Source organism: Esox lucius, chromosome 17, assembly GCF_011004845.1.
Source record: "Esox lucius isolate fEsoLuc1 chromosome 17, fEsoLuc1.pri, whole genome shotgun sequence".
Classification (NCBI taxonomy): Eukaryota; Metazoa; Chordata; class Actinopteri; order Esociformes; family Esocidae; genus Esox; species Esox lucius.
Genome location: NC_047585.1, coordinates 25,087,192 through 25,159,280, shown reverse-complemented (window position 1 = coordinate 25,159,280; position 72,089 = coordinate 25,087,192). Strand labels below are relative to the sequence as shown.

Sequence of the window (72,089 nt, the reverse complement as noted above, 5' to 3'; positions counted from 1 at the left end):
AGGGAATACCATTGCCATGAAAGGGTGCACATGGTCTGCAACAATGCTTAGGTAGATGGTACGTGTCAATGTAACATGAATGGCAGGACCCAAGGTTTCCCAACAGTACATTGCCTAAAGCATCACATTGCCTCCGCCGGCTTGCCTTCTTCCCATAGTGCATCCTGATGCCATGTGTTCTCCAGTGACGCACACGCACCCGGCCATCCACGTGATGTACAAGAAAATGTGATTCATCAGACCAGGCCATCTTCTTCCATTGGCCGCCCATGACCCTGTCACCGGTTCACCGCTTTTCCTTCAATGGACCACTTTAATAGGTACTGACCACTGCAGACCGGGAACACGCCACAAGGGCTGCAGTTTTGGAGATGCTCTGACCCAGTCATCTAGCCATCACAATTTGGCCCTTGTCAAAGTTGCTCAGATCCTTACGCTTTCCCATTTTTCCTGCTTCTAACACATCATGTTTACTTGCGGCCTAATATATCCCAACCACTGACTGGTACCATGATAATGAGATCATCAGTGTAATTCACTTCACCTGTCAGTGGTCATAATGTTATGGCTGATCGGTGTATAAATATGCTGTATAGGACAGAGACATTTGGGGAAGCACAAAGACATCTGGAAAGAATAAGACAGAGAGAGATGGAAAGAAGGTTGAACATCTCGGAAAGACGTACTATATTTCTGAATAAACTAAGGACGCTTCTTCCAACTTGGGTCCATTATTATTCTGCAAAAGAGACCAGTGATTAACCAGACATCCACATAAATAAACTAATAAAGGACAGACAATAGCTATAGTGTGCTTGAAAACTCCTATGGACCCGGTATGAAAAATAATAATAGTTTCACTTAACGCGAACCACATGGGATGGGGAATCATGGCAGATTGTTATGGTAGTCATGCTCTTTGACTGTGCCTTGAATTCTAAATAAATCACAGACAGTTTCACCAGCAAAGCACCGCTACACCATCCTCCATGCTTCTCGTTGGGGTCTCACACAGAGATTAACCATTCACCCACTGCGTCACACAAAGATATGACGATTGAAACCAAACGTGTGAGACGAAAGGATGGATTTCCACCGGTCAAAAGTCCATTTCTGGTGTGTCTTGGCCCAAGGAAGTCTGTTCTTATTATTGGTGTCCTTCAGTAGTGGTTTCTTTGCAGCAATTAGACCATAAAGGCCTGATTCATGCAGTCCCCTCTGAAACATTGATATTGAGATGTCTGTAACTTGAACTCTGTGAAGCATTTATTTGGGCTGCAATCTGAGGTGCAGTTAATTGCTGATTTCTGAGGCTGGTTAATCTAATGAACTTATTCCCTGCAGCAGAGGTGACTCTGAATCTTCCTTTTCTGTGGTGGTCCTCATGAGAGAAAGTTTCATAATTGCGGTTGATGCTTTTTGCAACTGCACTTAAAGATATTTTCCTGATTGACTGACCTTCAGTAATGATGGACTGTCATTTCTCTTTGCTTATTTGAGCTGTTCTTGCCATAAAATGAACTACTACTGGATATACAGTATCTCACAGAAGTGAGTACACCTCTCATATTTTTGCTGAGGAGTGAGTGTACAGCTTGTATAACTGTGTACATTTGCTGTCCCCTCAAAATAACACAAGACACAGCCATTAATGTCTAAACCGCTGGCAACAAAAGTGAGTACACCCCTAAGTGAAAATGTCCAAATTGGGCCCAATAAGCCATTTTCCCTCCCTGGTGTCATGTGACTCGTTAGTGTTACAAGGTCTCAGGTGTGAATGGGGAGCAGGTGTGTTAAATTTGATGTTAAACGCTCTCACACTCCCTCATACTGGTCACTGGAAGTTCAACATGGCACCTCATAGCAAAGGACTCTCTGAGGATCTGAAAAAAAGAATTGTTGCTCTACAGAAAGATGGCCTAGGCTATAAGAAGATTGCCAAGACCTTGAAACTGAGCTGCATCACGGTGGCCAAAACCATACAGTGGTTTAACAGGACAGGATCCACTCAGAACAGGCCTCGCCATGGTCGACCAAAGAAGTTGAGTGCACATGCTCAGCATCATATCCAGAGGTTCTTTGGGAAATAGACGTATGAGTGCTGCCAGCATTGCTGCAGAGGTTGAAGGGGTGGGTGGGCAGCCTGTCAGTGCTCATACCATACGCTGCACACTGCATCAAATTGGTCTGCATAGCTGTCGTCCCAGAAGGAAGCCTCTTCTAAAGAAGATGCATAAGAAAGCCCACAAACAGTTTGCTGAAGACAAGCAGATTAAGGACATGAATTACTGGAACCATGTCCTGTGGTCTGATGAGACCAAGATAAACTTATTTGGTTCAGATGGTGTTAAGCGTGTGGCGGCAACCAGGTGAGTACAAAGACAAGTGTGTCTTGCCTACAGTCAAGCATGGTGGTGGGAGGGTCATGGTCTGGGGCTGCATAAGTGCTGCCGGCACTGGGGAGCTACAGTTCATTGAGGGAACCATGAATGCCAACATGTACTGTGACATACTGAAGCAGAGCATGATCCCCTCCCTTCGGAGACTGGGCCACAGGGCAGTATTCCAACATGATAACGACCCCAAACACACCTCCAAGACAACCACTGCCTTGCTAAAGAAGCTGAGGGTAAAGGTGATGGATGGCCAAGCATGTCTCCAGACCTAAACCCTATTAAGCATCTGTGGGGCCTCAAACGGAAGGTGGAGGAGGGCAAGGTCTCTAACATCCACCAGCTCTGTGATGTTGTCATAGAGGAGTGGATGAGGACTCCAGTGGCAACCTGTGAACCTCTGGTGAACTCCATACCCAAGAGGGTTAAGGCAGTGCTGGAAAATAATGGTGGCCACACAAAAAATTGACACTTTGGGCCCAATTTGGATGCTTTCACTAGAGGTATACTCACTTGTTGCCAGCGGTTTAGAAATGAATGGCTGTGTCTTGTGTTATTTTGAGGGGACAGCAAATGTACAGTTATACAAGCTGTACACTCACTACTTTACATTGAAGAAAAGTGTCATTTCCTCAGTGTTGTCACATGAAAAGATACAATCAAATAGTTGCAAACATATTAGGGGTGTACTCACTTCTGTGAGATACTGTACATTGTAAAAGCCATTTAATTGCTGTGTAATCTACTTTTGTACCACTAGGTGGCATTACCTTATGGGACTGTATTTACACAGGATTGGATTTACTGCCAGGTGTGCATGCAGTGTGAGGCATATAGTTTTCTTACCGTGGGTATGGCATCTGCAGGTATTATAGCAGTAATAGGTGTGATTTGTCTACATAAGTTGTAACTATAGTCGAGGTTTAACAGCAAGAAATATTACATTTGTCAATAATGAACTGAGCAATGTTGTGGAAATTTCTTTATACAATGTATTCTCACTGAGTAAAGGACTGAGTCCCACTGTTTAGATAGGTAGAGGAATGTGGGGGATCTGGTATTTGCATAGGGGGCATCTATTGTCTGTCCAGAAGCAGATCAATGGGTTTTAGGACAGGATAGAAGAAGATACACAACAGGGGGAGGAGTAAGGTCAGTTGGCCCCTTTGGGTAAACACAACAGTAAACATTATGGCAGGAAGGATAAGGTGGGGGAAGATAGCATTTGACGTGTGTGATAGAACAAAGGGAAAGGTGTTTGATTGACGTGAGACAGATGGCAGCATCTTACCACACCCCTTTTCCTATGTAATAAATACTGTCGAAATGATGTTTTTATTTGGAGACTATCCACTGTTACCTTGTAACCTGTATACTTTCTCCTTGCAAGTTTCATTAAAACCGTTTATTGCGCAATTGATTTTTCCTGTCTTACCTACCATTTTCATAGAACTATTTGGATTTTAGAAATTGCCATCACAGCAATAACTGAAAGGAAACGTCTGGACATTGTAACTGGAATATGCACTACACCTCCGATGCCTCTATCACGCATAAGTCAAGTTCGCTGACGTGCACCGCGGTGACTTATTGGAAGGCCGTTATACATAATAATGGTCTTCTTACAACACTAACTTGTCACAACACTGATTGGCCCTGACGCATTAAGAAAGAAAGAAATCCCACAAACTGACTTTGAACAAGGCACACCTGTTAATAGAAATGCATTCCTGGTTACTACCACATGAAAGTGAAGAGAATGCAGTGTGCCAAGCTGTCAACAAGACAAAGTATACATTGATCTGTTTAAGACTTTTTAGGTTACTACAGGATTCCAGTTTTGATGTCTTCACTATTATTCTACAATGTGGAAAATATTAAAACTAAAGGACCCTTAAATTATTAGGTATGTCCAAACATTTGACTGGAACTATATATGTATAAATATACACACTGCTCAAAACAATTAAGGGAACACTTAAATCACATATCAGGTCTTGATGATCAACATCTTTACTGTGCATTGTGTAATTCGTTGAGAACAAAATGACATAACAAAGTTCAGTGGAAACCAAAATCACCAACTGACTGAGAGATGGATTCAAACTCACAATGAAAATCAAAGTAAACAATTGAAATCACAGACTGTTCCAAATTTCATCACGGCAACTCATAATATGACTCAGTAGTGTGTATTGGCCCCATGCGACTGTAAGCACTCCCGACAACGTCCGGACATGCTCATGATGTCATGGCGTTATGTATCGGACCCACCGATACATAACGTCCCAGAGATTCTCAATTGAATTCAGATCTAGGGAACATGAAGGCCAGTGAATGACATCATTGCCTTCCTCATCCAGGAACTGCCTCCACACTCTGGAGAAACCCAGGGACCACTGCACCAGGGAACTGTCTAATGATGGGTCTGAGAAATTCATCACGGTACCTAACTGCAGTCAGGGTACCGTTGGCTAACACGTGGAGGTCTGTGCGACAGTCCAAGATGCAGGTCTGTGCGACCATCCAAGACATAAAAGAGTCTAACCGCCTAACTGGACAAATTAATATCCCTGAAGTTTAATTGACTTGGTGTTATACTGTGATCATTATGTGTTCATAATTTTTATGAGCATTGTACAAGTTCATTTCATTTCAAAAGATCAATCAATCAATATTCCATAACATAGTTGTACCATGTTAGGTGTTTCTAATTGTATTTTGTATATTATATTTGTAAAGTAGTTGCATCACTATCTATGCTCCTTGACTTAAATAGCCTTAGACACCGGAAAGTCTAAGTAAAGCCATTTATTTAAGTCTAAGTAAAGTGTGTGTGTGTGTGTATATATATATATATATATATATATACCATACCATACCATACCATCTTCTTCCGCTTCATCCGGGGCCGGGTCGCGGGGGCAGCAGTCTAAGCAGAGATGCCCAGACTTCCCTCTCCCCAGACACTTCCTCCAGCTCTTCCGGGGGGACACCGAGGCGTTCCCAGGCCAGCCGGGAGACATAGTCCCTCCAGCGTGTCCTAGGTCTTCCCCGGGGTCTCCTCCCGGTGGGACGGGACCGGAACACCCTCCCAGGAAGGCGTTCCGGAGGCATCCGAAACAGATGCCCAAGCCACCTCAGCTGACCCCTCTCGATGTGGAGGAGCAGTGGCTCTACTCTGAGCTCCTCCCGGGTGACCGAGCTTCTCACCCTATCTCTAAGGGATCGCCCAGCCACCCTGCGGAGAAAGCTCATTTCGGCCGCCTGTATCCGGGATCTTGTCCTTTCGGTCATGACCCAAAGCTCATGACCATAGGTGAGAGTAGGAATGTAGATTGACCGGTAAATCGAGAGCTTCGCCTTGCGGCTCAGCTCTTTCTTCACCACGACAGACCGATACATCAACCGCATTACTGCAGAAGCTGCACCGATCCGTCTGTCAATCTTCCGTTCCATCCTTCCCTCACTCGTGAACAAGACCCCTAGATACTTAAACTCCTCCACTTGAGGCAGGCACTCTCCACCAACCTGAAGTGGGCAAGCCACCCTTTTCCGACTGAGGACCATGGCCTCGGATTTGGAGGTACTGATTTTCATCCCCACCGCTTCACACTCGGCTGCAAACCGTCCAAGTGCATGCTACACACATACATAAACACACACACAAACACACACACACAACTATAGCCAATGCCACATACTGAAAATTACAAGGATGAAAAAATAACCTTGATTTTTTTTCCTGATTAGCCAGCTACTTTCAACAAGAGAAAGTTACCTATCTCATTCGAGCAGTTCAAAAGATGAAAAGTTGGATAGTCACGTACAGTTCGATTAAGAGGTGCTCTCGATTGAAAGAGCACTTTTAATTATTATGATAATAAGTATTATTTTACGTATTTAATCCAGCAAACTGGGGATGACCAGGGAACTAGGACTCAAACATCTGATTTTTCAGGGATGTCCTTACAACATATTTTTGCTGAGTAGATTGCATCTTCATTTACTTTTTATTTTTGTCTCAGGATTTAATCACCTAGCCTATAAACTTTGATATAGTTGATTTACCATAGTTACAGATTATTCATTATATTAAAGGTAAAACTATCTGCCTGGTAACATGTGACACTCAGTGCTTATAGAAGAGGACTGGCCCATTTCCTCAAAAGTTAATTTCTGTCCCACTAATGTGTTTATTTCACTATCACTCTCAACAGGGGAACATGGCAATACAAAACATCTACATTTACCTGCTTGGATTTTTGTCCATATCCTACAGAACAGGTAAGTTGTAAAATAATTTTAGCTGTTGATCATACTTGAAATCTTGTCTCAGCTGACAATTATTTTGTACAGTACACATACTTTGTGTAGCAGACTAAAACCTTTACAAATGAAAACTTACCACCTAAATAAATGTCTATATCTTAGACTATCCGGTGCCTAAGACCTTTGTACAGGACTGTAGTCAAATACAATAAGATCCAGTCTACCATGTTTAAGAAATGGAGTTTAGATAGTGACGCAACTACTTTAAAAATAACAAATGTAATTAGAAATATTTAACATGGTACAACTATGTTATGGAATATTGATTGTATCTTCTGAAATGAAATGAACATTACTTTTTCTTTTCCATTTTAGATGGATATTATGAGCAGGTAGTAGACGAGTGCAGATTCACCTCTAAGGACCTCCAGGATGCAGAGTTTATACGCTCTTATGTTTTCAATATGGTTGAAGATGTCAGGTTCAACAGCAGTGTGGGTGAGTATGTTGGATACACTGAGCTTGGTGTGAAGAATGCAAAGGCATGGAACAGTGATCCTGGTGAACTGGCTGGTATACGAGCACAGCTGGATAGTTACTGCAGGAACAACGCGGGGATCCACTACAGTGCCGTACTGGATAAGACAGGTGAGCAGACATCCTGACAAATGTTTTGAATAGTTGTATAGCTACTGTTATTTAAACCTTTGATTATACTTTAGTGACTCTGGGATTCATCTGAAAATGAACATCATTTTAAATAAACAGAAACACATTACTGTGACTTTAGTCAGCTATATATTGACCATTTGATCCTAACCGCCACATCATGGGTGATGTCAGAACTATCAAATGGGTTTTGTGCATCTATGAAACATAAAAGTTGTGTTTTACCTCCATAGCTAAACCCTATGTCAGAATGAGCTCAGTGACGCCCCCCAGTGGCAGACACACTGCCATGCTGATGTGCAGCGCCTACGACTTCTACCCCAAACAAATCAGAGTGACCTGGCAGAGGGACGGACATGAGATTAAATCTGATGTGACCTCCACTGAGGAGCTGGCTGACGGGGACTGGTACTACCAGATCCACTCCCATCTGGAGTACACACCCAAATCTGGAGAGAAGATCTCCTGTATGGTGGAGCACAGCAGCCTCCCAGAGCCCATGGTGTATGACTGGGGTAAGGAGGGGAGTGGGGTAATGAGATGTTGTGGTATTGATTTTTGCGGTTTGGGGCATTACGGGTCCTGTTTAGCTCAGTTGGTAGTGTTTCGATTCATTACTGTAATTGTGCCTGTAAATAACTAAAATACAAATAAAATAAGTGGGGTGATTGTGTGAGAGTGTGGTAATGATGTGTAGAGATGCTAAGAAGATGTTGGAGTGGGCAAGAGTGTGGTGGTATGTGTGAGGTGAGAGTATGTGATCAGGGTAAAGGGGGTGTGAGTGGTGTTGGACCATGTGAGAGTGTCTGAGTGGAATCAGGGAGTGTGATGAATGTTGTATGAGTGGTACACAGAGTATTTCATTTTATGTCAGACTCTAAGTCAGTGTTTCTCAATCCTGCTGTGATTTCCACTAAGCCAAGGAAGGCTTCACCATCTTCGACTGCTGGAGCGGTACCTTCTAGCCCAGTGCCCTGGCCACCAACTTCCCTGTTGGCATGCTGGTGTAGCGAGCTCGACACAGCAGTCAAAGCACACATAGTTTGCTGTGCGTGTTTGGGACCGCTGCATGCTCGCGACGGCGCCAAAGAGGAGCCTGTGTGCATCGCCTGTGCTGTCCTCCCTTTACAGGTGAGGATGGACTGGCTGGCGTACTTTGCTGAGGAGGTCTCTCTCTCTCATATCTGAGGAGGACTCATTTCCGGAGGAGTCGGGGGTCAGAGGATGAGGTGACCGGCCCGGCCACGACTCCGTCCTTCTCCACTTGGCTGACCGGGTGCAGAGTTGTTCAGACTCTTCCTCTTCGGAGGATGAGGAGGAGCCCCCCCCCCCTGGAAGGACAGGAGCGTCTCTGACTGTAGGCAGTGGTCTCCAACTCCATGAGTCTTTGGCTCCCCCTACTGCCACCGCTGGGGTGGCTGGCGTGTGTGGGAGCCTGGGCAGTTTTCTGTTGGGCGAAGAGGAGTTTTCCGCTCGCCCCACTAAGGTATCAGGCCAGCTGTGGAAACAGTAATGTTGTCTCCAGTGAAGGTCGCTGCCCTGCAGGGGGAGATTGCAGACCTTCTAGAGAAGGAGGCTGTCTCTTTAGTCCCGTGGGAGCAGAGAGAGAAGAGGCTGTATTCCCTTTACTTTTCACGCTCACCCAGACTAACTCTCTCTCGGCTGGCCGGGTAATGGCCACGTCAGTGGTGTAGGTCCGGCACCTGTGGCTGCCGCTCACCTCCCTGAAGGAGCCCGAGAAGTGCATCATCGGCGGCAATTGATCAAGGTCCCAAGCTCTCTGGAGTCGGACCTAGCGTACTAGAAAGACCCTCTGCTATGTGGGGTTCCCATGGGCAGAGTGTCGGTTCGGGTCCCGGTATTGACGGACACGACCCTGACGGGCTGGGGCAGGAGGTGCCTGTCGTACTCAGTCAGAGGGGGTGGTCTCCGCCGGAGCGCCACATCCACTGGCCGGAGTTGGACACAATCAGACGTGTGTTGCTGCACTTCGCACCGACCATGTGGGGTCGGGACGTGTTGGTGTGGTCAGACGTAAACAGGCAGGGCGGGGGGGTCAGGTCTTTCCCCCTCCACCTGTTGGGGGTGCAGATCTGGGAATGGGCGCATTCCCGGAGAGCTCCATGTGGGCACGGACTTGCTGTCTCTGGGAGGACCCCGGGACAACGGGTGACGTTTTCATCCCGACATTGTAGTCGAGGTCTGGAGACATTTCGGGAAGGCGCAGGTGGATCGGTTCGCGGCACGGGAGGACCCGCACTGCCCTCTGTGGTTTTCTCTTCGTGCGCAGGACAGGCCACCGTTGGGCGTGGACGCGGTTCCCTCCCTCCAGTGTATTCTCCCTGTCAAGCTTCACAAAGTAGAACGATAGTTACTTTCGTAACTCCAGTTCAATGAGTGGAGCATCGCCCATAGGGTTCATGCCCTGACCGGTCTCTGACAGCTTTTCTCGTGAAGAAAGGAATGTCGGGAGACTGAGCAGAGAGTGAGAACCTCCTTTATAGCCAAGGGGCAGATGGCCATGAGAGGTGGCCATAGAACTGGAGTTACGTAAGTAACTATCGAGCTACATCAGGTATGTTAGGGCAGGGAGAGATCTAAAATATGCAGGGGGGCGTCCAGGAGCCGGGTTCAGAAACACTGCTCTAAGTAAATGGGTTAAGAACTAATGCTATTTGTAGAATGTGTCTAATCAATAGACTGTATTTATGTTGTATTACAATCATTTTATAAATTAAAGTATATTTTCTCTTTGACAGACCCGTCCATGCCTGAGTCTGAGAGGAATAAGATAGCTATTGGGGCGTCTGGTCTGGTTCTGGGAGCTATCATAGCATTAGCAGGACTGGTCTACTACAAGAAGAAGTCTGCTGGTGAGGATCATCTATGTGGAGAAAATAAATAAATATACACAGAGTTTCTGAGATGATGACAACATTGTGATAATGTCTATTAGCATATGTGATTTTAAACATCAGCATGTTAATGTTACTTTAATTTGTTTTAATTTCTTCCTCTTCTTCATTTCTATAACAGGGGTGCTCTAGCAACAACGAGCTAAGGTGAGACTCCTACTCTAATCACCAGTCAATGGCTCATGTCAAAGACGATATCGTTGTAATCTATTATTTCACAAGTCACTAATAATACATGTTCGTTATATTTTCAGATCTGATGACATATTGATGTATTTACTGCAGAGATGGATCCAAATTAAATGTATTGCTTGTGAAAAATCATTCTCATAAAAGACCCCAACTGCTATAGTTGCTTACTAAACATTATCAAATACATAATTAAGCGTACTGCTGTTACCATATCCTAAAACATTTAAATAATGTATTAACAACTTACGACTTGATAGTAATAAAATAAATTGTATGATAACCATGCAATCATTGTACATGAGCTTAATAGAGATACTGTGGGTTAACTGCTTTAATTGAGCTTCTATACCTCTGTAGATAAGTACTATAGAGTGGGCAGCAAAGGAGTCTTTTTGGTTTTTGCATTTTTTATTATAGGAACAAAAGAACAGGGAATAGGTGAAGTTAACAGTGGAAATAACCTGTAGTGATAATGCAGTTTTGAGAGGGAATTAAACACTGTTAAGTTTTTGTTTTATTTTTTATGTTTTAAATTACGGTTTCTCTCTGTATTGATGAAACACTCCAGACTAAAACATAATCAGTGTGACAACAAGTAAGTTACTATGTGATTGTTTCAGCTCCATTAATATAAGTATCTTCCTGACTTGATGCTCAACGTCGTGGTGGTTTTAGATCATCTATATAAATGTGTTTTGACATGTCCCATGAGAAAATATGATTCCAGCTTATTAATAAATGTATCAATAAACTATTAAAAACCTCACAATACCGTCTCAGTTCACTAGGGTTGGTTGTGTAATGTGTTCTTGGTATGAGACGATATTACCATTTGCCTGACCAAGTCGTCTATCTGCTGTGGTTGTGGTTGGTATAACTCTACAGATTTACGATCCCTACTGTGTGCTTAGAGACAATGACCAGCTGAAAGGTGAACCTTCGCCCCAGTCTGAGTTCCTGAGTGCTCTGGAGCAGGTTTTCCACAATGATGAAGTTACTACTGAACCATAAAGGCCTGATTGGTGGACTGCTGCAGAGATGGTTGTCCTTGTGGAACGTTCCTCAGTTTGACAACTGTCAGAGTAACTATCAAATTCTTGATCCCCTACCTTGCCAAGGACCTTCTCTAACAACTGCTCATATTGGCTGGGCAGCCAGCTCTAGGAATAGTGTTGGATGTTCCAAACTTCTATTTAAGGATGATGGATGCCACTTCTAAGCAGCATGTTTGGTACCCTCCTGCAGATCTGTGTGGAAAAAAAAGCCTACTTTCTATTTTTTGATAAGGAACTATGCACAGTCCAACCACATTAAAAAAATTTACCATCGTTAAAATGCTTTTGTTTAATCTGTAGTCACATTTTCAAAACTCTAAACACAATTAGCACAACATCCATCTGTAGTGGACATTACTATTAACACAATTCATGCTGTTTTCACAGAATATGTAGTCAATCAACACATTTCTAAAATGCTTATATTTTTTTTACATATAAGCTTACTCAAAACCAAAATGATGGATCACTAGACACAGTGTTTTGCAAACCACAAAACACATTTCTCTACATTAGGCACAGAAATCTAAAACAATGTCCCTTTTTTGCCATTTCAAAGCACTGCCTTTCGAAATACCACACCTATGAACCAATTGATCAAACACCGTCAGGTGTACAGACTCTTAGGTGCTTAACTGTAAACTCACCAATCATGCGTAAACACTATAGAAAGGCAACAGGTGAGTTAACCTGTCTTCAAAAAATTGTAAATACAACGTTGCAGTAAGCAGAAGAGAGTAGGAATGAGAGGAGGAGCCCCTGGAGGAAGAGGACTACGGAGAGGAGGAGGGAGAGGTAGACCTGGAGGAAGATGTGGACCATGTTATAAACCATAGGTTGACATTGAGAGAGGCTGGACAGAGAGTTCACCCCAAACTCAGTAGATAAACTGTTGCAACTGTTTTAATAATGTATATCAGGTCTCTCGCAACACTAGTACATATCCTTGAAAACTTCACATGCAGATGAAACAACTCTACCAAGTTTATTTGAAACTTCTGAGACAGACAGATTATTTTGACAAAATGAGCCCTGTTTTTAAAATTGTGCTTACAGTTTTCGACAATTGCTTATGCAATGAAAGTGAATGCTGAGACAGAAGCACCAAAACACTAACTTTTGTAACCATGCCTTAATCAAAGGCACCAACAGTACACATTTATTTGCAATTCAGCAACATACTTTGCCCTTTTGTTTTCAATTCTGCAACACACTTTGCAAAACACTGCACACTATGACACTTTTCTTACACTAGACACTTCGTTTAAGAATGACATCTCTTGCAATCATTGGGAAAACACTTCTATTCAAAATGCAAAATGCGTACCTGAAATTGGCAATGTAGCTGTATTTCCAACAACATAAGGGCCATTTTGGTGAACGATGTCATAAATCATGCTCAACCATTTTGAAATGTAGAGTTGGTATTTACTGTAATAAACAAATGTGGTGTTAAACTGAAAACTAACTAATTTGGCTAATTGTGTGATGTACTGTAGGTGTGTTAATGAGTTTACAAAAAGTATCTTAAGTATAGGTCAACGCTTTTAGCATTTAAAAAAACTGTAACATTGGTACAAGAGCCAACCGTCCAGAGTGCTGAGTGACTGATCAGAATGTCATGTGATGACTCATCTAAAGGACTGTTTCTCATCACTTGGTGAGGTTTATCCTACAGCCCATTGACATCTTGTCAATCATCAAGGGTTCCTCACTCCTATAATCTTGGTAACCCTGGATTATAATACTTTATTTGAATCCATAAATAACATTACAGTCAAAAAGATTTACAATCCTGAATATCTAGACACTTGTGGTTATTGGGGGCGCAAGGGAGCTAGTTGACAAGAATGTTGGCCCAGTAAATAAAGGAATGTTGCTTCAAATCCCTGAGCCAACCAGGTGCAGAAATAAATACCTTTTGCCGATTTAACCAGAGATGGTCCCAGAGTCTTATAGATTCTTAAAGACAAGGAGCCTGTGGTAAATCCCACAACAAATGCAAATCCAATGTGAGGTTTACTATACACACAATGTAAAACCAGATTAAGTATTCCTAAAAACTCATGTTTATAGGAAGCATGACTCCCACCTTCGGCATATATGAATGAAGCGCACCTATTTCAGCCAGGGAACCCGAGTGGGCATTGGCTCAGCGATGTATCAGCTGGCGTTGGGATCTTTCCTACCACAGTTTCAAGATTCCTAATTTAATATGCTGGTCTATTTAAGTAGGCCATGGTACTCACTCTGTCTGCTACTCTGCTGGTTGTTTTGCATGCGATTGCTAAACCCTCCCACCACCCCTGCCTCTACCTGATTGGTTCGGTTTTGTTCTGTGGGGGGCTTGGTACCGTGTAACTAGCCAACTGCAATAGGTATTGATATTAATAATGTTGGTGTTAATGTTGTTTTTTATATTATTGTATACACAATCATGTGATGGTGAGTTACCCCAAAGGAACAGAGCCTAATGTGAAGACATTGTATGTGTGGTATATTGTTTCTCTAATAAATAGTTAAACCAAGACGTGGCATTTCCAATCGGAAAGAATTATCCAGATGACACTTTGTTTCTATGATTTTGATGTGTGTGTTTATGGTTCTTATGTCTGATATAGTGCGAAACGTTGTTGTTCTCTGTAGTCTGCTGTTTCACTCTGTAAACCTCTATACATGTCCATGTGGCCTCTACCTGGGAACAGGTGATATAGTAAAATTAACTGGCCAATAGATTTTCCTATTGGCTAATATGTGACAACTGAAATGACTCAGAAGAGTGATGGGAACCTTCCAAACCAGAGCCTTTGTATAGAGGAAGTGTAACCAACATCTTCTCTGGTCTGAAACAAGGAAGATAATTGGAATAAGGAAGTATTGACTGCTCAGAAGAGCTGAGAAGAAAAGTGAAAAATGTGTGGTGTTAGATCAGAGGATGACCAGCTTCAGTCCTCAATGGACACAAACTGCTTTCAGGGAGAAATGAAAGCCAGTTGGTAAAGTGGAAAAAGAGGTCCTTTCTATACCCTGAGTCTTTGCTTTCAACTGTCATGAAAACAAGGCATCAGTAAACATGTTGTCCCAGCTTTGCTGTTTTACCCATAGTACTAGCCCAACCAGTGATCTCAATCAGTTCCATGTGGTTATGTATTTAGATCTTCCTGACTTATACAGAGAAGCGCTGACGACTGAACTATAGCAACTTGACAGAGCAAGATAATCTTCCACACAAACAAGCACACATGTTGATTAATTACGTCTATGCTTGTGGCAATCAAGTAATTTTCAAAATGCCAACTCTCAACTCATTAATACAACTATTTTACGAAAATCGTATGATATGTGATGTTAGGTTTCATTACAGTGCGCCACCAAAACGTATGATACATGACGAAATGCCTAAAACGTAACTTATCTTACGAACGCTATCACAACGTATAAAATGTTACGAGCGCTATTAAAACGTAAAATAACATACAAACGCCAGTAAAACATGGTATTTATGAACGCTATGAAAATGTTTCAACGAAGGATACGACCGGCGACATATAGATCAGAAGACAGTCACCCTACCCAATACGCCATGGTGGATATGCCAATTGTGGATGAGTAACAGCAATACCAAGCTCGCTAGAATATGTAATGAAAGCCTTTTTTCCGTTAAAGTTAGATTAATGTTATTACAGCACTGGGGTAAATGTTAGGGTTAAGGTTAGGAATCAAAAAAAGGTGAGGTAAGGTTTGGTTAGGGTTCGGTCTCACAGCTCTGGGGTTCAGGTTAGGGTTTGGGTTAAGGTTAGGTATCACATCACTGGGGTTAAGGTTAGGGTTACAGTTTGGATTACAAAGAAAATCATTTCAAACATATTTATGTTGTGACACTATGACTCGCCTTAGCTGTTCATGGGATCCTGTCTGGAGCTGTGGGTAGTGTACCTGTCTGGGAAGAGGGCGATCGGTGTTTCAAAACATAGTTTGCTGTTTTTTTTCTTTCGATTCAGACTCTATTGTTATTTTACTTAAAGTAATACATCTTATGAAACTGCCTGGCTAAAATTGACATAAAATAGTCTGCATAATCTTTCTGTGCACAATGTGCTACATTACAGAAACAAATGTAATAGCTTAATAATATAGTTAAACAAAAACCATAACCACAGTAGCATAGTATAACAAAAAACAATTACCACATTCAATCATAAATTTGAATTCTCCACAGTAGCCTGGTAACATTCCATCTCAGATTCCTGGGAAAATGCATGTAGATCTTAAACAATTATTTAGAAACAAACTACAGGGTTGTTTTGAATGATTATGCACATTTAGATAATAACACAGAGTAAATACTACTCTCGATGCTCCAACTAGGTTTTGAACTCTCAAGATTTGGATAATAAGACATGGGTGCTGACCACTGGGCAACATAGCAACCTTGGTGTGACATGCACATTTTCCATATACAAACATGCAAGCCCACATGTTAATTTATTTATACATCTTTTCTTGTATCAGGCAAAGTCATTTTTACAATGCCAGCTCTCAGCAGGGAGACATTTACTCAAGTTGTCATAATGGGCTACATTACAGAACCACATTTAATAATCACTACAGATAATTGTAACCATTTCATTTATATCAGATTCCATAACATTATAACCACATGCCTAATATTGTGTAGGTCCCCCTTTTGCCACCAAAACAACCCTGACCTGTCGAGGCATGGACTCCACCAGACCCGGCCATCCACGTGATGTAAAAGAAAATGTAATTCATCAGACCAGGCCACCTTCCTCCATTGCTCCGTGGTCCAGTTCTGATGCTCAAATTCCCATTGTAGGTGATTTCGGCAGTGGACAGAGGTCAGTATGGGCACCCTGACTGGTCTGCGGCTACGCAGCCCCATACACAACAAACTGCAATGCATTGTATGTTCTGACTCCTTTCTATCAGTACCAGCATTAACCTTTTCAGCAATTTGAGCTACAGTAGCTTGTCTGTTGGATCAACCCTTTTCCTTCCTTGGACCACTTTGATACTTTTGGTACTGACTGGGAACACCCCACAAGGGCTGCAATTTTGGAGATGCTCTGACCCAGTCGTCTAGCCATGACAGTTTGGCTTGCCCATTTTTCTTGCTTCTTCCCACATCAACTTGCTGCCTAATATATCCCACCCACTGACAGGTGCCATGATAACAAGATCATCAGTGTTATTCACTTCACCTGTCAGTGGTCATAATGTTATGGCTGATCGTATCTTCCTGAGTTACACAGAACTGCAAAGAAGGAAATTAACAAAAACATGTATGTACAACCTATGTATGCAAAGACAGCTGTTCTGACTGTTGAGCTACACAGCAGCTAACAATTCTGTTACATGCAACTATCCAAGCACACATGTTAACAGACTTTGTAGATTCCCATTTAATTCATTTATAAATGCTGGCACGCACCAGTAAAACAAGGTAGACGTGTACATGTAACAACTTCCATTATCAGACTTTGCAAGGCAGTGTCAGAGTCCAGTAGTTGTCTGTTTGGGATGAATGACTGTGTTGATTTCACTGTGATATTTGTTTTTTTCTTTATTTTTAATCATGTATGACTTTTTTAAATTATATTTGTATTTTATGTATGGACCATTATTGTAAAACATAACTTGTTTCTTAATCTTTGATAAAAAAAACAAATAAAAATGAAGAAAAAATCAATACAATTGTTCAGTTATGGTGTTTGAATCTTTCTATTTTATCATTGTATATTTCAGGTGCTTTGTCTCACCTTGTTAACTATGATGCCTGCCATGTTGTACCTCTATGAATACTAAATCTGTGTTTCTGAACCCAACTGGGTATGTTGGTTTTATAGTTCTCAATACTAAATCTGTGTTTCTGAACCCAACTGGGTATGTTGGTTAATAGGTCTCATCCATGTAGTTGACTGGTAACTGTACAGGTACAACTCAGTGAACCACCTCTGATACATTTGCTCACACAGCTCTTGTGCAGATTACAGAATACACAACGTACAATCCAGCATATACATAAGACACACACACAAATGTCAAAACACAAGACACATACAAAAATGTGATATATTTTTCTGTAAAATGTTGCTGTTTAAAGTGCCCAACATGTATTTCATCTCTATAAGATGTAAATAAACTCAAAGTAGATCCACCCAACTAAGTGGAGATCACAGGCTCTCTAGAGTAATTTACCCCTGAGACCCGGTCTATGTAGGATATGAATTATATAAGATGACAAAGGTTCTTGCAACAGGGTTTAAAACAAACAAATAAAGGTATGATGCATTAATGAAGTCCTACAGGGGCCAGACTACTTTCAACAAAGTAGACTGAATATGTCACCTGTAATAAAGAGCACTATGAAAAACATGCATCTAACAGTTTCAGTGTATTGGCAGCTGCATTCATATATCATACAGTACAATATCACTATAATCTCACATTGTAAATGATACATACCGATAATAATAGTAATATTAGGGCAAATTAGTAAACTGATGGGTATACTAGGATTTTTTTAAATGCCCTACATGAAGGTGAAAGTGAAACTCTCCTTGACAACAAGTGATGCATCTGTAAAAGATCTTCTGCTTTACATGCTCAACAGCTGAGAAATACTGAAAAGAAATCATATCACAGCACAGTGCATTCCATTGACTGTACATTTTAATTTTATTATTTTAAGCAAACCAGTGTATACATTTTTTGTTAACAGAAACCGGTAGCTGGGAGATGGGATGAATACACAACATATTTGAAAATGTCCCTGAAAAATGTAAATAATACCAGCTCATGGTCCACAAGGGACATTTACAGAAGGTTGTCATCATACTTAAGATTTTTAAACGGATGTTGTATTGAATTTTTTTAACAATTAAGTACTAACAGTTCCACAGAAAACTGTTTTCATCTGGATTAGTAAGTGATAAAGCAAAGGGGGTTAAAACAAACCATATGTGAAATATGACTTAGTTCTTTTTGTTATCAGAATAGTGAGCCAGATGAGGCGTATCGTGGTCAGCTTATACTTGTGTTTTCATATGAATGTGTAACAGCATCTCTCCTAGTGTCTCCCTAGTTACAAGTGTTGAATCAATCTTCCATTTTTCTATTGGTTCCATATTTACTTCAGAAGGTTTGGGACTTTCCCAGACTGGTTTGTCTGAACAAGCTGACATAACTGCTATGGTTGAATGGCTGATGCACTCTTTCCACTCCATAGTTAAAAGAGAAACTGTTAAGTTCCTCCCTCTAGCGTCTACAATGGGAATAGCAGGAATAAGTAAAAAATCTAGCAAAGGCTAGCCATTGCTTGTTATTTTAGGGAGCGTCATACAACACGTGTAACAAAATTCCCATTTTTATAGCTTATCCTGCCCAAGTGTAACTATGTTTTTTAGATATTTTTCTCAGAATAATGGAGCCGGACAGAGACATACAATTCTAGCTGAGATTTGATGTGTCATTTCCTCATAGTCATTCTCCCATAAAGGCCATTTCTGTGAAGCACCCCAGCTACTGTTGAAGTATAAAGCGACTCCCAGCACAGCTATGGGAGACTTTTACTGCTTAGAGTTCTCACAGGCCCCTCCGAATAGTGCCCTTCTCACACAGAAGCTGTGTTTTTGAGGACGGCCTGTTCCAGACAGATTCACCGTTGTGACATATTCTGTCCATTTCTTAATAATGACCTTTACTGTGCTCCACACGATAGTCAAAGCCATGGAAATCCTACCCCTGGTTTGCTGCTTTAGAATAAACTTGATATGATTTGAATGTTCCTTTGTCTTCATCATGTAGTTTTTTTTAGGAATTGTACTAATCAACTTTGTGACCTCCCAGAGACAGAGATATCTGACCTGAAAACATAAAAAATACTTTAATTGCACACAGGTAAACTCAACTAATCAACTGTTTGTGTGACTTGTAAAGAGAATGTGTTGTATCACAGCTCATCCTGGTGTGTCATATCAGGTCCTTATCAGCCCATGTGTTCCTCTGTCTTTTGAAAGCGATGCCTGTATTTCAGTTATTTCCATAGCGTTATTCCAATTTCTTTGAGACTCACAACTCAAAAAGACCAGACAAAAAATAAATGAGAGAACATTATTGGGAAGACACTGACTCTATGAGAGTAAATATGCTGACAAAAACTATTTGTGAAGTATTCAATTTCAATTAATTAATCTTTCCTCAATACCTTTATATGATAATTAGCATTATTCTGTGTTTGTGTGGTGTAAATCTTACAAATGGCACCTTTTAGCTTGATGTCAGATTGTAAAGTATTTATGCAGATACTTGTTCTACTACATCCAGTAATCATAGCAGTAGCTTCCCTTAGTCCTAGTACTGAACATTTATTCTTATCCTTATCTTTTTTCAAAGCTTTTGTCTAGCAATACTGATCACATTACAGTCAATCTACAGTGTTTTCAGAGCATTGGACCTTTTCAAAACTGTCTGTTTAAGTTGTTTCCTCTGTGGTCTAAACTGTGAACAATAGCCCACACAAGGTTTCACTGTAAAGCGTATCCCAAACCCTGCTATCTGGGACCTTTAACCATGCAGGAGGTCTTTATTTGATCAAATTCTAACATGTATTCACAGACGTGCCCAATAGATGTAATATACGAACATATCACAAATAATGGTTAAAGCTTCCTGATGGTTGAAGTCATGTCAAACTGGATCATCCGAAGGGGGTTTCAGAAGTGATCATCCAATGAAGTAAGATGTCCCACAAAGTTGACTACATTAAAATAGTAGATTACTTCAGTACTGATGTCCATGCTCTATGTGACATCAGACAGTCTGCAGTTCCCAGGAGATTGGTTTGGGTAACGTGTTCTTGTTTTCTGAGTTGTTCATCTGCTACCCCCATGTGGTTGTAGTTGGTATGACATACTGGACAGACATTGAATCCCAAAATGATCAATATCTCTAGCGACCTAGACGCTACAGTAGATCTGAAAAGATCAGGAACGTCTTGCGTCTTGTCAAAGCCTAACTTGTATGTTTTTATTTACCAGCCAGTTCTGGTTTTATTTGACCTAGTCTATCAACATGTTCCAAATAAGAGTTACCATGTGATGGAGGCAGATCTGCCCCAAAAGCTAAAATATTTGATAGACTCAATGGAGAGGGAGGAGTCTACATATCAAAGTGGATGAATGTTCTGAAAGGACATTTCACCAGATTTAGTGCTTGACCCTACCATAAACACTAATATTAAATTGTACCCCTTTCCTCAGACCAGACAGTAAATCTAAAATTTACCTAACTCAAACCTTAATCCATAAAATGTATGTTTTATGGGTCAAATTCAAAAGAGGACATAAGTTTTGTCACCATTTAGTCAACCAATCACATTATTTTCTGCTGTCAGAGCAGATCTGCATCCAACCCATGTTTGAGTGAGCTCTGCCCTTAACCCTCAATTTGAGCATTCACACACACACACCTCCACTGTTTGCACAAGTGTATGAAAGTTAATGAATTGATAATGATGACCATCTAAAATACATGTCTTTAATGTGATTTGTGTGTTGTTCAGTAATGGGGGTGAGTCCATGCTCCCCCCTATTCTCACCTACTCTTGCTCTTCTAAATCAACACTGAGCCTGTCCATTGTGGCTCAGAGGAGATCCCTCCCCTACAGTCAGGCTGGCAGGGCCTATAGTGTGACAACCATGCTTACTGGTCCACCCAGGGTCACTGCAGCTCTCAGGCTGAGCTTTATACCATGTCAACTTCACTGTAACCACAAGGGCTACTCCCTGGGTGAAGGTCTCCTCGTGTTTCCCCACCAGCAGGTTGCTGGAGGCCCAAAGCACGTTCTTGAAGAGTCCCTGCACAGCAGACTCAGCCGTTCCCGTTCCTGTACAAAAAAGAACAGAGATCATGTTCAATTAAAACTGTGACCTGTTTGTTAATCTTAAAATGTTTTAATATCACTGTACTGTGTGCGGAGGACACAGGGGCACTCAGGTCAACTGCAATCAATTTCAGTTGTCTTAAGTAAGATCCCAACCAGAAGTTAGGCAGAAACCCATTATTTTTGTCAATGTTTGGGGTGGTGGACAGATCACTGATCACTGATTTCATGATTATAACCTTGCTCACAAGTCAGCTGTCTTAGAGCCCAAAATCCCATTATTTGTTTAACTTTGGTTACCCCCTTTCAATTTCCGCTCCCTCAACTCTCCCAGTCAAATTTCACTCCCTGTATCTTTATGAATTCTGTCTTGGTCAGCGGCAGTCACATCTTATCCATCTGTGCTTTGGTCTTGTCCCAGAAGCTCATCTGAACCAGTCAGTCCTGTCCAGGGTCCTGTCAATTAATGAAATGTCAGCGTAGCAAGTTGAGGTGGTCCATGTACAAAACCGACTGCAAGAATGACCTCGTCGTTGTCCCCCCTACCCCACACACACTATCTGGGATAACCACTAGAAGCTGAAGGGTTGGAATTCCCTCACACTGGACTACATTAAAATGCTAGATACCTTCAATACCGATGTTCAGGTGCTGGTCATAAAATTTAAATATCATCAAAAAGTTGATTTATTTCAGTAATTTTGATGATTATAATTTTGATGATTATAACTAGTGAAAACCCCAAATTCAGTATCTCAAAAAAGTAGAATATTGTGAAAAGGTTCAATATTGAAGACACCTGGTGCCACACTCTAATCAACAAATTAACCCAAAACACCTGCAAAGGCCTTTAAATGGTCTATCAGTCAAGTTCTGTAGGCTACACAATCATGGGGAAGACTGCTGACTTGACAGCTGTCCAAAAGGCAACCATTGACACCTTGCACAAGGAGGGCAAAACACAAAAGGTCATAGCTAAAGAGGCTGGCTGTTCACAGAGCTCTGTGTCCAAGCACATTAATAGAGAGGCGAAGGGAAGGAAAAAATGTGGTAGAAAAAAGTGTACAAGCAATAGGGATAACCGCATCCTGGAGAGGATTGTGAAACAAAACCCATTCAGAAATGTGGGGGAGATTCACAAAGAGTGGTCTGCAGCTGGAGTCAGTGCTTCAAGAACCACCACGCACAGACATATCATTACCACCTCAGCTTTCGCATTCCAAGCCACTCTTGAACAAGACACAGCGTCAGAAGCATCTTGTCTGGGCTAAAGACAAAAAGGACTGGACTGCTGCTGAGTTATGTTCTCTGATGAAAGTACATTTTGCATTTCGTTTGGAAATCAAGGTCCCAGAGTCTGGAGGAAGAGAATCCACGTTGCTTGAAGTCCAGTGTAAAGTTTCCACAGTCAGTGATGGTTTGAGGTGCCATGTCATCTGCTGGTGTTGGTCCACTGTGTTTTCTGAGGTCCAAGGTCAATGCAGCCATCTACCAGGAAGTTTTAGAGCACTTCATGCTTCCTGCTGCTGACCAACTTTATGGAGATGCAGATTTTCCAACAGGACTTGGCACCTGCACACAGTGCCAAAGCTACCAGTAGCTGGTTTAAGGACCATGGTATCCCTGTTCTTAATTGGCCAGCCAACTCGCCTGACCTTAACTCTATAGAAAATCTATGGGGTATTGTGAAGAGGAAGATATGCCAGACCCAACAATGCAGAAGAGCTGAAGGCCACTATCAGAGCAATCTGGGCTCTCATAACATCTGAGCAGTGCCATGCCACACCGCATTGATGCAGTAATTCAGGCAAAAGGAGCCCCAACTAAGTATTGAGTGCTGTACATGCTCATACTTTTCATGTTCATACTTTTCAGTTGGCCAACATTTCTAAAAATCATTTTTTGTATTGGTCTTAAGAAATATTCTAATTTTCGGAGATACTGAATTTGGGATTTTCATCAGTTGTCAGTTATAATCATCACAATTAAAAGAAATAAACATTTGAAATATATCAGTCTGTGTGTAATGAATGAATACAATATACAAGTTTCACTTTTTGAATGGAATTACTGAAATAAATCCACTTTTTTATAATATTCTGATTTCATGACCAGCACCTGTATATACTGAAAATTAGAAAACATATTAGAACATTTTCTAAAGTGATGTCCTCTAGCCCACTCTAATAGTATTAAGAACTTGTTTATTATGGAACCAGATCGATGGGCACTAAGGCGGAACTTATATTCTTTGGAATAGCATTTTGCTTTCGGTGTGTTTGAGTACGCGCACCTTACATTTCCTGCCGAAACAAGCGAACTCATTGAAGCTCGTAGCGAGCGGTAGGCATTAATTCATTTTGTTGACTGTCTAAAGTAAACTTTGCAACGTGAATGAAAATTTGTTTTCCAGTTCAGTTGTATGATTCATACGTCATGTTCTATTATTTTTGTAGAAGGTATTCGAGAAATGTAGTTTGCTAACTAGTTTAAAATAGTTAGCCAGCTAATTGAACTAATGCTGGTGTTACAGCAAAATCTGCCGCAGACTATTACACTACAGTACAGAACATTTTGATAACATATTCCTATTTTCTGTATTTTTCTATTCAAAATCATTATTGTTTTACAGATATAAAATTCTTAAGATGTTTTTGACCAGATCGGAGTACGACAGGTAGGATTCGGAACTGTATATCAAAATGAGACCGGGCTAGCTAGCTAGCCGCTAACAATGACATGACTAGTGATAACCAAAACCACATAGCTAGTTACAGTACAGCTAACTAGCATGTTCCGTGCTAGCTACAACACATTTCAATTAATCCTCTAGGAAACTACACGCACTTTTACACATATAGCTAACAATTACTGCAATTGACGTGTGCTTGTAAACATTTGTGCTATCATCGTAACTAGTTACATTCAGTAGACTAACAACATGTTTAGCTACATGGCTAACAACATGTAGCTAAAGTTTCTTTCACTTTCCATTAACCATAGCTAGCTATTGTTGTGCGTTCGAAAGCATCTCTCATATTTTGTTTTCAGAGGAGTAAACACCTTTTCTCCAGAAGGACGACTGTTCCAAGTAGAATATGCTATTGAGGCAATTAAGGTATTTGCAGAACATGCAATATAAACAGCTTCGAAAATGCATATTTACCATTACAAATGAATAGGAAGCCATGTGTCACCTCTACACCTATCTGAGAGTTACATCATTATTTTTCTTAGCTGGGCTCTACAGCCATTGGCATCCAGACATCAGAGGGTGTATGTCTGGCTGTGGAGAAGAGGATCACGTCTCCTCTGATGGAACCCAGCAGCATTGAGAAGATTGTGGAGATAGACACCCACATTGGTAAGTAGCAAGAACAGCCTCTCGGACCAAGCTATGAGGCGTGATGAAATTTGGAGTTATGGCCTTGCAGGATAGAGCCAGGACTACTCAGGATAGGCATTAGGATACTGTTGAACACCCAGGAGCTCAGGTTGGTTATAGTATTTCGTACCAAATCCATGTAGTAAAGAAGTGTTTGCAGTTAGTCGTCCTGGGGAAGTTAAGGTAACATGATTATGTAGTTATTCAGTGAAAAATTATGTTTCAGATGCATTCAGTGTTCAAAGGGTGTGTTTCAGCAACTGTCTGATGTTTACCTATTCTTGTCCAAGGTTGTGCTATGAGTGGCTTGATAGCTGATGCCAAGACTCTTATCGACAAAGCAAGAGTGGAGACACAGGTATATAAAAGAGATCTGTAATCTGAATTCAAGTATGGTTTCTCTCGTCAAATGTTAGCACAGGACTTTTGTCGTCACCCTTTTTGCATTTTAACCCTGGTATGTTTGTGGCATCCAGAACCATTGGTTCACATACAATGAGACCATGACAGTGGAGAGTGTGACCCAGGCCGTGTCTAACCTGGCCCTGCAGTTTGGAGAGGAGGACGCAGACCCCGGAGCCATGGTTAGTGACCACAGGAAGATCAGACAAAACCTCCAACAAGATCAGTTGCTGCTCAGTATTTCATCCTTTAAGTGACATGTTTGTTACTCGGTGTATGTCATAGAAACTAGTAGAGGTTGTCCCTTCTTTCTCTACAGCTGTGAGGTCACATCTTAATCATTCCCCGTGTTTGTCTCCTCAGAGTCGACCCTTTGGTGTAGCGCTTCTCTTTGGAGGACTTGATGAGAAAGGACCCCAGCTGTATGTTAACCTCATTAAAATGATGCTTAACCTTAAGTTTTTGTGTGATGAAAATCGTTTGGAATCTCTCCTCTTATGCAGGTACCACATGGATCCATCAGGCACCTTTGTCCAGTGTGATGCCCGGGCCATCGGCTCTGCTTCAGAGGGAGCACAGAGCTCACTGCAGGAGGTCTACCACAAGGTACCACCATCCTCATCGCTCTATCATTACAATCTCCTCAATCACCCATTTACTTTCAATATTACCTCCGATACATCGCCCACTAACCTCTTATTACCGCCCCTTCATCGCCCACTAACCTCTTATTACCGCCCCTTCATCGCCCACTAACCTCTTATTACCGCCCCTTCATCGCCCACTAACCTCTTATTACCGCCCCTTCATCGCCCACTAACCTCTTATTACCACCCCTTCATCGCCCACTAACCTCTTATTACCGCCCCTTCTTCGCCCACTAACCTCTTATTACCGCCCCTTCATCGCCCACTAACCTCCTGTCATTACTGCCTATTAGATTAGATTCAACTTTGTCATTGAACAAGTACAGTACAACGAAACGCAGTTAGCATTCTAACCACAAGTGCAAATGGAAGAGGGCAGAACATTTACAAGTATTAAGACTCCTGTATGTTACAAGTGGGATAGATGTGCAATGAAGGCAAATGCAAGTACAAATGGCAGTTCTAAATGTGCAGTACAGGCAAATTGAAGGTGCAAGGTGGCATGTGCAACAGAAATACAGGGATAGCAGCAATGATGTTCCTGAGGTAGACGCGTATGTAACACCTGAGAGATCCATTGCCCACTAACCTAATCACCCTCTAAACTAATAAATTGCCCACCAACCACCTGTCATTACCACCTCTTCGACATCCATCAACCACCTGTCATTACCACCTCTTCGACATCCACCAACCACCTGTCATTACCACCTCTTCGACATCCACCAACCATCTGTCATTACCACCTCTTCGACATCCACCAACCACCTGTCATTACCACCTCTTCGACCTGTCATTACCACCTCTTCGACATCCACCAACCACATGTCATTACCACCTCTTCGACACCCACCAACCACCTGTCATTACCACCTCTTCGACACCCACCAACCACCTGTCATTACCACCTCTTCGACACCCTCCAACCACCTGTCATTACCACCTCTTCGACATCCACCAACCACCTGTCATTACCACCTCTTCGACACCCTCCAACCACCTGTCATTACCACCTCTTCTTTATCCTCCAACCACCTGTCATTACCACCTCTTCTTTATCCTCCAACCACCTGTCATTACCACCTCTTCTTTATCCTCCAACCACCTGTCATTAGCACCTCTTCGACATCCACCAACCACCTGTCATTACCACCTCTTCGACATCCACCAACCACCTGTCATTACCACCTCTTCGACATCCACCAACCACCTGTCATTACCACCTCTTCGACACCCTCCAACCACCTGTCATTACCACCTCTTCGACACCCTCCAACCACCTGTCATTACCACCTCTTCGACACCCTCCAACCACCTGTCATTACCACCTCTTCGACACCCTCCAACCACCTGTCATTACCACCTCTTCGACATCCACCAACCACCTGTCATTACCACCTCTTCGACACCCTCCAACCACCTGTCATTACCACCTCTTCGACACCCTCCAACCACCTGTCATTACCACCTCTTCGACACCCACCAACCACCTGTCATTACCACCTCTTCGACACCCTCCAACCACCTGTCATTACCACCTCTTCGACACCCTCCAACCACCTGTCATTACCACCTCTTCACCGCCCACTAACCTCCTGTTCTATTCCACCTCTTCACCGCCCACTAACCTCCTGTCATTACCACCTCTTCACTGCCCACTAACCTCCTGTTCTATTCCACCTCTTCACCGCCCACTAACCTCCTGTCATTACCACCACTACACTGCCCACTTCAGGTGTAAAGTCTCCGTCATGTCATGGGTGGCAGTGGTCCAAAAGCTTCTTACTAGACTAAACCCGTGGCCGAGACCTTTTTACTAGGGGTAGCCTAGCATTCAGTGTTGGGCCAGTAAACAAAAGGTCACTGGTTCTAATCTCGGATCCGACCAATTGAAAAACCCTGTCGTTCTGTACCTCATCAAGACAGTTAACCCTAAATGCTACCAGGTCTTTACTGTAAATCAGAATGTGTTCTTAGCATACTTACCTTGTAAAATAAATAATTTACAACCTCTATTCTCTTTTGCTGATTGGCCTCTCCAGTCCATGACATTAAAGGATGCTATCAAATCGTCCCTCACCATCCTAAAGCAGGTGATGGAGGAGAAACTGAATGCCACAAACATTGAGGTAAGCACTTGTTTCTGACTTTTATAACCGTCTTTTGTTATTTTGTTACTGAATTTCAGGACTGCTCAGCCTCAGTCCTGGATGTAGGTGGGTTTAGGTGTTACTTGTTAAATAGGGAAATGGACTGCAATGAATCCCAACACGTTGTATTTCTACTAAGCTGCCCTCCTCTGTCACCCTTTCAGCTGGCAACAATTGAGCCTGGCAAGACTTTCCACATGTACTCTAAAGAAGAGCTGGAGGATGTTATTAAGGACATCTAGAGCACAGTGGGGCTCTGTGGGTCTTGTCAGCCATGAGGAGAGGAAATCCACTCAGCTACAACAACATCAGTACTTCTGCTGAATTCATTAGTTCCTTCTGTGAACGGGAGGCAACTACATTTTTCTTGTTTAGGTGCAGATTTCTAAAGTTCTATACAGGCATAATTTCAGATCAGTCCTTAGAACTGAGATGTATTAAAATTAGGTTACTTTTTGTTACGAATAAATGTTGTATTCTAAAAGGTGTGGTTTGTCTTAGTGCCTCCGTGTCATTTAAAGTTACCCAGCATTCGGGTCTTTTGCTCAATAGTTAGTGAAATATGGTTGTAAAAACATTATTTTATGCTGCCTTTGTGATACAGTCATGGGAACTAAAAAATCCTAAAGCATGGACATTGTCCCATGTATTCAGACCTGTTGTTTAAGCCCAACGCTGATCAAGCAAGAAGCCAATTATCTCTAATTACTGGCAAAATGTCTGGTCTTATTCGAAGCCTGGTGTGTCATTAAAAGTACTATTATTTCTTGTTAAGTTACATGATTAATTCTCATCCCCATAGTTGATTGAATCATGGAGTCAGCTTTCTTTCTACATTCTGCATGCCTCTCAATGTACAGTGAATATATGCCATGATTTACATACAGGAGAATTTAAATTAATTCTCAACTGTCAGACATTCAACAACACAACAATGCTAATATTGAACATAGTGGGGCTACTTCAGAAAGCAGGGTTAACATACTCTGAGTTGAAATCACAACTCTGGGTTAACTGACTGAGCTGTCAAACTCAGATTTGACGGTTTCAGAACAGGTGGTAACAATTAGTTCAGTCAACTCTGAGTTAAGTTAACCCTGAGTAAAGCACGTGCACGAGGAGATAAAAAGCCCTCATCAATGGAACGCAGATGAAGTGATTCACCATGGCAACAGGAGAAAAAGATCTCAGACCCTGTACTTCCTCCCAGTGGAGTCTGATATATTAATGAATGCACCTGCAAAATACAAATTCAAGGAAAAAAGCAATACAGTCTCAGCAGCAAAAGTACGTGAGCTAGCGTGGCAGAAAATTGCTGACCGAGACAATGCATGATTCACATCTGAAGTCTTGCACTCATTAAACATGAGCAGTGGCATTCTTGTGACATGGCACACATCTACGTAGTAAGAATTAATATAGCGATATATATATATATATATAATATAGCAATAATATACATAAAAATGTAAACTAGCAGCAATTTTAAAGAGAGTAGGATGGGAAATATGAACAATATGGGTAGAAGTATTAAATATTATAAATATAATGAGTGTACTATGCCTATAAATGGTACATACAAAATAATATTCTAGTGTACATTAAATGTACATAGAAAGACACCAGAGCATCGGGAATGTTCATGTGTGATCAGTATTATCATGGATCATTGTTGCTGGTTGAGGAGCCTTATGGCCTGAGGGAAAAAACTGTGAGTCTGGAAGTGTGTGTCCTAATGCTGCGGTAGTGTCAGCCAGACGGCAGCAGAGTGAACAGACCATAGCCTGGGTGGCTGTAGACTTTGATGTTCCGTGCTTTCCTAAGGCATAGTGTATGGTTGATGCCTTGCACGGAGTGGAGATGGCAGTCGATGACGCGCTCTGCAGACCTCACCTCCCTCTGAAGGGACTTGCAATCCAAGCGGCTGCCGTATAAGGCAGTTATGCAGCCTGGGAGGATGCTCTCAATGGTGCACCTGTAGAAGTTGGTGAGAGTTTTTACAGACATGCCCAACTTCTTGAGTCTCCTCAGAAGTATAGTTGCTTTTGGGCAGTTTCAAGTCTCAAAGCTTCATACTAAATAAACTGATTACTGCATAGAGCCATTGACTGATCCCTGCAATTCTGTGGAATTCTTTTTTGATGAGTCTTGTGTCTGTGATTTAGGAACTACTAAAGTGTACAGAAAATGTTTCTGTGCAAGAGTCACATCTCTGACAGCCCGACAAAGAACACGCCGTCTGACTCATTCGGATGGCCGGTTTCAGTGAAAGAGTAGGACAAACTCAGGGTTAGTTGGATAAAACCTTCTAGCAAGTAGGTTAGCTTCACAGAGTATGTTGCCGTAGTTACTGACTCTTTGAAACCGTAAACCAAGAGCTTCCATTAACTCTGAATCAACTAACTCTAGGTTTTTACTAAACCTGCTTTCTGTGGCTTGGATGATTGCCCATAGGCTAAAACAGCGCAGTCTATTCAGAACCTTGTATACTTTCTGCTATCTATGTGTTGTGGTTCACTCTGAACTGAATTCTACATCTGGAGGCATAATAATGTAGATAGATTAATATCACAATAACTGCAGCTCTGGTGGTCATAACTGGTGTGAATGACTAATTGGTTGTTGAAGTAAGGTGATGTGTCTTATTAAAGACTGTGTAAGCTCACTTAGCTAAAGGCTAGACAGTCTTCTTCAAATCTCAGGCAAGGTCTCTTAACAGCAAATCTTTGTTACATTTGGGCCTATGCATCCTGTCTCAGTACACACAGTACATAAATGGGTGAAATGTGTCTGATAACCTATGTTTTAACCTTCAGTAGTTGGCCATGTTGCTCTGCAATTACTCTTTTTGTTGACAGAGTAGGCAATAACAAGTGTGATTGCCTATATTGCATTGGGGCACACTTTTCTGTAAGCAGCAGGAGCAATGGGGGTTCATTAATATGTACTTTTTAGCAGGGTCTCCTTTATGTGGCTCACCTGTGTATTTTACTTGCTCCATTGTGACACAGAATTCACATTGAACTCGCTAGGGGTGTTCAACCAAACAAAAGGTTTTGGTTGATGAACCCGATGGGTGTTCAACATTGACAATTCAACTGACCTACAGGCATTGTCTCTGAAAGCTTATACAACTCTTTTGGTTTTGTGCAAGTTTAAACATAACTTTAGTAAACTGAGTCTTCAGGAACTCTTAAGTGGTGATGCATGACTTCCTGTTTCACTGAAGAATTGCAGACTCAAGTTGGTGGAGTCTTGGAGTCACCAAGCCTCCAAAACGACAAGTAGACACCACCTCCACGCCATAAGTTATTTGGATGTCTTATCATAAGAAAGCCTCTACTTGCTTTAAGACATAAATGTCAGCACCTGGAGTTTGCTAAAAGACATTAGAACTCTGATTGGAACTGGGTTCTATGGTCAGATGAGACAGAAATATAGATTATTTACCACAAACGCCAAAGACATGTTTGGCATAAAAATAAGGATGGTGGTGCATACATGTAGGAAGAATCCTCACTCTCTGAAGTATAGTGGTGGATATGAGATCATGTGTGGCTGTTTTACTTCCAAAAGTCTAACAGCCCTGGGAACCTGGCTTGGATACATTGCATCATGGACTCAGTCAAGAATCACGAGACAACAAAATCTGTCTGCCTCATCCAGGAGTTGTCATTAGATGTTCCAAAGCATTCCTCCAGGTCAACACAAAAATTTCTCACTGACCAGAGAATCAAACTTTTGCAATGGCCATCTCAGAGCCCTTTTGAAAACCTGTGGTGTGAGCTGATGGGGGTCCACACAAGTGAGGACAATGGACTGAAAGATTCAGAATGAATGAATGGTCTCAGATCAATTGGTGTGTCTTCCTACCTGATCAAAAATAAAATGAGAAGACTCAGTGCTGTGATATTGTGAAGGAACAAATTACTAAATGCATGCATTTAGTTGGTGGGGAAATATTGATTTAATCTTGATTATGACTTTTAACAATTGTACCTTGTCAATGGTTGGATTTCTCTCATGTTAAGTATAAGACAAAGTTGATAAACAAACAATTTATACCATTACCCATATTTACCATCAATCGTGGAAGGTACTGTATGAAGGACCTGATAAATAACTTAATATTGGTTAACATATTCAGTAATACTTTTTTTTAAACTGACCTTGTAATTTAGTTAAGTGTGAAACGTTTTAGTTTTGTTTTATAATGACTTTGAAACATCGAAATGTTCTTGCTTAACAAGAATCCTGCTGCTGACATATTCTGGGTTTTGCATTCTTAGCAACTTTTAATATTAGCGAGTGGACACATCTGTAAATTAATTGTCGAAATGTTTCTTAGCCAATATTTTACCACAGAATTTTCAAGCATGAACTTTCAAGATCACAATCTACCAAATTATCCTAGAACGTTTTAATACAAAAAGCAACTACATGATTTTCTACCTACATCTACAATTACGTCCAGAACTAGCACTTCGCTTTTTGTACTAAAACTTTCTGAAGAATGAATTGCAACGGATTCCAACTTTATTTGAATGCAAAGCGAGTGAACCGGAAGTGGTGGAGTGTACCATATTATATTTGAATTTTCTCAATTATGCTAGCGAAGAGTCAGCTAACTGTAGTCAGTTACTACTGTTAATTACAATATTTGTATACATATTTAGGAGATACCAAAAGCATTTGTATGCGCTAAGAACAGTTTGCAACAATGTAGCTAGCGAACGTTAACTTGAAGCAATGCTGATGTGGTGAGTTTCACTTGTTCTTATATTGTTAGCTTGCTAGCGAGTTACGTCAATGTAGCTAGCTAGCAAGGCAAATACGTTACCTTTAACCACTGCTACATTTGACCAGATTGCATTTTCTTTGAATGTGCTGGAACGATATTTAGATAACCACTAACATTAACAGTTGGATAGAGGCCAGTTATGATTTTTTTTGTTTCACGAGGACTCTGCTTACTTGCTAGTTTATACTAGTTCTGCTAACTTTAGCTAAATGTCGAGCAGCAACCTACGCTGTGGTGAATGCCATGCATAGGTTGATCAAGTAGCGATACAGCAGTAGTTAGCAAGGTATTTAATGTTCGTTAAAACCAAATGACGTCAGTTAGTTAACCAGTGCTTATTTTATCTTTTCCCATAATAGGCGTCTGTCGTACATTACCTCCATCATAATAGAATATGCAGTAGGTTATTTATAAGAAACTAACGTCAACATCCATTTTACGTTCATCTCCCTTTAGAGATTAAATATGACCTCGTTACCTTCACCCCTGTACCCTGCATCAACCTCAGCATGCAGGATATTACCTGGGGAGGGGAGTCAGGTGAGTCAGTCACACAATAACACGGCCCTTTATATAATGTCCCCACAAATATGTACTTTTAAACTTGTTTTACAAGGTCATCACAGAAAAAATACTGGCAGCTACAAGCACTGTTTATCCACCTTATTGTTTCTTTTTAGTCTTTATTCACTTAATTAAGACCAGAGGCACACCACAACCACACCATACCAGTGCAGAAGTCAAGGTTTCATTGGTACACCCCTTAGCAGTACATTGACAATGACTCTTAGGCTAAGACATGTGCACACAAGTCTGCGCTGTATAATCAAATATAATGTTTACTTGCACAGAATGAAGAATTCCATGTGTACATACAGAATTGTCTACAGGCCCTGGAAGATTTTAGAAATAATTTAGTGACAATGATATTCATAATGCTATTGATTACATATTGAAGATTTTAGTTTGCCTAATCATGAGTTTGGTTGCTATATTGTTTCAAATTGTATATCCTAACAACTTAGGTGAGCATAAGAGCCATACTTAATTGCTGTGGCGTGTAGTTATCAACCAAACTGAAATATGCACATTACATTGAGACCATCATCCATGCTCTATCATATTACATTGAGACCATCATCCATGCTCTATCATATTACATTGAGGCCATCATCCATGCTCTATCCAGCGGTATATCATTCTCCCTGTATGTCTGTGATTTAACAGCTAATGCAGGTCATTTCTGTCTGTAGCAGGTTCAGCCAAAAGCCCCTCTTCTTCAAATTCTTCGTGTGGCAGGAGCCAAGGAGAACATCTTTACCTTCAAGGAGGTGAGCTATAATATTTGGCGTCACGTTTGGGGACAATAACATTTCTTTCATTCCTGTTCATACAAAACATCAGTGACTTCTCTGGCTGCATTAACACACAGACCAGTTTTGAAAAAAATGTAAACTCAAAAAGAACTGATTTGATTGGTCAAGAGACACATTTGTGGATCAGAATTAGGCTGCCTGTGTGAAAGCAAAGGTTGAGAAAGCCTGGGAACTCACGATACATTATTGTCTCCATACTTACTCTATACTCTCAATGACAATGTTTTTTTTCTTTGTTTTGTGAGGTTTATAATACTGAGATTTGTTATTGTGATATTGTTTCATTATTTACTTATTTGTAATATTTTTTTTGTAATTGCTAATCATACACATAAGGACAAACATTGCAAATATCCGTTATACCCCATAATAAAAAATAAATGGCTACTGGCTAGATAAAATCTAACTTCCAGAATCTAAGGCAGAGCTTTCTGTTTTCCTTTTTACTAGTTTCGTGTCCCGCTGTGCAATGATAAATGATGAGTATTTGCCAAATGCAACTACAATCCCTAAAGCTCAGTGACCCAATTCATTAAATCCAAATTTTTCTCTAGCAAACAGCAAATTGTGCTTGCAAAAAGACACAACCCAAGTAATTGAGCAGATGGTTTGGTCTGCTTTAAAATCCGCAAAGAACTCATGAACCGCCGGGTTGACTTTGTACCAGCCCAGACTGAGGTGTTGTGTCTGTGTCAGGTGATGCACCACCTGGGACAGTACATCATGGGGAAGCAGCTGTATGATAAACAGAGGCAGCACATAGTCCACTGTCAGGACGACCCTCTGGGGGAGCTACTGGAGGTGGACAGCTTCTCCGTCAAAAACCCCAGGTGAGCACCAACACACTCTGAACACATTACAGTTGGGTTTGTTAACTTAAGATAAAGTCAACCGAACATGTTTCACATGTTTTAATCAAGATTGTTCTGTGCTTTGCAGTCCGGTCTACGAGATGTTAAAGAAGTATTTAGTTGTACTCAATTGTTCGGGTAAGTGATGCCTTGGATGGTTTTGACTGTGACTTTTTTTGTAAGACATGTTGATGCATTTAGTGTGAACCCTAGCTGAAACAGGTGAAAGATGAATTCAGTGCTGCTCTATGTGAACTGCCTGAATTAGTTTCAGGGCTTTTTTTGTGCAAAAAATATTTATTGTGCAATTAAATAAGTAAATTGTAGCGTTTGTTTCATTTGATGTACTTTAGGTCTTCACAAATGTTGCAGTTGTGAGAGTGAGCGTTTTGTTACCAAATCCTGAAAATCATTGTATTTTGTGTGAGGTTTAGGATTATAATTAGGGATATGTTTAGGATTGGGGTTAGGATCTGGGTGGTTAGGGTTCATGGCTGTTTTAGGTTTAGGGCAGAAGTTACATTTTAAGGTTAGGTTTAGTATTATGGTTAGAGATTACAGGTTAAGGGTTATGGTTAGGTTTTTGATATAAGGTTAGTTAGCATTAATACAGATAAGATTAGTGAATCAGCTTTGGTGTCTTCATTTAGATAGAGGTGTGTGTGTGTGTGTGTGTGTGTGTGTGTGTGTCCTGCATCAGGTCAGTTGTCTACAAGTCAACTGGACATAATTCACTCTGAGTGGAATAAAAACCTTTCAACCCACGGGTCAGCTTGGGATACAGAAATACTCATTTTTGGGTCAGGATGGTTTTATAGAAATACAAAACTTTGTTTCTTTGAAACACTTATTTTCTAGCTTCCTTTTTTAGCTCATGTTAGCAGGAGGAATGAAATGGAAGATTATCATGAGTAATTTGATGGAAAGAAAGAACAACCCAGTAGATGATGGATGTAGTCTACACTAGTAGGAAGAGCAGACCGTACATCATGTTGTAACATTAAATAAACAAGCCCCCTTAATCAAATGAATGCAGGAGATTTAAGTTCCAAATATGATCTTTTAATTCATGGAGGCATGAATACATTTGTTGTTTTTTTGTGGGTAAGTGTTCAACATTTTGAACTAATATATGAGGTTGGTCGGTCCTGTTGGTTGTCAGGTGGTTCTCAAAACGGTGTTGACCACAGATGGTGTTCCACTGGTCATCTGGCCTACAGAACTCTTGATGTTCTACCGTGTACTCATGCTATATTGTTAGGCTGGGGGGGCCTGGGACATATAGTCAATTAAGTGTTTTGGCATGATAACCCAAATGCCTGTTTTGCAAGAAACCATTTCCTGTTTATTTTCTTTCTGTGTTGTATGCTTCCAATCTCACTTCAGCTCCACCACATGTCACATTACTCTGCCCTCAGCATCGTGTCTTTTTTACTAACCTGCCGAACCTGGGGCCTGATTAATCAAGCATACATAGAAGCTATCATATATTTATACACAATTATAGAATTGAAAATGGTCATTCACATAGAAAAAGTGATTTATTAAACAATACTATGACTGTTTTATGTGCACTGGTAGGAAATCAGTTGATTAAGTCCATTTGTTCTTAGTGTCAGTGCTTGTGTGTGACCACGGCTATTTGCATTTTGACCCACCCCTAATTACACATGGTATATCATTCCTTTAAGCCAGTAAAACCAAAAAAATACTTTAAAGAGAATTCTTTTTGCTCTACATTTTTACTGTAAAAAGAGGACAGTTGTTACAAGTGTCATTAGAATTGGGAAATATTATAGGATAACTGGTGATACATTGAAGTCCAGTTACTTTGGGATGTGGGAGAGGCAACTAAACTATACTCCGTTACACAATAATTGACCATCACACATCAGAAGGAAAACATTTACTTGAAAATGTCAGTAGTCTCTGCTGGACACAGCAGATAGACAAACATAATGACATATCTTTGGGCTACTAGGGTCTAGGCCCACAGACATCCTAGTCTACTAAATTAATAGGATTCATAAACACCTGACTATGTTCTGTAACCCCTTGTGAACAGGCTGTGCAAACAAATGGTACTGTCAATCTGTCATAAAACAGTGTTTGTGTGATATAAAAAGCTGGATTAGTTCTAGTGCCTCGGACGTACTGAATTGGCATATTCACAATTTCAGAAGAGGATGGGAAATTAAGCATATTTTCATATTGTTTTGGCTCCAAACTCATCTCGTAACATAGTTGCACCCAGAACCTAATCTTTATTAGAAGGGTGTTGCTAACTTTCTGAAATTCAGTGTTGGACTTTTATTTTTTGTACTAAGTATTACCCCGAAGTTACAAAACAATTTAGATTTGAGTTAGAGGCTATTTTACCTGGTTATAAACTGGGGGGGGGACACTGATCCATTCAGAACAGAAATCCAATTTGAATGGATTCTCTGGGGTCCTATGTGTGTGATGTCAGTCGGCCTGTTAGAAGTCTAACTCACCTGAACGTTCAGTTACAGGGCCAGGTTCTGCAGGGTCATTTAAAAGCAGGTTTCTATTTGGTCTAGTTGTAGTCAATGTACTGTGTACACCTTGTTAATAATTATGTTGTGGCCCCTGGACCTCAGCAGGTTGTGTGTGTGCGTGTGCGTGTACGTGTGTGCGTGCACGTGTGTGCGTGCACGTGTGTGCGTGCACGTGTGTGCGTGTGTGTGTGTGCGTGCACGTGTGTGTGTGTGTGTGTGGGCAGTGTGATAACTGAAGGGTGGGTTGTGTTTTGTGTGTTACTGTATCTCATTCTGAAACACAGACGCTGCAGAGAGTCTTTCTTTGGGCCGTGAGTGTGTAGAGGGCGGAGTGGAGGAGCGCGGTCAGGTAAAGCTGAAGCATGGTGCTCAGGAGGAACGGTGACCCTTGAACCCACCCCCTCACAACACACACCACCTGAAGGCAGCCTACATGGTCTACTATATTTCCAGATGTCCCTGTTGTGATGTTAACACATCAGACAAACCTATTTATCATCATACACTCCAGGATCAAATGTGGAAGCCAACATTAACATGTAGAGCTGTTGGTGTCAGTCTTCCCAGAGTGTTTAAGGCAGTGGTGTGTGTGTTGTGGGGGGAGGGGAGGGCCACTGTCTCCGCTGGTGTTTGTGTGTACAGAGTAGCACCGTCTCTGTACATCCCCATCTCTGGCCAGGCCTGGGGGAGCTCCTCACTGCCAGAGCCCCCAGACCCACCCAGAGCATGGGGGGCAGAGTCCCTGTCTCTGTCTGTCTCAGAGTTCCCTTCTCTGCCCCAACCTGTTGGAGGAACACAGCTCCTGATCCAGTCACGGCTCAAACCCCAACAACCCCTTCCTCTATCCACCTACCCCACATCTACCCCTTCCTCTATCCACCTACCCCACATCTGCCCCTTCCTCTATCCACCTGCCCCACATCTGCCCCTTCCTCTCTCCACCTACCCCACATCTACCCCTTCCTCTATCCACCTACCCCACATCTGCCCCTTCCTCTATCCACCTGCCCCACATCTGCCCCTTCCTCTCTCCACCTGCCCCACATCTGCCCCTTCCTCTATCCACCTGCCCCACATCTGCCCCTTCCTCTATCCACCTACCCCACATCTACCCCTTCCTCTATCCACCTACCCCACATCTACCCCTTCCTCTCTCCACCTGCCCCACATCTGCCCCTTCCTCTATCCACCTACCCCACATCTACCCCTTCCTCTATCCACCTACCCCACATCTGCCCCTTCCTCTATCCACCTACCCCACATCTGCCCCTTCCTCTATCCACCTACCCCACATCTGCCCCTTCCTCTATCCACCTGCCCCACATCTGCCCCTTCCTCTCTCCACCTGCCCCACATCTGCCCCTTCCTCTATCCACCTACCCCACATCTGCCCCTTCCTCTATCCACCTACCCCACATCTGCCCCTTCCTCTATCCACCTACCCCACATCTGCCCCTTCCTCTATCCACCTACCCCACATCTGCCCCTTCCTCTATCCACCTACCCCACATCTGCCCCTTCCTCTCTCCACCTGCCCCACATCTGCCCCTTCCTCTCTACACCTGCCCCACATCTGCCCCTTCCTCTCTACACCTGCCCCACATCTGCCCCTTCCTCTCTCCACCTGCCCCACATCTGCCCCTTCCTCTCTCCACCTGCCCCACATCTGCCCCTTCCTCTCTCCACCTGCCCCACATCTGCCCCTTCCTCTCTCCACCTGCCCCACATCTGCCCCTTCCTCGCTCCACCTACCCCACATCTGCCCCTTCCTCGCTCCGCCTGCCCCTTCCTCGCTCCGCCTGCCCCACATCTGCCCCTTCCTCGCTCCGCCTGCCCCACATCTGCCCCTTCCTCGCTCCATCTGCCCCACATCTGCCCCACATCTGCCCCTTCCTCGCTCCGCCTGCCCCACATCTGCCCCTTCCTCGCTCCGCCTGCCCCACATCTGCCCCTTCCTCGCTCCGCCTGCCCCACATCTGCCCCTTCCTCGCCCCGCCTGCCCCACATCTGCCCCTTCCTCGCTCCGCCTGCCCCACATCTGCCCCTTCCTCGCTCCGCCTGCCCCACATCTGCCCCTTCCTCGCTCCGCCTGCCCCACATCTGCCCCTTCCTCGCTCCGCCTGCCCCACATCTGCCCCTTCCTCGCTCCGCCTGCCCCACATCTGCCCCTTCCTCGCTCCGCCTGCCCCACATCTGCCCCTTCCTCGCTCCGCCTGCCCCACATCTGCCCCTTCCTCGCTCCGCCTGCCCCACATCTGCCCCTTCCTCGCTCCACCTCCCCCACATCTGCCCTCTCACTCCTTGTGTCACTGACCTGGTGTCCTCTAAGCCCCTGGTGGATATGTGGCTCACAGTAAGATGTGAACATATGGATACTGTTCATTGGTTTTGTAATAATCTATGACTGCATTCCCCCAGTCTTGTGTATTATCATTGATAAACAATAAAAAAGGACCACGTAGAAGCCTTTTCTTTATCCATGAAGGCATGCAGACACATTCCAGAGTCACTTGTAATATAATCAATGCATCATGTTAAAGGTAATGCCAGATTTAATGTGATCATGGAAGAGTAAATGCTTGATCTTACATTTCCAGAATCATTGAGTGAGTTAATTGTTAATCTCTGGTGTCCTTGAATTCTACTCCCTCTGTTCTTTTCCTCCCACTGCCCCAGAACCAATACTCCCAAAACCATGTTGCCCCCCCCCACCCTGACCACTGGGCCGTGCTGTAAAGGAGCTGTGGTTCCGCCAAGTGATCAGTTTCTGCTCTGTGTTTTGATTGGCTGTCCTCCCCTTCTGTTGTGTAGGTGTGTGTGGACCCGACCAAGGTGGGCTTGGGAGTGGCCAGTGACAGGACTCTCCCCCCACAGACCCAGTCCCAGAGACGACCCCGAGAGTCTGATGAAGGTTGACACACACACACACACACACACACACACACGTTTGTATGGCTTTCCTCATGGGGACCAGAAAATACAAATTGCATGCTCCCTTGCCCTAATCTTAACCCTAAACTTAACCTCAATAAATTAACATTTATGCCTACATTTTACCTAGATGTAATGCTTAACCTTAACCCTTAACTTAACCAACAATGCCTAGACCTTAAAGAAACCCCAATTCTAACTCTAAAATGAATTGTAAGTTCGACCCTAAACCCTGTGCCGGAAATGGACTTTTGCCTCGTGGGGACCAGAAAAAGGTCGCCATGAGTCTAATCTTTTCAGGTTCTACAATACTCATGGGTACATTTGGTCCCCATGAATGTAGACAGACCTAAAACACACACACAGACAAACGGTTAAAGGGGCTCTGTGTAGAATCCTGCCTCTGACATTTACATGACTGAAATTAAACTGAAAATTACCAATATAATATTAGCTAGTCCAGGATGGTTTAGGGTGGGGGAAGGTACTGTGAATGTTTAAAGCAAGAATGAGTTGATTACAAGTTGATTCAAACTGATAGATGGACGGGTGAGAACACTTAATGGGGAATATTTCTGGCACTTTAACAATTTTATAGAAAGACATTGAAACATTAGTTTAAAACATTACCTTTAAATGTTGTCTGGACATTTATGCTGGTATTTATGATATTAGTACCGTAGATATTGTCCGGGTCCTTTAACTGATAACTGATGTTTTCTAATTCCATCAGGATCTTTAGATGGCTTGCCCCGGTCAGCATGCAAACGGCCCAAGCTTGACGTCTCCCTGGACGAGTGGGACCTCTCAGGCCTGCCCTGGTGGTTTCTGGGTAATCTGCGCAACAACTACAGTCGCAGGAGCAACGGTTCTACAGACATCCACACAAATCAAGTAAAAACACTGTTGTTATTGTAGTCACTTTATTTGCTTGGAGGGACTAAACTCAGGCAGTGGGGAGTCACCTGGATGAGGTCACCTGGATGAGGTCACACATCCTGACTGAGGGGTCAGCTTTCTCTTGTGCAGGATGAGGATACAGCCATTGTATCAGATACGACGGATGACCTCTGGTTCCTGACAGAGGGAGGGAGTGAGCAGGTGAGTGTGGAAATGAAGGAGGCCGTGCTGGAAGAAGGAAGTGGAGGAGAGGTTGAACCGCCACCAGAAGAGGAGGAGGGAGCAGGAAAAGAGGAGAAGGCCGATAAGGAGGTAGGACTGGGCCCTGCTGTAGTCCCTGGGTTAAGTGCTGCTTGTCTGTGTGTTTTAGTCAACAAAGTTAATGCATCAAAAGGTCTTTAAAACTAGGGTCTCCAACCTTTTTCAACATTAGAGCTGCTTTTAGAACGTTTAAAATGTCAGGAGCTAGTTTTTTCTTTTGCTTTCAATTAGACAATTTATTCCCTTTTTTTCTCCTGCATCTTATCTCTAGATCATTAGTGTACAAGACAAAGTTCTTCACTGTTTTTAGACATACAGATAGGTGGGGGCCCTAAAATTCTTTAGAAATTTTACTGAGTATTTTCTTAGTTTTTCCTTTATTTTGTTGTTGAATTAACAATGATTCAGGGAGGAAAATATAGGTCAATGGCATTGATTAAATCAAATCGATTTATTTTTTGTTTTGTTCTGGAAGAAAATAAATTGTTGATTTCTCATGTAACAGCAGAATTGGCTAAAGTGGAAAATGCTGGTCTTAAGTTAATCCATATTCTACTGCTTTTGAAGTCTACTTTAGAAAAAGACTTCTGGCATGAATAAATGTTCTACTGTATCGAATCCTATGGTGTCATGAAGTTTGTGCAGTAGGCTATAAGCCTGTTATAAAATAATATTGTCAATGCTTAAATTATTGATGCTCAAATACATTTATCTTTACAAACTTTGGGTACCTGATGACAGGTTATATACTAGGGGTGTAATGGTACATAACAATTATGGTTTGGTATGTACCTCAGATTTTAAGTCTGTTTCAGTACAGTGAAAAAACAAGAAACCAGGCAAGCTTAGTTCAGCCGGACCGCAGTAGAAAGTATTGCCCGTACCGTTACTCCCCTATTATAGACGGTGTGTTGTGTTACTTGAGGTACGTGGTGACACTGGTTATAGGCGGTGTGACACTGGTTATAGGCGGTGTGACACTGGTTATAGGCGGTGTGACACTGGTTATAGGCGGTGTGACACTGGTTATAGGCGGTGTGACACTGGTTATAGGCGGTGTGACACTGGTTATAGGCGGTGTGACACTGGTTATAGGCGGTGTGACACTGGTTATAGGCGGTGTGGCACTGGTTATAGGCGGTGTGGCACTGGTTATAGGCGGTGTGGCACTGGTTATAGGCGGTGTGGCACTGGTTATAGGCGGTGTGGCACTGGTTATAGGCGGTGTGACACTGGTTATAGGCGGTGTGACACTGGTTATAGGCGGTGTGACACTGGTTATAGGCGGTGTGACACTGGTTATAGGCGGTGTGACACTGGTTATAGGCGGTGTGACACTGGTTATAGGCGGTGTGACACTGGTTATAGGCGGTGTGACACTGGTTATAGGCGGTGTGACACTGGTTATAGGCGGTGTGACACTGGTTATGGACGGTGTGTTGTGTTACTTGAGGTACGTGGTGACACTGGTTATAGACGGTGTGACACTGGTTATGGACGGTGTGTTGTGTTACTTGAGGTACGTGGTGACACTGGTTATGGACGGTGTGTTGTGTTACTTGAGGTACGTGGTGACACTGGTTATAGACGGTGTGACACTGGTTATGGACGGTGTGTTGTGTTACTTGAGGTACGTGGTGACACTGGTTATGGACGGTGTGTTGTGTTACTTGAGGTACGTGGTGACACTGGTTATAGACGGTGTGACACTGGTTATAGACGGTGTGTTGTGTTACTTGAGGTACGTGGTGACACTGGTTATAGACGGTGTGACACTGGTTATAGACGGTGTGTTGTGTTACTTGAGGTACGTGGTGACACTGGTTATAGACGGTGTGACACTGGTTATAGACGGTGTGTTGTGTTACTTGAGGTACGTGGTGACACTGGTTATAGACGGTGTGACACTGGTTATAGACGGTGTGTTGTGTTACTTGAGGTACGTGGTGACACTGGTTATAGACGGTGTGACACTGGTTATAGACGGTGTGTCGTGTTACCTGAGGTACGCGGTGACACTGGTTATAGGCGGTGTGACACTGGTTATAGGCGGTGTGTCGTATTACCTGAGGTACGCGGTGACACTGGTTATAGGCGGTGTGACACTGGTTATAGGCGGTGTGACACTGGTTATAGGCGGTGTGACACTGGTTATAGGCGGTGTGACACTGGTTATAGGCGGTGTGACACTGGTTATAGGCGGTGTGACACTGGTTATAGGCGGTGTGGCACTGGTTATAGGCGGTGTGGCACTGGTTATAGGCGGTGTGACACTGGTTATAGGCGGTGTGACACTGGTTATAGGCGGTGTGACACTGGTTATAGGCGGTGTGACACTGGTTATAGGCGGTGTGGCACTGGTTATAGGCGGTGTGACACTGGTTATAGGCGGTGTGACACTGGTTATAGGCGGTGTGGCACTGGTTATAGGCGGTGTGGCACTGGTTATAGGCGGTGTGGCACTGGTTATAGGCGGTGTGGCACTGGTTATAGGCGGTGTGGCACTGGTTATAGGCGGTGTGGCACTGGTTATAGGCGGTGTGACACTGGTTATAGGCGGTGTGACACTGGTTATAGGCGGTGTGACACTGGTTATAGGCGGTGTGACACTGGTTATAGGCGGTGTGACACTGGTTATGGACGGTGTGTTGTGTTACTTGAGGTACGTGGTGACACTGGTTATAGACGGTGTGACACTGGTTATGGACGGTGTGTTGTGTTACTTGAGGTACGTGGTGACACTGGTTATGGACGGTGTGTTGTGTTACTTGAGGTACGTGGTGACACTGGTTATAGACTGTGTGACACTGGTTATGGACGGTGTGTTGTGTTACTTGAGGTACGTGGTGACACTGGTTATGGACGGTGTGTTGTGTTACTTGAGGTACGTGGTGACACTGGTTATAGACGGTGTGACACTGGTTATAGACGGTGTGTTGTGTTACTTGAGGTACGTGGTGACACTGGTTATAGACGGTGTGACACTGGTTATAGACGGTGTGTTGTGTTACTTGAGGTACGTGGTGACACTGGTTATAGACGGTGTGACACTGGTTATAGACGGTGTGTTGTGTTACTTGAGGTACGTGGTGACACTGGTTATAGACGGTGTGACACTGGTTATAGACGGTGTGTTGTGTTACTTGAGGTACGTGGTGACACTGGTTATAGACGGTGTGACACTGGTTATAGACGGTGTGTCGTGTTACCTGAGGTACGTGGTGACACTGGTTATAGGCGGTGTGACACTGGTTATAGGCGGTGTGTCGTATTACCTGAGGTACGCGGTGACACTGGTTATAGGCGGTGTGACACTGGTTATAGGCGGTGTGACACTGGTTATAGGCGTTGTGACACTGGTTATAGGCGGTGTGACACTGGTTATAGACGGTGTGACACTGGTTATAGACGGTGTGTCGTGTTACTTGTAAGGGTCATCTGAATAAGCATTTGCATATTATTTATATGATAACATGCATTTCACTTGCTGAACAGACTGAATCATAAACTCCCCATAGTTCCAGTGGTAAATATATGATTGGGGTCTAGCTAATGTTAAGATATTTTCACTGAGGTATTGTTATGGTATTATACTAAGCTTGGATTGGCATAAAATGAACTATTCATCTTTTTGTGTAACTCTTTGATGTATCTAATGATTAACATATTGGAGTATCTTCAGATGCAGATTAGCAACCCTGTTTCAGACATCTGTAGCCTGACCACTGCTGCATCAGTAAGACCACAGGAGAATACTCATTACTAATATAGAACACCTGCCATGAAATATTAACAATACAGTGTAGCCTCTGGCAAAGACCTTTCCCATTCTGTCTCCTGTACTGTGGAGTCATTTTAGACTGACTGTCTGTCTGACTGATCTCTCATCAGATGCAGGAGGAGCCAGACGAGGACTCCCAGTGTCTGAGTGACGATACAGATACAGAGATCTCTACACAGGTCTGTCTTCTGGTCTCTCAATGTCTGTCTCTGACTGTTCCTTCTAGTCTGTAACATCTCCGACCTGTTCCCTCAGGATGCATGGCAGTGTACAGAGTGCAGGAAGTACAACTCTCCTCTCCAGCGCTACTGTGTACGCTGCTGGGCCTTACGCAAGAACTGGTACAGAGATGTTCCACGACTGGTCCACTCCCTGTCTGTCCCAGACATCCCAGCATGCAGTTCTCTAGACCCACAGGATGATGAGGAGGAGGACAGCGATGCTGGCATCGATGTCCCAGACTGCCTCCGGTCTGTGTCTGACCCCATCATTCTGCCCTCCCATTCCACTCCTGACCGCCCGTTGCCACCTGGGGGTCGAGGAAAAGGCAAGGGTCCCAGGCCACACGGCCTGCCCAATGAGGAGCAGCTCTCTGGGGGAGAGAGCCAGGAAAGCCTGGGGATGGAAGTGGAGGTTAGGCCCGAGGCTCTGTTGGAGCCCTGTAAGCTGTGTCGCATCCGTCCGCGCAACGGGAGTATTATACACGGCCGCACAGCCCACCTGCTGACCTGCTTCTCCTGCGCCAGGAGGCTGCACAAGTTCCACGCTCCTTGTCCTGGCTGTGGACAGATCATACAGAAGGTTATAAAGACCTTCATAGCCTGAGAGGACTGGAAGTTATTTAAAGCATGTACACAACACCCCACTACACTGGTTGGTGTTTATTCACTAACTGTATACAGGATAACCACACATCGCTGTCACAGAGGGTAGCACTTAGTAGAGCATGTTCCTCTGGGTTGTCCTTCCCCTGGTAATGGGTTTGCATCACAGCTCTTCTCAGACATGGCGCTTCTACTGGAAGGTACAAACACCGCAACTTATTATTTGAAGCATTAAACTAATATACCATGTGCCACATTAAGTAAGTTCCTTCAAAATGTATTTATTTCAGTGCCAAGTAGCACTGTACATATACAACTCTGCTGTAATGTCTGTTTATTTTGACTGACAGCTTGTGACTCAAGTGTTTGTTTGCAACAGAAGGCCAGTGGACACTTTCTAGTTGGTCGCTGTTATAAGTGTCCAGGAAATGCTTTCTGACTGTAGTCAGTTTGGCTCCATACCTTATTTTGTATTCTTTAAAGACAGCATGTTCTTCCAGTATGTTACAGTGATGGTTAGTTCACTACAGTCTGGCTGACTACAGCTCCTCCAGGGAGTGCAGGTATGCAAGTCTCATTGGCATGTCTTTATGGGGCTTTTTTCTCCTGTCATTTCTTTGCACTGTTTTGTCTGTGTACACAACTTTTAAAACTAGTAAAGAGGGTCTTCTTTTACTCCCTGTTATCTGTTATTGTTGTTTAGTACTTCGTGCCAGAACAGACATCTTTAGCCCACAGCGCTGAACTGAATGCCTTGTCTTACTGTCCTGCTACTCACCATTCACATTCATTTACGGATACATTTCTTTGGCTCTTTTTAAAGGCTGGTTAGGGAACAAATCAGTTGATATTAACAATAACCCGTCTTACATTTTTCACAAGTTATGTCTTGAAACCACGATTGTGTAAATACATCTTTGTGAACAGACCTCAACATTTCCTTTCCAAATGTGTATTTCAGCATTAATCAATAATTAACCTAAAATAAATATTTCCAATCACGCCAAGCTACTTAAATTGTATTTCTGCTTGCAGTGATTTATACTTTTGTTTTAAAGCAGTTATTTTAAACTTATTTTGTTGGTACAGGTAATAGTTGTCCAGCAACATTCCTTGGACTGTTGTACATTCTATTTAAAGAGTTGTTTTTTTGTTGTGATTATTCCAGGAGAATTAAAGCAAGTTTTAATTCCTATAAAATATTCTTTAATTTATTTAATTTATGGGTTTTTTAAATGATTTTTTCCCCCTGATATCCTAATCATATGAATGTAGGGACAGAAGCAGTGGCTATAATGGTCAACATGCCTAATTCTTTGCCTTTCACCTGCAAAACTCTTTGTTCTGGATACAAACAATAACTGCACTCTATTTGTTTTGGACAGGGAAGCTGTAATGTGCAGCAGCATGCAATTGGTTTAATGTCATAATTAAATAGGTGCTTTTTGCTTTGAATTCTACACACATTAAAATTTGCACAGGTGACAACATTGCCTAGTAATGTTGTCTTTTTCTGTAGGCCAAAAGTTTACTCATCATTTAATGTAATGTAGATTGAGGTAGTGTCTTAAGAGCCTTTGCTTTGTTTTAAGTCAGGCTTTGATCTGTTTTAAGTCAGGCTTTGCTTTGTTTTAAGTCAGCGTTTCACTGCCAAGTGTAATTAATTTAATGGTTTTGCTTGTTTGTTTTTATAATTGATATTTGTTTTGATTTTAATATTGGTTCTATATTTGCTTTGTTGATGAAGGTTACTGTTCTGATGTTTATACATATAATGCTGTTTTGTGCTTTGTTCTCAGCCTTTCTACTGCTAAGACTCCTACTCTGAAACATACTGACTATTGCACACTCAGATGTAAATTACACCGATAGCTTGTTGTTCCTTATGGTCTGTCTGTTATGAACGTCTATAGCTGTGCTCTGTCTGTTTGTGAGGCTGTTCAGCTCATTAATGTTCTTATCCCCTCCGCCACCAGGTGGTGCTAGATAGCTTTGGTCCTCAATGCTTCAAACCCTCCACCGCTACAGTGTCGGAATATTATTCGACTTTCTGTAGTCTACATGGAGCATCGCTAACAGTGTGAAACTAAACCCTGCATTGTTTTAAAGTGAGATATTATACTTGCGGTGTGTTTTAAAGTAAGCTTTATTGTATAGAAACCCTTGTATTGACCTCCATCACTGCCATTTTCCACAGAACTCTAACCCGCCTACTACCTTGACAGGAAGACATATACAGGGTTAGGACGAGGGATTCTGATATCAACAATCTTATTGCATTATTATTTAACAAGGGATGAACTTCTGTGTTTGGTGTGTCTGGGAGTGAATGGTAGCACCACAGAAATAGTGCCATCATAGTGAAAATTAAACACAGTCATAATAGATTTCAGCTAACTACTACATGAAAAAATAGCATAACTGCTTTACTGTGATTCTATTAAGTTGGGTTTAAAAAATAAATAAAATAATGGTCTACATTCTTACAACTCATTATCCTGACCTCTTGTCTCCTTTTTCAATGCTAATTATATGTGGAATCTCAAGTTGTCTTACCTTCTATTATTGACCCTCACAATGCCATTGTTGTTGTGGCGGTTGAATACCGAGACAGGCCAAAGTCTTAAATCTGTGATGAGCATGAGTGAAACTGAGCATTCCGGAAGAAAGTGTCACATCCAACATGGCAACTTTGCTGTCATGAAACATTGCTTTGAATTGGAAGGTCCGTTGTGCTCATGGAATGATATGACTGTAGTGCTGTACCACTATGGCTTTTAAATAAAGTAGCTGAACCGTGTAGGCCTACTGTTATTTTACCACAGAGAGCTGCTAGTTGTACAGTATGGATATCACATTATCATTGAATCTCACACACATCAGTGAGCACACACCGCCTCTTGGTGTATGGAATCTGCTGCTGGAGAGTCCATGGAGGCTGAAGAATAAGTCATTGTATGACAGCCCAGCTGTCCTGTACCCTCTCCTTCACGACAGGGCTGACTGCCACCTGTGTGTATGTCTCTCCTTCTGTCCAGTCTCTTCAACTTACCACGCCACCCTTCCTTACTAATGCACATTATGAAGTGTTTAATGCAGGAATTCCACAGAGGGCGTAGTCTGCTTGTTGTCGTTTTTTCTTTTTAGTTGGTGTCCATTAAGACTACCAGTATTGCCAGATGGGGCGGTTTCCCGTCCAATTGGGCTATTGTTAATGACAGTGTACGGTCAAAAATGGGTGGGTTCATTTACAGATAAGGTTGTGTAGAATAAATGGCGTTCGGGTTCGCAGGTAATTGGCCGGTTTACAGTCAATGAAATCTGTCAACCCTATACAAAACCAGATGAGGGGAAGTCCTAATTAGTGACCTTGTAACAGCACATTATGTAACAACACATTATGTAATAACATGACAAAATATAATACATTTACACTTCATTATGTAATTACACCTGCATTTTGTAATAATCTGCCACATTTTGTAATAAACAGCTTGAACACAATATGTAATACATTACATAATGCAGTGATTATTACAAAATGAGGGAGTTGATGAAAATGTAATAATATGGTGCATTATGTGATAACCAACCAAACTGGATGTCTTCATTCATGAAAATCGTTATAACAATGTTTATTTGATTCATTCTATCATGAATCATACTGACTCTAATCTACTGAACTAATTGTATCTTTCATTGTCCAGAACTACATTCCTTATCTTAATAGAATCTGTACTTGAGGGATCAACTGCACGACACTGTGTTTTAATGACACAACCACAGTATTGGCATACACACAAATGTCAGGGCGCACGTGCACGCGTGTGCACACAGCTATGCCTTTAAGGATTATAGATTCTTACTATAGAGAAATTTAGGCAAAGAATATGTACCACACTCTAGTGGTTAACAACACTTTGGATGAACATATAGACTATTACATACTTGAGAAAAGGGGTGAGAGTTGGCAGCCCTAATGACTTTGTACATATGTTGTCCTATAAGGCCTAAGTCTAACCAGACTGGTAGCAATAGCCTAAATGCTCTAACTTCCCAAAAAAATTTTTGTGAATGGAAATGTGTAAAATATGTGAACTATTCCTATGAATACATTCCTATGATGTTAAACTTTCTAAGACCAATATTATCTGCTAGGCTAGCGAGTATTGTCATTGCTAACAAGCACATGGTTATTTGCATGAAGGTTTGAGCTACTCTACAATTTAACTCTAAATGAGAGAAACTCTGAATCCAATGCTTTGCAGAGAAATAACATTTTAGTCACACTCAATGTCATACCGTTCAACATGTTCCCATTCAACTAGTGGCCAGTGATAGACAATACAACTTATTCTTCCTCTTCCAAGGCAGTTCAAAAACTTGATAGCACAATTTTATAGCAAATCTATAGCACATTTATCATACACAGTGGCAATTCAAGGTGCTTTACAACTGAAGATTAAAAGACAGTTCATGAAAGAGGCAACTGATACAACCCTGTTGTATCAAAAGCTGGCACAGAGGCACCAAAAAACTGGAAAAGTTGTGTAATGCTAAAAAACTAAACCTGGTGGAACATCTCACAAATAATTAGGTCAATTGGCAACAGGTCTGTAACATTGGGTATTAAAGGATTGTTCCAGAGAGGATGGGGAGGGGTTCACCACTCTGTGAAAGACTGCGTGGGCAAAGAGTGCCCCAATTCAAGAATAACGTATCACAACATAAAATTGCAAAGAGTTTGGGGATCTCATCATCTATGGTAGGCAATATCATTAAAAGATTCAGAGAATCTGGAGTAATCTCTGTACGCAAGGGACAAGGGCAAAAACCCATATTGGATGGCTGTGCTCTTCAGGCCCTCAGGCAACACTGCATTAAAAACAGACACGATTCTATAGTGGACATCACTGCATGGGCTCAAGAACAATTCAGAAAATCATTGTCTGTGAACACAGTACATGGCAGCATCCACTAATGCAAGTTAAAACTCTGCCATGCAAAGAAGAAACCATACATAAACAACATCCAGAAATGCCAACACTTCTCAGGGCCCAAGCTCATTTAAGATGTACTGAGGTAAAGTGGAAAACTGTCCTGCGATCTAACTAATCCAAATTGGAGATAATTTTCCTGAATTCTTGGACATCCTCCGGCCTAGAGAAGAGAAGGACCATCTGGCTTGTTATCCGGGCACAGTTCAAAAGCCAGCATCCAGGGGGGCATCAGTGCACATGGCATGGGTAACATGGCATGGGTAACATGGCATGGGTAACTTGCACATCTGTGAAGGCACCATAAATGCTGACCAATATATACAGGTATTGGGGCAACATATGCTGCCATCCAGATGATGTCTTTTTCAGGGAAGGCCTTGCTTATTTCAGCAGAGCAATGGCAAACCACCTTTTGCACATATCACAACAGCATGGCTCTGTAGTAAAAGAGTCCGTGTGCTAAACTGGCCTGCCTGCATTACAGCCCTGTCCCCTATTGAAAACACCTGGTGCATTGTGAAATGAAAAATACAGCAAAGGAGACCCCAAACTGTTGAGCAGCTGAAATCCTATATCAAGTAAGAATGGGAAAACATTCCACTTTCAAAACTACAGCACTTAGTCTCCTCAGTTCCCAAACACTTACAGTGTTGTTAAAAGAAGAGGTGATGCAACACAGTGGTAAACATGCCCCTGTCCCAACTTTTTTGACATGTGTTGCTGGCATCAATTACAGAATGGGTATCTAATTTTATTTCTCAGTGTCAACATTTGATATGTTGTATTTGTACTATTTTCGATTAAATACAGGGATAAATGATTTGCACATCATTGCATTCTGTTTATATTAGCATTTTAAGCAGCGTCACAACTTTTTTGAAAACAGATGAACATTAATAGACTATTTGAAAGAAAATACAATGGATTTATAATAACAATAAATAAATAATGGTGTAGTTAAAAACTTGATTTAAGATACGTTTTAAAAGTTCTAAAGGACTTAAATAACTTAACTAAAAGCATCCATGAACAGTGTGATTTTGAGTCCTGGTTCAAACGTTTCTGAGGGTTATGCTACATTTAAGATAGACAGGGAGTCTGGTCCAGAGATGCACAGCATGGGCTGCTTCACCCAGTTTAGCCCTGGCACTCACCAAGTTTGGCACCAAGCACCATTGCCTTGTATTCAATTCTGAGGCCCAGTGTAGTGACTTTAGAATCTGGGTGATGTGGTCTGACCTGTTGGTCCCTGTAAGAACTCTAGCAGCTGCATGTTGAATAAGCTGAAGCTTTATGATGGTCTTTTTGGGGGGCCCAGTCAAAAGACCAGTGCCGTAGTCAACCCGGCTACAAATAAAAGCTTTTATATTGCTATGTAGGTGAACTATAACGCCAATGGGGGCACAGAGGTCATAGGGGTCTTATTTCATTTATGGGAAGTTTAATTTAGCTTAATTGTACAAATTGTAACTGTACAGATGAAGACATTGGCTGGTTATTACATAATGCACCACATTATTACATATTCAATAAAAAAAGGTCCAACTCACAAATGTTTTAATAATCACTGCATTATGTAATCATTTATTACAAAATGCAGAGACATTTATTGCATGTTGCGTTCAAGCTGATTATTACAAAATGTGGCTGCTTATTACAAAATACAGGTGCTATTACATAATGAAGGGAAAACGTATTCCATTTTGTCATGTTATTACATAATGCAGTGTTATTATATAATGTGTTGTTACAGACCTTCATTTTGAACCATGTGCAACACAGTAGCAAAGACCTGCAGACACCCCACCATCCATGGAATGTGGTGATGTGTGTTTGTTCTGCACTGTTGTAATACTCAAGTCCAGGTAACCATTGGTAACTGCAATGATACTGAGCATTACTATTAGCAGCACTAGAAGGTTAGCAGTTCTGTTTGACAGTTTGAATTTCATCTCACAGACAGTGGTGAGCTGTGGGGGTGTGTGGGCATGCAGACTGCTCCGGCTCAGTCTCTGATCATCAGGCCACTCTTTTGCTTCCCTGTTGCTAGTCTTGCAAGGCCATACTTATTTGACAAATTTGATAATGTGTCCTTAAAGGTCAGTATACTTAGAAATGAGTGCTGGCACCAAGCACTAAGATTTTGATTGAATGTAACATTTAAACAAACCTCCCCACACACATGTTTGTTGAAGGTAAGGTGGTTCAACACTCTTTGGAACGGGATAAAAAATATTTTCCAGAGAGTTGTCAGTTCCTATGCTTCTTTGCAACATTGCAGAAAATAATCAAGAAGCAGACATCGAAGAAAATGTGTCGCAAATGTGTCACCGCAAGTGTGTGTGGTGACGAGGAAGGTACCAAGCGCAGGCAAAATGGCAGTCGATGTCCCAGGGAGGGGGGGGGCGGGGCAGCGCAGAACCCCCTCCGGCACAAACCAGCCAAGGGGGCGGAATGGCTGGGACAGGCCAGGGTGGTGGAGCGGCCGGAACCGGAGAGGGTGGAGGCGGCTCAGGCCACTCCTCCTCGGGCTCAGGAGGCATGGGCTGCCGCTTCTGGCAGGTAGGAGGCACGGGCTGTGGCTCCAGGGCAGCAGGGGGGCGCTGGCTGCAGTTCCTGAGCAGCAGCAGGGAAGAGCCTGCGCCTTGGAGCTGGCACCGGACGTAGAGGGGGTGCTGTCAAGGCTCCCCTTGGGTACCCACTCAGCCCCCCTCTAAATTTTCTGGGGAGGCCTCTGGGTCTCCGTAACCTGAGGAGGCCTCGGTTCAGGGGGGAACCGCGGACCAGGCGTTGGGCACCTCGCCCTGCATTGTGGTGCTGCCCTCTTCTTCCTTCAGCCTCCTCTCCTACATCCCGTCCTCTCTGCCTCCTGCATCTCCTGCAGGAGCCCTATAACCAGCTCCTCCTCCTCCTTAGTGAGGGGCTTGACCACTCCCCATTGGTCCAAGCCCCATAGCAACCCCCCAAACTTTTCATGAGGCGATCTCCAGCCTCGCTCCCTCTGGGGGTCTTCCTCCTCTCTCCCATAAACCACCTCCTCGTCTTCCGAGGAAAGGGAGTCAGACCCCCAATCACCCCTCCAGGTATAACTCCTTCCTGGAGGGACTGCCTGCTGGTTCCATTTTTCTTGGTCGATCATTTCTGTTGCAAGTGTGTGTGGTGAAGAGGAAGGAACCAAGCGCAGGCAGAATGGCAGTCGATGTTGAATCTTTACTTAAAAGTAACACCGAGCACTAAACATAAGGCTGGCTATGCAGCAAAACGTCTCTTGATTGGTTTGACTCAGTGTGATGACATGCTCACGTGTTGGAGTCCTGCTAACAACACAACATCTCAGACAAAACTGGGCATGACATCACTAGAATGAATGATGTGTCTTGTCGTAGAGATTAAACATTTATAACATTACACTGATTAGCACAGAAAGCTGCAACCTTTGGGGCATGTTTTCTGTTGCCTTGTTTATCCAAGGTATGGAGTCTGGGCAGGGTTGGTATGATGAGAACTGCATAGCAGTAATGACACGGCACCTACAGCAGGTCCAGAATGGTGTGGCCTGGGGAGTGGAAGAGGGTCTTCATGATGCTATGACTACAGAGTGACCATCCTAACATCCCAAAATAGCCCCACCACATACTTCTCCACTCATCCCCACTAAGCCAAGTGCTGGGTCACCACTGCAATACTTCCTGTTGGAACCAGAGAGGAAGTGCCCAAAATAAACGCTTCTCTTCCCCCTAACAGTAGTCTAAAGTAGGGGTTCACAAGCCTTTTCAGTTACTGTACCACAGACAGAATTGTGCTCTACTTGGAGTACCCCTGAAGTACCCCCTCATGTTAATTTCACTAGTAAGCCTATGGTGTCATGAGTGTTTTCAAGTACTCCCTGTTGAGAGGCCAAGTACCCCCAGGAGTCCTAGTCCCCCTGGTTGGGAACCACCGTTCTACAGGATCTAAGTGTGGCAGTTATTTAGGACCAGTCAGGTGTTTAACAGACTAGAGGTGGGGTTTCAGCCTGGGGAACAAATGTAAACATCCTCACCCCGTCTCCACCCTAACTAATGTCAACACCCCGTATCCACCCTAACCCTAACTAATGTCAACACCCCGTATCCACCCTAACCCTAACTAATGTCAACACCCCGTATCCACCCTAACCCTAACTAATGTCAACACCCCGTATCCACCCTAACCCTAACTAATGTCAACACCCCGTATCCACCCTAACCCTAACTAATGTCAACACCCCGTATCCACCCTAACCCTAACTAATGTCAACACCCCGTATCCACCCTAACCCTAACTAATGTCAACACCCCGGCTCCACCCTCTACATCCTAGGCCAAGACCCATCCAAGTCATCTTATTTCAGATGTGGCCTCTGTGTCCTCAATTTGATTTGCTGGTGTCCATGGCTGTCTGGAGTGTGAAGCCTGGTATCTGGCTGGTATCTAGAGTGTGAAGCCTGGTATCTGGCTGGTATCTAGAGTGTGAAGCCTGGTATCTGGAGTGTGAAGCCTGGTATCTGGCAGGTATCTGGCGTGTGAAGCCTGGTATCTGGCTGGTATCTGGAGTGTAAAGCCTGGTATCTGGCTGGTATCTGGAGTGTGAAGCCTGGTATCTGGCTGGTATCTGGCTGGTATCTGGAGTGTGAAGCCTGGTATCTGGCTGGTATCTGGCTGGTATCTGGAGTGTGAAGCCTGGTATCTGGCTGGTATCTGGAGTGTGAAGCCTGGTATCTGGCTGGTATCTGGAGTGTAAAGCCTGGTATCTGGCTGGTATCTGGAGTGTAAAGCCTGGTATCTGGCTAGTATCTGGAGTGTAAAGCCTGGTATCTGGCTGCTGTCTGTCTCTACCCAGTCGGCCTTCCTCTTGACCAGTGGGTCCAGCCTGTTGACTCCCTGCTTGGCTGTTTGTCTCTGGATCTGAGGAATCAGGAGCTCTGCTCTCTCACCCCCTTTCTCAGAAAAACACACACACACACACACACATTGCCTTTTGAAAATAGTCAAACCCCTTCAATTTTTCCACATTTTGTTGTAGTACGAAGTGATAAAATGGATCTGATATCTCATGCCTACAATCAAAACAATACTCTTTACTGTCTAAGTGGACCTAAGTGAAATACAGCCACTGACACTGGCTGTTTATAACCAGAACTCACCTAATTGCTAATATGATTTCCCTCAACTGGGGGAGGCCCAGAGTGGCCAGCCGTGCTGCTGCTTTAGTATATCATGAGGTTTGCCCACCTGAATAGTATAAAAATTGCCAAATATTTTGTATTCTTTAAGCTCTGTCAAAATGCTTGTTAATCCTTGATAGACACCTATTTTCTAGTATTGCCATCGATTGTCAAGTCAATTTAAGTATAACTGATAACAGGAACATTGTCAAAGTCATGATGTTAACCTCTAGTTGAGCTGAATATATCAATAAATATTTTTCTCTGAAATGTCATCTTTAAGTATGCTGACTACTGTGGAAGATACTGTATTAACACTGGTACTCAATAATGTACAGTGGTTGTTTTGCCCCAAATATTATGCTTTGCATTCAGTGAAAATGATTATTGTCTTTGCACACCCTTTATTCTTTCACTGTCATTTTGGTTATTATCAATGAGCAATTGAATTGGATAAGAAGCCTATCTTTGCAGTGACTGGTTGTGTTGATAGACTGTCCAATGTCTAATTAATGCCCAAAGGGATTTCATGCTTTTAAAAGTATAACTGGTCCCATTACTAATAATTGTTACTGAATATGTGTGCTTTACATTCATTATTTGACTGAGGAATATATGTGTGCTCTACATTCATTATTTGACTGAGGAATATATGTGTGCTTTACATTCATTATTTGACTGAGGAATATATGTGTGCTTTACATTCATTATTTGACTGAGGAATACATGTGTGCTTTACATTCATTATTTGACTGAGGAATATATGTGTGCTTGACATCCATTACTCCACTGAGGAATCTATGTGTGCTTGACATCCATTACTCCACTGAGGAATATGTGGAGTATAGAGGTGGGGTCATTCAAAATATATGGTAACCATTATTGCAAAAAGCAGTCTATTGTACTTATGCAAAGTTTTAAGCAAGTGTTAACTCTTTAGTATATTTAAACCTTTTTTTTAAACACATATGTGGAGAAATTAGACTGTGGTTCGGGCGTTGACTTGCTCACACCAGGACACTGACATTTTGTTTTTAAATCACTAGTGTGGCTTTGGCTGAATGTTATGAGACATTGTCCTGTTGGAAGATTAAACTTCTTCCAAGTTGCAATTGTACAATAAGAACTGTGGGACCCAGTGACATTAATAATTAACATTAAAACATATGAAAAGTTTGAATGGCACACAGGTACCATTCATATCTATATACTATGTTCAGTATGTAATGAAGGTCTATATACACTGTTCAGTATGTAATGTAGGTCTATATACTATGTTCAGTATGTTATGAAGGTCTATATACTATGTTCAGTATGTAATGAAGGTCTATATACAATGTTCAGTATGTAATGTAGGTCTATATACTATGTTCAGTATGTTATGAAGGTCTATATACTATGTTCAGTATGTTATGTAGGTACTGTAAGTCTATGAATACTCCCAGTTAGTGGGATGCCATTGTGGGGCAGGGCAGTGGATAGGCTCAGAGACTCAGATAAGTCCTGCTATTTAACATGACACCACTTGCACTAAGACTGTGACAGCTGCATACTCTGCACATGCCGCCCATTCTGTTTGTTGTAGGGGATTACAGTGTGATAAAAGGCCCAGTGAGGAGCAGTGAGGCTTGGCCCAGAGCACTACTGTTTCCCCCGACAAAGAGGGCTTTTTCCTTGGCCTCCAGGGCTCTGACAGGACACAGGTGGGACACATCATTCTGAAAAGTATGAATGGAAGAATTCAAATGATGATTGGTTTCATGTCACCTTTAGAAATCAGCCTACTGAAATGTCCCCAGGGTTTTATAACCTGTTCATTTACTCAGCAGCCAATGGGATCCAACTGGCCATTTTTACACGGTTGCTTTTTGACTGGTCAGATGAACTCAAAGACTGGTCTTGGGTACTGTATAAAAAGCATTAACAACTATCAGGATCATGACCTCCCTCCCAGGTAGGCTGTCACCTGTGTGTTTGGGCATGGACTGAACACTGTGAATGAAAACACTGTGCTTACATTGATATGGCACTGGTTTACATACTGTAAAGTAAGCTATTATGGTTAAGCAGATTGCCACACCCTTCAACTTTCCCAAATGCATTGAGAGTTGTTCCGGTAAGACAGGGCTGTGGATGTCAACAAATTAGAGAAGGGAGAAAATGGGTTAAGAAACACAACCATGGACATAGTATAGTACCTAACATAACCATGGACATGGTATATAGTATCTAACACAACCATGGACATAGTATAGTATCTAACACAACCATGGACATAGTATAGTATCTAACACAACCATGGACATAGTATAGTATCTAACACAACCATGGACATAGTATAGTATCTAACACAACCATGGACATAGTATAGTACCTAACACAACCACGGACATAGTATAGTATCCAACACAACCATGGACATAGTATAGTATCTAACACAACCATGGACATAGTATAGTACCTAACACAACCATGGGCATAGTATAGTATCCAACACAACCATGGACATAGTATAGTATCCAACACAACCATGGACATAGTATAGTATCTAACACAACCATGGGCATAGTATAGTATCCAACACAACCATGGACATAGTATAGTATCTAACACAACCATGGACATAGTATAGTATCCAACACAACCATGGACATAGTATAGTATCTAACACAACCACGGACATAGTATAGTATCCAACACAACCATGGACATAGTATAGTACCTAACACAACCACGGACATAGTATAGTACCTAACACAACCATGGGCATAGTATAGTATCCAACACAACCATGGACATAGTATAGTATCTAACACAACCATGGACATAGTATAGTATCTAACACAACCACGGACATAGTATAGTACCTAACACAACCACGGACATAGTATAGTATCTAACACAACCATGGGCATAGTATAGTATCCAACACAACCATGGACATAGTATAGTATCTAACACAACCATGGACATAGTATAGTATCTAACACAACCATGGACATAGTATAGTATCAAACACAACCACGGACATAGTATAGTATCTAACACAACCATGGACATAGTATAGTATCTAACACAACCACGGACATAGTATAGTACCTAACAAAACCATGGACATAGTATAGTATCTAACACAACCACGGACATAGTATAGTATCTAACACAACCACGGACATAGTATAGTACCTAACACAACCATGGGCATAGTATAGTATCTAACACAACCATGGACATAGTATAGTATCTAACACAACCATGGACATAGTATAGTATCTAACACAACCATGGACATAGTATAGTATCTAATACAACCATGGACATGGGGGTTGTTGTGGTGAGTCTCCCATAGATCCAACTCATCTCCATGACGATGTACAAGGGGGCATCTGTCGCTGTCACTATGGTCACCCTGCAGGCATTTATTCAGCCAGTAATATTTTTTGAAGAGTTGAGAGCCGAGCCAGAGAGACAGGACACATTCCTGGACTAAGACAGCCCTGCTCTGGGTATCTACCAGTCCCTTAAATCCTAACGTCAGACGTCAAAGGGAACCACATTAAGCTGACCATATATCAGGGTCTAGAGGCAATCAACCTCCTTCCCACCTCCATCCCATTATAGTCTAAAACATGTTATAGTCTACAAGAAATTACAGCCTACAATGCTCAATAGTGTAAAATACATTACAGTCTACATGACATTATAGTCCGACTTATATTAAAGTCTATGAGACATAACAGTCTACAAGACATTATATTCCCCAATACATAACCGTCTTCAAGACATTATATTCCCCAATACATAACCGTCTTCAAGACATTATATTCCCCAATACATAACCGTCTTCAAGACATTATATTCCCCAATACATAACCGTCTTCAAGACATTATAGTCCCCAATACATTACAGTCTACGAGACATTAAAGTCCCTAATACAATACAGCCTACAAAACAGTACTGTCCAGAAGATATTGGCCTGGCATTGTGATGGGCAAGAAGCATTAGAAGGAAGATGAAAACTCCAGTACTGTATTAGTATATTTCAATAGTATTGTTTCCAGCTCTAGAATAATGAATACTATTCCAAACATGTCCTATCTCCCTCCACCCACGTTCAGCTGTCCTGGAATGTTCTGATGCTTGTCATTGGGGGAAAGTGGAGCTCTATTGGCAATGACAAGACAACTACACTGACCCACCCACATAAACACACCCACCCACCCAGATACACACACCCAAACAAACTGGTTTTATTATACTTGTGAAGTCTTACATAGGGTCAAACTTCATTCCAACAAAAAACTATTTATTCAAATATTCAGCTGTTTCAGATCCCCTGTAATAGTTTCAGTTCAGTTCCCATAGTTCTGTGCTACTAATTAAAACACACAGGAGAGAAATCAACAGTGGTTACACAGAGATCACACACAGTGATCACATATAAGAGAGCAGAATGTTTCCAACCGAGACAGAGATAACATATTCATCAGTCCTTTCAGAACCGCCTCCAAGTTATAATGACTACTCAGAGTATCTTTCAGTCATGTCATACTGAGCCAGTTATAATGACTACTCAGAGTATCTTTCAGTCATGTCATACTGAGCCCAAGTTATAATGACTACTCAGAGTATCCTTCAGTCCTGTCATACTGAGGCCAAGTTATAATGACTTCTCAGAGTATCCTTCAGTCCTGTAATACTGAGCCCAAGTTATAATGACTACTCAGAGTATCCTTCAGTCCTGTAATACTGAGCCCAAGTTATAATGACTTCTCAGAGTATCCTTCAGTCCTGTAATACTGAGCCCAAGTTATAATGACTTCTCAGAGTATCCTTCAGTCCTGTAATACTGAGCCCAAGTTATAATGACTTCTCAGAGTATCCTTCATTCCTGTCATACTGAGCCCAAGTTATAATGACTACTCAGAGTATCCTTCATTCCTGTCATACTAAGCCCAAGTTATAATGACTACTCAGAGAACCCATCAGTTTCACAGGGTTGTGTGCTATATTACAAAGATCAACTAATACAGAACTGCACAGCAGAGTAAACATTGTGGACTTGTTGACTGTACCCCAACTGTTCCCCTTTACTATAAAATGCTGAGAGGGATGTTTTCCAACCGGGTGACGAGGAGTGGGAGGAGAGTATGTCTGACACCCCCCCGGTTCTGCTGACAGTGACGTAGAGGTGGTAGTGTGTGTGTTTAGGGGAGATGGGGGCTGAGAGTTATGAGTGACTCTGACACACTGCTACCCCCTCTCTCTCTGAGACCCACACAGGCGTCTTTGTACTCCCTCGACCATCAGTGACCATCCATCACAGGCTAACCTGACAGCCCCCCGCAAGCCAGCACTCAACTATTACCTTCAACCTTGTCCCAGACCACTACCCAAACCAACCCTGTCCCAGACCACTACCCAAACCAACCCTGTCCCAGACCACTACCCAAACCAACCCTGTCCCAGACCACTACCCAAACCAACCCTGTCCCAGACCACTACCAAACCAACCCTGTCCCAGACCACTACCAAACCAACCCTGTCCCAGACCACTACCCAAACCAACCCTGTCCCAGACCACTACCCAAACCAACCCTGTCCCAGACCACTACCAAACCAACCCTGTCCCAGACCGCAACCCAAACCAACCCTGTCCCAGACCACTACCAAACCAACCCTGTCCTAGACCGCAACCAAAACAACCCTGTCCCAGACCACTAACCAAACCAACCCTGTCCCAGACCACTACCCAAACCAACCCTGTCCCAGACCACTACCAAACCAACCCTGTCCCAGACCACTACCAAACCAACCCTGTCCCAGACCACTAACCAAACCAACCCTGTCCCAGACCACTACCCAAACCAACCCTGTCCCAGACCACTACCAAACCAACCCTGTCCCAGACCACTACCAAACCAACCCTGTCCCAGACCACTACCAAACCAACCCTGTCCCAGACCACTACCAAACCAACCCTGTCACAGACCACTACCCAAACCAACCCTGTCCCAGACCACTACCCAAACCAACCCTGTCCCAGACCACTACCAAACCAAGTCCCAGACCACTATCAAACCAACCCTGTCCCAGACCACTACCAAACCAAGTCCCAGACCACTATCAAACCAACCCTGTCCCAGACCACTACCAAACCAACCCTGTCCCAGACCACTACCAAACCAAGTCACAGACCACTACCAAACCAACCCTGTCACAGACCACTACCAAACCAACCCTGTCCCAGACCACTACCAAACCAACCCTGTCCCAGACCACTACCAAACCAAGTCACAGACCACTACCAAACCAACCCTGTACCAAACCAACCCTGTCACAACCCTGACACATTGTCCATTGCTCAGATAACTACTTAACATAGCTCTTCCTTACCCAACCACGCAGTCCCCAGTCATCTGTCGAAATATGACAGTAATTGACCGCCTTAACAACCATGCTGCAGTGTCAGGTGAGTAAATAAGCCTGTGGTTGATGATGCATCTGAGCGGAAGCCTGTCACAATTAGCTTGTGAGCTATCAGGTTAGACACGTCCTGAGGGATTAGCGCCTGGCAGCTAGGCTAGCGCTCTCCGCAGGGTCAGGACAACCAAGGCCATCCTAAACATCTTACCGGATGTGACTATCACTACTAGGACAAATACCAGGCAATGTGAACTTGTCCACACTGTACTTCCTGTATCAGCTAGGAAAGAGTCATACAGTAACTCCAGGTAACTAGGTCCAGTTCTGTCTACATCCACTCACATTACCTGATTATTTGTCACCTTAAACTTCATTGTATTAAAACATCATTCAAACACATCTATATAGTGGCTCGATATTAAATAAATAACTTTGACAAATGGTACTGCCCTGTTTTCTGCCATCATGTACGGTGACGTGTATGGACATCATGTGACATGTGCCTGTATGGTAGGAGTCATCATGCCTGCTGTCATGGAGGGGGACATGAGGCTGGGATTAGCTCATTAAGGCAGCCATCTTTGATCCCCTGGTCAGATCTGAGGTAATCTGACCAATTTCCACTGCAAGCAGATCGTATTCCATCCTCTGATACGCCATGTGATGGAGCTCTACCCTGCACACACACATATACACACCACCACACGCACGGGCCTGAAGCTCTGGAGAACAGAGCCCAACGGAGATGTGAAGTTTAGATGTGCAGCAACAGCTAAACGTCGTGTCAGGTTTCTCCGGGCTCGTGCTAAATTTAACCCTGTGATCCTTCAGCAGTCGGAGGGTTTAAATGCCACCCTGCAGTTGCTGCTCCACAACAGTTGTTCTCCACACGTCCTCCTCAGGCCAGGAGTGGGCGAGGCTCATTCACACCCTCCCTCCAACACACTCGGACCTAACAACCCAACAGAACACACACGGCTGAGCCCCGAGGAATCCAACCGGAGTATTCCTCCCCTAAACCTGATCGTCCACCAGCATGGAGCTTTTCGAGACCAACCCCTATTTCTTCCCCGACCAGCGCTTCTACGAGGGGGGGGACAGCTTCTACCAGTCCCGCCTGCCGGGCGGGTACGACCAGGAGGGGTACCAGGAGCGCGGGGGCTCCATGGCGGGACTGTGTGGGGGTCTGTCCGGGGGTGTCGGGGTGGGGGTGAACGGAGGTATGGAAGACAAGGCGTCCCCATCCAGTCTGTCCCCCGACTCGGAGCCCCACTGCCCCGGACAGTGTCTCCCCTGGGCCTGCAAGCTGTGTAAACGCAAGACGGTCACCATGGACCGGCGGAAAGCGGCCACCATGCGGGAGAAGAGGAGGCTGAAGAAAGTGAACGAGGCGTTTGAGGCCCTGAAGAGGAGCACCCTGATGAATCCCAACCAGAGGCTTCCCAAGGTGGAGATCCTGAGGAGCGCCATTCAGTACATCGAGAGGCTGCAGGCACTTGTCTCCTCCCTCAACCAGCAGGAGAACGACCAGCAGGGAGCACAGGGCCTGCACTACCGCTCCGGACCTACCCTACCTAGAGTAAGTAAGGCTGGGATGGAAGGAGGGTGAGGAGGGGATTGGGAGAAATAGAGGGATACAGATTGTAGAAGCAAGGAGATACAGAGACAGCAGAACAGAAGGAGGTGAGAAGATCAAAGATGGAGGCACTGAGTTAGAGTGACAGAGAAAAAGTAAGAACAAGGCAAGACAAGAGATAATAAGGTTATGACTGAAGGAGAAGAGTGAATAGGAGAGGACAGCGGAGTAAAGAGGAGTTAGGGAGCAGAGGACAGTAGGGATAGTGGAGTTGAGAGGACAGTCGAGAGGAGAAAAGGATGGGAAGGACAGTGGGAGAGGTTAGAAGGAGAGAACAGTAGAGGAGAGGGAGACTGGAGAGGAAGAAAGGAAGGAGAATAATGAGAGAGATTTAGCAACAGCAATGGAAATAATATAGAAGGGGAACATTGGTTAAATATATCTGGAAATGTCATTTTAGTCCGTCAGGTATTGACAGTGCTTTGGGTAGAGCAGGTTTAGCGGCTGGTGTGTGACGTGAAGGCTGTTTACATGTGTGTGTGTGAGCTGGTTGTTGTGTGGTAGGATCACAGGTCTATGTGCGTGAGAGGTCTACGCTGATGTATGTGGTTTCACTGGTGTGGAATAAAAGCTTTTAACAGCACCTCCAGAATAGAATCCACACATGAATGAACCCTGTTGACACCTGGTTTTAACATCCTCCACTCTGATCTTGTCCTGGTTTACAGTCAGATCATAACACATGTTTTAGTATCTGCATCTGCCTAAATGTGTGCAGAATGTGGACATGATTAAAAGAGGACATCAGCACCAGGTGTAAACAGGGCTATTGTAAACACGTACCACTGAGCAGAGCCTTCATCAAACCATTACAACAGTACAGGCAACAGAGATATTCACACATCTCCCCCTGTGTGTTTTGTTTCAATTCCCATGGGAGTCCTACCTGGCCTACAGAACACTTACTAAAGGATTGAAGACAGCAGTACAACAGTTTATTCACAAACTCATTGATAAAGTACTGCCTATCATCGGGTATGTGTGTGCAAGTGTGTCGTGAATGTGGTGTAATGTGTGTGTGTGTGTGTGTGTGTTGGATGATTTATTGACAAGAGCAGTCTAGACAGGCAAGCTGCAACTGACAGATCATCAGTTATGTGTGGTTGTTGATATTAGGATGGCTGTGTGTGTGTGTGTGTGTGTGGTTGTTGAAGACATGAATGTGTCACTGCTGGCGAGTCTGCGGGTGTGTGTGTCGTGACGTGTCATAAAGCGGGGTGACTGACAGCACCGGGTGTGTCTCCATGGTAACAGGTGTCGTCGTCGAGCGAGCAGGGATCAGGCAGCACCTGTTGTAGCAGCCCAGAGTGGAGCAACACCTCAGACCACTGCACCCAGAGCTACAGCAACGAGGGTAAACACACACACACACACACTCAGAGCATGGTGCCCAAGAAAACTGGGTTGGTTTTCCTGATCTCTCTCCTTGTCTTCAGACTCTCCACAGCAGACTAACCTGCGCTCTCTGACCTCCATCGTGGACAGCATCTCAGCAGCAGAGGGCGCTCCGGGAGCCTACCCTGTACCCGTGGACATTACCAAATGAACCCAGAGCTGCACGTCCCCTCATCCCTTCCCCAGAGGTCATTGCTGATCTGACACAACTGGATAGGTGAAATCTATTAAATGGATCCGACATAGCACCTATCTTATGCTGTTAGATCAGAGACCACTTTAATGATGTGAGGAAGGAAAAGCAGTGAGTGTGTTCCAGCTAGATCCAAACTAGCACAGGGATATCACACAACACCACCACCCACACACAAACACCATCACACAACACCACCACCCACACACAAACACCATCACATAACACCACACACAAACACCATCACACAACACCACCACCCACACACAAACACCATCACACAACACCACCACCCACACACAAACACCATCACACAACACCACACACAAACACCATCACACAACACCACACACAAACACCATCACACAACACCACCACCCACACACAAACACCATCACATAACACCACACACAAACAACATCACACAACACCACCCACCCGACACACAAAAAACATCACACAACACCACACACCTGCACACACAAACACCATCAAACAACACCACCCACACCCACAGCACCACCTCATACAACACTATAGGCCAGGAGGTTTTTCCTGGTCAGGTCATGGGAGCAGGACTCATTCCTGGTCCAAACCCCAATGCCCTCACACCTCTTCCAGGACTAAGGCCATAATATTCCCTACTTTCCAAACCTTGTGGTCCACTCCTCCCTTCCAGTAGGCTGTCAGCCAACTCAGATCCTAACTGAGATCCCACTGGCAGAAATCAGTGTTTCATTTAAGGTAAATATCCAGTTGTCTCTATAGATCTCTTGTTAGGACTTAGACCCTAGGTGCCACTGGGAAGGAGCAAGGAGAGAAGCTGGTTTTCTGTTCTGACTTAATGCAGAGAAATCAGTGTTTCCTCTGACTCTAAATGTTTCCCTGATCTCTCTTGCATTTTGTTTGCATGTTTATTATTTGTGGGGCCAATATGTACCATGGCAGTTTTGACCAATGAGATCTGCTTAATTTAAACTGGTTATGAATGCTAGTAATGTAAATACGTTCCGTTTTTCTACAGAGTGGTTTTGCTATTTTATTTTCTATTTTTTGTTAACTTATTTTTGACTTTTATAATAAAGATTGTTGTGTACTGTAGAGGTTTCAGGAACTGACACAGTATTTCTGTTCAGACTTGCACTAAATACAATTTTCAATACCTGACTGCAGTAAACATCAAAACACCATCACTCAATTCCATGCAAACCCTCCCTTCAAAATTAGCACACGTCAATATTTATCTTAAAAAAAAACAGTTTTACTTATGTATATAGTGTCATAAATACAATACACCTTTTAAATAGCCAAATAATAAAATCTTGATTTGTCAGCATCGTTTCACACCTGGAATAAATACACATACAGTACTCATAGCTGCCACAGTAGCACATTACACCTTTACACACCTTTAAACATCAGCTGTAAAAAGAAGGAAATGAAGGAAAACACCCATGGGATACTTCACTGGTTCACTGGTAGAGCTCTGTCATTGGCAGAGAGGTCACATACACAACACTCGTTAGTGGTTAGACAGCATCATTGGCCGCTATCACATCCCCATGGCAACTGGACAGGAAAAGAAGGGGCAAGGGGGAACAGTCCATATATGGCGTTCTCACCGTCTCTGTCAGGTGACCTGTTTTTGAGGATTTCAAGTTGGCTGATGCCCAGCAGCAATTTACAGTTTGATTTGAAGTACAGAGAATCACTCAGAGACATACAGACATCATCCAGTGAAAAATGACACAGTCCATCCATTAGTCTGGGGTTTGGCTTTCAGAAGAACACTGTTTCCTTCAAGTCTGAGACATAGAAGTCTATTTCTTTCATCTACACACACACACTGCTCATAGCCTACGGCAGCCTCTCCTCTCTACAAGAACACATACTCATGGAAGCTACATAGTGTCTTATAAGGGAAGAAAAGGCGGAAACAAGGGAAGGAGGAACGTAGATAGGACAGTAAGGAAAGGAGGGGATAAAAGGCAGGAAAGGTAACAGACTTGTTATGGTCTGAACCTCTGGTCTGTGGCTGAGCCCTGGTAACAGTATTCACATACAGGAACAACAGCCCTGCGTAGTGAGCTCCTAGCTAATATAACTGGCGTTTCAGACACTGACAGCATATAAGACACACAGAGGTCCAACACACAGAGAACAGTCACCACCGAATACAGGGCATTGGGTTTCGTACAGCAATAATATTATAATATTCTCCATATATAATTCCAATATATATATATATATATTTATGTATACTTCTATAAAAAACATATGTCATCCATTTTATGTACAAAGCGAGACGATAAATGATTAGTACCTTGCATAACCGAGAGGGGGTGACGGTGTAGGTCAGATTTGTCATTAAAACGCCCAGGAGTTGAGCCCACATATTTAGAACTGGGACCAGACCAGGACAGGGAGCACATCACCACAACAACAAGGCTACTGGGGGTACTGGGGTCACAGGGAATAGAGACTGGGCTGAGTCTCCTTTACAGCAGCGAGTGTGGCCAATTAGCACGCTCAGAGTTCAAAGGTCAAAGGGTCAGAGGTCACCTCCATATTGCACATGTCCCAGGGAGAGGGTGAGAGGTGAAGCTGGATTCAGGTCCTTTAACAATCCAGATCTCTCCCAAATTTGGCATGTCACTCTCGAAAGGCCGCAAGCATGTGTCCATACAAGTAATGAGAATGCACTGAGATGGAAAGGAGAAAGAAAGGAGGGACAGTGAGAGAACAGGGAAGGAGGGAGAAAGAGAGAGAGATATGGAGGGACAGTGAGAGAAAAGAAAAGGAGGGGGAAAGGGAGAGACTGTCACTTAAAAAAAACTTTTTACCAACTTTTTACCAAGTTAAAGCATGGTCGTTAGAACATGTTAGAATTGGGTTAAAATGTTGATAGAAAAATATTTGTACTTTGCACCTTTAATAATAATAACCAGAATAGGAACCAGGCAAGCCTAGTTCAGCCAGCCTGCAATTAAAAGTAATAAATATTGTTGACCTCACGGGACTTGAGCCCGGGTCTCCAATGTCCTTAACCACTAAGCCACGGTGCTACATGGTTGCCCAGTGTCAGTAAAGCATCTCCACATTAGATCTTTGTTTCACACATTAACATCATATTAACTTCTAATATTTCATTAGACGCCATTAAACAATGTGTTAAACTGACTAACGTTTCTTAAGTTCACCTACACAAAGAACAGCATCTATACTGTAAAATTTTAACAGCTTATTAACCAGTAATAGGCTTACTAGTATCTACTAACTTACTACTTGGAATAGTCATAAGAATTGAGCAATTGCTAGCGAGACTGAAGATTAACTATACAGTACCAAAGATATTTATTTTTATGGCACAAAAACTTTCATTTTTCTTTCATTCCTGAATGACACTTATACAATAATTATCAATATAGGTGAAGATAACTGACTTTTTCCTCAAATGAAAAGATGAGAGAATTTTGGAAACCCCTACTCTTATACAGCACAAGGGGTTGTGATCTAGCCTAAATTACCCCAAAAAGCATGCACGGATGCGTACTCCGAGCAGCTACTGAAGGTTGTATCCAGTGTTTGTCTATCCGGAACAAATCCTAATGCATAATGGGTTTTGACTGTGACGAGACCTATAGTTTGCAGGTCTGCTTCTCTAACCACTACGCTATTTAAAAAGGGGTCAGTCACTCACTCACTCAGTCAGTAAGAGACAGTCTCTCTTCTTGGACGGCTCCCCTTACGCGGTCCGACAATATGTTTCACCTGATGATGATCTTAACATTAGCTCATAACCATTGTGAAGTTATCACGAGTTGAACCTAACCAGTTTGATAGCATTGCACAGTCAGGTGACTTGGGATATTTAGTCATTTGTTACTTAGCCATTTGTTAGCATTGTTCAGTCAGGCCCCTGGACCTAGGCGTTTGTTAGCTGCTCAGACAGGCTACTGGCCCTAGCTATTTGTTTGCATTGCTGAATCAGGCTAGTGGACTTAGCCAGTGGTAGCAGTGCTATGTGTCTTACCTGTTAGTGCTAGCTCCTGTTAGTAAGATTGGAGTTAGCATGAGTACGTCCGTACAGCAGAGGGGTCGAGTCTCTGTGGCGCCAGGGGAGGAGCTACACGGGCACGGCAGGAATGGGGATGGCAGAGCGGGACAGAAAGGAGACATGCAGTGAGTCAGGCAAAGCAGAGAGAAAGGCTCTCACTCAAACACGCGGAAATGCCCTCAAACACACCAGGGGTTAAGATGAAATCATTTAGAGGTTGTTGTTGTTAGTGCTTGCATTGTCAATACATTGCCAAACAGACTCACCTTAAACGCACACAACCGCATTCAATTGAACTATGAATAAACAGTCCCCATTCCAAACAGAACACACACACCCAACACACCTTCTGGTTGCAGCTGTTTCTTGGGTCCCAGTGCCATAGATGGGGGCATGGACATAGAGGGCATACGGAACCCAGCGGGCAGTGTTTCCATGGAGCCGGCCATCATTCCCATTCCTCCACCTCCCTCACGCGCTCGGAAACGCTTACGCCACGACGGAGAGCGCCGGAAGGTCTTGTCATCTCCACTCTGCAGACAAACAGTCATGTGAAACCTGTTGTGCAACGCCAAATGGTAATAATGAAATACAATGCCTTCAGATTTATTTACTTCCCTTCACCTTTTTGTTGTGTTATAATTTTACAATTAATACATTTTTTCCCCATCCATCTACACAGAAGACCCTATAATGACATAGTTAGTGCCAATTAATTTAAAATCAAATACTGAAATATTTAATGTACATAAGTATTCAAACCCCTTATTTAGGACTATCACATGCAGTGTGCCTTTCTAAATCATGTTTAATCAGTAGAATATTACACAGATGGACTCCAGTCAAGTTCTAAAGACATCTCAATGTCCAATGATGATCAAAGGACACATGTGAGCTTCATTTTGATTGTAATGTCAAAGGGTCTGAAAACGTATGTACATGAGATATTGTCTGAAAAGGTCTTTCTGCTTTGTCATTAAGGGGTATTGAAGGTTGGGGTGTGAATGTTGATGGCATCAGTTAAAATAAATAATACAACAACATGTGGAGAAAGTGAAGGGGCCTGCATACTTTCCGGAGGCACTGTGTATATTACAGTGAAACTGAAAACTCTGGTTCCAGTTATTTCTGGTTAGTTCCTCACCTCTTCCAATCTGCGGTCTGTGCCAAGGGCCAGGACGTTGTTGAACTCTCTCTCTAGAACCTGCCGAGCCTGGAGTGTACACACACACACACACACACACACACACACACACACACACACACACAGAGAGAGGTATACTATCATGGTGAGAATCCCTATCTCATGTCCTTAGCCTACATTATTGACCCCTATCTCATATCCTTTAGCCTACATTATTGACCCTATCTCATATCCTTTAGCCTACATTATTGACCCTATCTCATATCCTTTAGCCTACATTATTGACCCTATCTCATGTCCTTTAGCCTACATTATTGACCCCTATCTCATGTCCTTTAGCCTACATTATTGACCCCTATCTCATATCCTTTAGCCTACATTATTGACCCTATCTCATGTCCTTTAGCCTACATTATTGACCCTATCTCATATCCTTTAGCCTACATTATTGACCCTATCTCATGTCCTTGGCAACCTTTGCGTATGGTTTATTGTTATATTCTTATCTTGTTACTGTTATTGGTTTCTGATTCACATTGGCTGTCTTCAGTAATCATAACAGCCAAGGATTTATGCACATGGCCATTCAGAGACTCCTCAAACTCCATCATCATTAGCATATCAGTCCAGACCTGGTGTTCTTACCAAGGATCTTCAGAGGCTTCCAGTTCATGTTCTATTATAATTAGTCAGGTCATTTCTATGAGGTAGGAGTCGTGGTCATCTATTAAGGGGAGAATGTTTAATGCTCTGTCATTTTATAAGAAACTCTGCCTAAACAGTTTGAGTTGTTGCTTGTAAAAATGCAACTCTCAAAACATGTC

At 42.9% G+C, this 72,089-nt stretch overlaps 5 protein-coding genes across 28 annotated transcripts in view; 4 read left to right on the top strand and 1 right to left on the bottom strand.

Moving 5' to 3' along the window:
- Positions 1-6,568: 6,568 nt before the first annotated feature.
- On the top strand, positions 6,569-11,776 carry LOC105025121 (SLA class II histocompatibility antigen, DQ haplotype D beta chain-like). Of its 2 annotated transcripts, none has more exons than XM_010895590.5 (6): positions 6,569-6,680; positions 7,041-7,313; positions 7,568-7,849; positions 10,094-10,207; positions 10,371-10,396; positions 11,353-11,776. In XM_010895590.5, exons 1-5 carry the CDS (start codon positions 6,584-6,586, stop codon positions 10,379-10,381), a joined length of 777 nt encoding a protein of 258 aa, XP_010893892.4. In that variant the 5' UTR covers positions 6,569-6,583; the 3' UTR covers positions 10,382-10,396; positions 11,353-11,776. The 2 variants fall into 2 exon arrangements, with proteins under 2 accessions (XP_010893892.4, XP_034143025.1); XM_034287134.1 differs by lacking the exon at positions 11,353-11,776 and adding an exon at positions 10,504-11,210.
- Positions 11,777-23,705: 11,929 nt separating this feature from the next.
- Positions 23,706-28,463, top strand: psma5 (proteasome 20S subunit alpha 5). Its single transcript, NM_001303864.1, is given in 10 exon segments — positions 23,706-23,743; positions 24,033-24,077; positions 24,452-24,518; positions 24,638-24,764; positions 25,076-25,143; positions 25,262-25,369; positions 25,551-25,609; positions 25,691-25,793; positions 27,877-27,963; positions 28,149-28,463. Coding segments are annotated over 9 exon segments (726 nt in total). The 5' UTR covers positions 23,706-23,743; positions 24,033-24,048; the 3' UTR covers positions 28,227-28,463.
- Positions 28,464-32,542: 4,079 nt separating this feature from the next.
- mdm4 (MDM4 regulator of p53) lies at positions 32,543-48,721 on the top strand. 12 transcript variants are annotated; one of them, XM_020055703.2, is made up of 12 exons: positions 32,543-32,744; positions 33,242-33,325; positions 34,042-34,116; positions 34,858-34,991; positions 35,101-35,150; positions 37,816-37,880; positions 40,343-40,442; positions 41,196-41,356; positions 41,477-41,674; positions 45,306-45,359; positions 45,515-45,583; positions 45,660-48,721. In XM_020055703.2, exons 2-12 carry the CDS (start codon positions 33,251-33,253, stop codon positions 46,227-46,229), a joined length of 1,551 nt encoding a protein of 516 aa, XP_019911262.1. In that variant the 5' UTR covers positions 32,543-32,744; positions 33,242-33,250; the 3' UTR covers positions 46,230-48,721. The 12 variants fall into 12 exon arrangements, 11 of the variants coding, with proteins under 11 accessions (XP_019911262.1, XP_019911261.1, XP_010893887.1 ...); XM_020055702.2 differs by having other exon boundaries at positions 32,544-32,744; positions 34,039-34,116; XM_020055704.2 differs by having other exon boundaries at positions 32,545-32,744; positions 34,039-34,116; positions 41,492-41,674.
- A 14,894-nt stretch (positions 48,722-63,615) lies between these two features.
- myog (myogenin) lies at positions 63,616-66,022 on the top strand. Its single transcript, XM_010895583.5, has 3 exons — positions 63,616-64,419; positions 65,731-65,830; positions 65,913-66,022. The coding sequence occupies exons 1-3, from the start codon at positions 63,877-63,879 to the stop codon at positions 66,020-66,022; spliced, it is 753 nt and encodes a 250-aa protein (XP_010893885.2). The 5' UTR covers positions 63,616-63,876.
- A 1,281-nt stretch (positions 66,023-67,303) lies between these two features.
- The window catches only part of ppfia4 (PTPRF interacting protein alpha 4), a 77,529-nt gene continuing 72,743 nt past the window's right edge, over positions 67,304-72,089 (bottom strand). For 9 of the 12 annotated variants that reach the window (XM_034287243.1, XM_034287250.1, XM_034287244.1 and 6 more), the window contains 4 exons: positions 71,266-71,334; positions 70,468-70,654; positions 70,098-70,190; positions 67,304-68,766 (listed from right to left, as the gene is read on the bottom strand). In XM_034287243.1, coding sequence (XP_034143134.1) covers positions 70,132-70,190; positions 70,468-70,654; positions 71,266-71,334 — 315 coding nt within the window. In that variant the 3' untranslated portion in view covers positions 67,304-68,766; positions 70,098-70,131. The remainder of the gene's footprint in view (positions 68,767-70,097; positions 70,191-70,467; positions 70,655-71,265; positions 71,335-72,089) is intronic. The other 3 variants (XM_034287245.1, XM_034287251.1, XM_034287247.1) reach the window with 1 other exon arrangement.

Excerpts from the sequence above, each read along its gene's own strand:
- LOC105025121 (XM_010895590.5), top strand. The coding sequence starts at position 6,584 with ATGTGTTTATTTCACTATCACTCTCAACAGGGGAACATGGCAATACAA. Across the intron at positions 7,314-7,567 it reads TGCCGTACTGGATAAGACAG|CTAAACCCTATGTCAGAATG; the intron begins GTGAGCAGACAT and ends TTACCTCCATAG. Across the intron at positions 7,850-10,093 it reads GCCCATGGTGTATGACTGGG|ACCCGTCCATGCCTGAGTCT; the intron begins GTAAGGAGGGGA and ends TCTCTTTGACAG.
- mdm4 (XM_034287173.1), top strand. The coding sequence starts at position 43,051 with ATGGACGGTGTGTTGTGTTACTTGAGGTACGTGGTGACACTGGTTATA. Across the intron at positions 43,673-43,717 it reads CGGTGTGACACTGGTTATAG|GCGGTGTGACACTGGTTATA; the intron begins GCGGTGTGTCGT and ends CACTGGTTATAG.
- myog (XM_010895583.5), top strand. The coding sequence starts at position 63,877 with ATGGAGCTTTTCGAGACCAACCCCTATTTCTTCCCCGACCAGCGCTTC. Across the intron at positions 64,420-65,730 it reads CCGGACCTACCCTACCTAGA|GTGTCGTCGTCGAGCGAGCA; the intron begins GTAAGTAAGGCT and ends CCATGGTAACAG. Across the intron at positions 65,831-65,912 it reads CCAGAGCTACAGCAACGAGG|ACTCTCCACAGCAGACTAAC; the intron begins GTAAACACACAC and ends CCTTGTCTTCAG.